This window comes from Phalacrocorax aristotelis, chromosome 12, assembly GCF_949628215.1.
Source record: "Phalacrocorax aristotelis chromosome 12, bGulAri2.1, whole genome shotgun sequence".
NCBI classification, from domain to species: domain Eukaryota; kingdom Metazoa; phylum Chordata; class Aves; order Suliformes; family Phalacrocoracidae; genus Phalacrocorax; species Phalacrocorax aristotelis.
The window spans coordinates 17616829-17688917 of NC_134287.1; the positions used below are offsets into that span (position 1 = coordinate 17616829).

A 72089-nucleotide genomic window follows, 5' to 3' on the forward strand; every position below is an offset into this window, starting at 1 on the left:
TGCATTGTGAAGCTTCTGTCAACAGCGAAGTCTGTAGCACAGTCATAATTACAGAGCCTGTGTTTGCCCATTCTTGGCAATGAGGAAGCGGTAGAGGAATTGTGTTTGCAAACCGATGTATAGAGATTCGTTATTCATCCATCTTTGAACAGGAGTCATATATTAATTAAGCATGATATTTGATTATTGGAGCAGATTATTCAGTAGCTATTTTAAGATTCATTTGCCAAAGGCCAGGACCTTTGTCCATAAATCAGGAGGCTTTTGGACATTTGGGTTGTCTAGAGGGAGAACTTCTGGAGAACATCTTATAGCATAACTAGTGACGGTTATCCCTTTTGTTAAATGAATCATTCTGGATTGTATGACTAACAAAAAACCGTGCATGCGACTGAGTCTACAGGGCTGCATAAGTTGTCTTCACTTCAGTGAAGCATTCTGAAATTGGTACATCTGTGTGAAGCTCAGTCAGTCCTACAGACGTTTTCTCTCTAGGTCTGTGTGCTCACATTCAACTAGTGGTTTTACAACCTGAGAGGTTTTACAACTACTTCAGTTTCTGAAGTAGTTCTCCAAAAATTTAGTTACATATTGTGTGTGTGTGTGTGTGTGTATACATATATGCACACATATATGTATATTTGATCAGGGGGAATAATCTATGGAAAATGACAAAATGAATTATTGCAGTGTCAAAATGATCGGTACTATACTGTAAATTATTTATAATTTGCATTTTAATGACAGTAAACAGTCTGCCAATTTAGAGACTTTGCAGCCTGATAGAAGCATATATTATACATGAAGGAAACCTGGTCCAGAATGTTGATGTGTTCAGTGTCTGAGTAAATAAGTGATGTTTTGCAGCAGTTGACCTTAGAAACAGAAAACAAGGACCATCACAGGTTCTTCAGTGGGAAATGGATGTGGTTTGGGTGATCACTAGCTGCCCAGAACTGTGTTCTAGACAATCAGCTAAAGTGTAATTGCTGGAGAGCAGTAAAGTAACAACAGCTTGGCAAAGAATAAGAGCTTGGGGTTTTTCTAATGATTATTTTATTACTTTCTGAGAAGAATTGAGCACAACTTTGACATTAATGTGAACCTGGTAAGAGGATTCATTAATGAGTTCAGGGTAAAAATTTTGCATCCATCGATCTAAGTGGTGGCACAAAGTTCTTTACTGAGGCTGATACTGACCCATTAGTATTTTGAATTGGTACTTCTTGACAGTTGTTCAGTTCCTACTTAAATACTGACGATACGAGCCACAGCTGTGATAGTTTCTCAGTACCTCATCTGGTTCTGCTGGAAGGCAGCAATGATAAGCAGAAATAAAAAGGAAAGAGCCAAGATTAGAAAGTGTCAGCATGTAACGTAATTTCCTGAAGATGGCATGGCTTACAGTTTCATCATTCCACTCTGTGAGGACTAGTGGAAACTGGCACCGAAAATTCTTGTAATAAGTCAGAAAAATCAGAAAGGAGAAAAAGAAACAGGCTTGAATGGCTTGTGCTTAGTCCTTATTAAAATTTTTCACACACTGAGCTATATTATATATATAAAATATTATATATATTATATATATAGTATTATATATATATTTATATATAATATTGTATATATATATAAGTGAGAGAACATCGCAGCGATGTTTCTACAGCAACAATGCTGTAGAAAGGACAGTCTCTGCCTCCTTGTTCAGTAAAGGCAGGTGGTGACAGATGGCAATCAATGCTTTGCGTAAGTTTCCAAGAAGAATGAGAAAAACTAACAGGAACTGGGAAGGGAGGAGAACTGGACAATTCTTAAATTGAACTGGAGAGGAAAAGTCTTTGGAAGTCCTTAATGTATGGGGGAAAAGAATGTTTTAAATGGCTTTTGTTAAATTGTAGGAATAGGTGAATGGCAAAGCAAAATTGGGATGGATGCTGCTGATGTATTTGCAGATCCTCAAGGCGTAATCATTTTGCTTAAAAGTGACAGATTTAATACAGGGTTATTCATTAAGAGGTTCAGTGGAACTGTGTGCCCATCTCTATGAAGACTGTAGTATGAAAAAATGAAAGAGCACAGTCAGTATGTGCTCATTTCCCCAAAAGACTACAAAAACAATTCAGTCTCTTTTCCAACTTCCTACCTACTTGCATGACTTGCTGCCATGTCATTTGTTGCTTTGTGTAGGTGAGATCTCGGAAATAGGAGGTTACCCCACAGGCGAAATACATTTTGTCCACACCTCTTCATTCAAAGGAAGAAGAGGGACCTTAAGATCTGAAATCAATTTTCTTTGAAGCAGATTGGTGGATTGGGACACACTGAAGTTATTTTCCATGGAACCCATGGTAACTTTCTTTGCAGATCTGCCCCTAAAGGATGGGTGCATGTTGGCAATACGTACAGTTCAGCTTTGCCGTCCATGTGAAAAGTATTGTATTTTTCGCCTTTAATCAAAAGACGAGGTCTACCTCTTTAAAAATGCCTTGCTCCTGACAAGTGTTTATTATGTGTAGTGAATTAAGAGATCCTTCTAATGTACATGCTGACAATTTAAATGGAAGACACTATTTTACTTCCTGTGAACTTTAACAGTAACAATGAAGAGAGACTGGAAATGCATAGATACATCCTGTTCTAAAGAATAAACTACCAGAAGGCTTCCAACCTTCTGTAATAGAGAACATCGACCTTTTCAGAGCACTCTGTTACTTTGCTGTCTCCTCAGTCCATCTGAACAAATTAAGTTGTAATGAGCTGGGGATGGAATGGCAGACAACTAAAATGTGAGATACTGAAAAGGGTAACATGAAACGGTAGGTTGTAGGTACACCTTATGAGGGATTACAAATGGTACCTCATCCATCTAATTCTATCTATCTCCTCTGGCAGAGTAACAATAGAAAACATGAAAATATATCTAAATTGGAGCATATTGGGTTTTTTAAAATTATTTGAATATGGTAGATTTATTTGTGTTTAATTTGCTATTAATTTCTTTTGTTTGTGTTAGATGGCTTTCCAGCTTGGACACAATAATTGTAGAAGAAAAGGAAAAACATATTCACCCAGAGAAGTGAACCAACTAACATTCAAAATGCAATTACGGAAGGTAAACGGTGCCCCCCATGCCTGCTGGAGGAAGGGAAGGTCAGGCTTGAAACCTGAGATCATCAGTTACCTGACTAGGTTTATTTCCGTGGTATTCATTGAAATTGTTGGTCCCTTTTCATAGGTTAAGCTTTTCCCTTCACTTCCATATTTTCTCCTCCTTACTAATGCAGCAGCAGAAGGGAGAAATCATGGATGACAGGAGGGGATCGAATCACCCCTGTTGTGGAATGGCTCATGAGCAGGGCAGCAGGTGCTAGAGGTAAAGCGAGGGTTGTAGGTAGACTCCAAACTCAGCAGGTGGTAAAGGCACGAAATCTAAATACCTCTTCAGAGTGACTTTATTGGCCCAAGTTAATGGTTTTATTTCTGGGATTCAGGTCCATAAGTTGAAAATACTGTTTTTATCATGTAATTGTCCCCGCTACTTCATTTGGCAAATAATTACTGTAGTTCAGTGTGGTTCCCGGTGACAAACTCCCTTTCAGTGACTGCTTTCCAGAGCATTACTGAGCGGTAGCATTGTATATTGTTCAAACCAGATGTCAACAGGTGCTTTAAAAAAAAAAAGGCAGCGTTTTGTTATTACTTTTCACCTTACAATGCCAGGAGATAATAGAGTTATATTAGACCTGTCTGGCTTCTATTTCACTTGCTGTAACTAATAAAAAGCTACAGGCAACATATTTCAGTTGCAAAAAGGTTGTCTTTGTGCTTTTTTTGTGAGTGGTAATTTTTTCAAACAGTTGCCACATAGGTATGGCCCTAGAGAGTCAATCTGTCATTGCTGAGAGGCCTGCTTTTTGAACCCAATCATAGACTCATGAATAATATTATTTTGTTGTCCCTTTGAAAATATTTTTTCCAGCGTTGTTTGTGAATTAAATTTTACAGTAGCCTGTAACAAGCAGTCACAGATCTTGACTCCAAAAAATGCACGGTGTATGTCTTCAAGGATCCTTGTTCCTTGGTAGTGAAATGCTTAATAATCATCATTCCCTCTTGGTGAAACTGCTAGCCTCTTCACAGGGATGCTCTCTCATCACTGATGGTTGCAGGATCTAGAGGCTCACTGGCATAAAGGCAAAGGTTACCATGTTTCTACATACCTGTCTCTTGTGAGTATGTTTTTAGCTGTTTTCACGGTTGTTCCAGTTCACTGGGCTATTGAGACTTTCAGATTCTCTTCCTCATGCTGGTAATGGCGTCTCAAATTTCAGTCTGCACAGAAGGTGTGAGGTATCCGTCCTGCACATCAACTGGAGTTCTCGGAGAATCTGTATAACGTGGTTGCTGCATCATCTGGGAGCTGGAGCAAGTTTTCAGACATTTTCACAGCAAAGTGCAGTACGACACATGCAGGTTTTGTGATGTAATACATAAATAGAAACAAAATATTAGCTCATTTCAGCACATTTCCAAATACTCAGGGTAATCTACTACTGAGACAGATTTTTTTTTTAAATGTGCCAGATTGTCGAGTACCTGTGCTTTCTTGTTCTAAGTTTCTACAGCTGCCACTTATTTAGACACATCTCATTTTACCTTGTTTTGGTTTCTGCCTCTAGTAATGCTTTATATAAGCAGGAAATTAATCTGGTGTTTTACATTACTTGCAGGACTAGTATCTAGTCTTTACATCCAAGCTATGTCAGGAAGTTTGTTGATGGTTTCCAGATGATGCATCTTCTCCAAGCTCTCTCTCTCTTGTTGGGGTTTACTTTTTTCTTGCTTTATCCCTAGCATTATCTTGTATTATGGAAAACTGGCAAGATTGCTGCTGCAGGTGTCATTTTCCAAGACCACAGCTTTGATCACATCACTGTGCTCTCGTACTCCTTATTTAACATGTCAAAAAGTTGGTCGTATCTTCCAGTCTCAGTGCCCAGGAGTTGACCTCTGAACACTTGCTTTGATTCTTTGATTTTTGTAGGTTTGATGTTGTTTCCTTATGATTGGGATAAAGTTTTGTGTTCCCCTGCCCCCCTTTTCCCTTTTTTTACAAAGAAGCTGTTTTTCTCAGACAAACAGCAAAGTACAAAGTTATGGACAGATGAATGGCAGGAAAATGATCCTGGGAATGGGCCATTCTGTCTTAGCTCTGCCTCTGTGCTACCCTCCCATTTTTGCTTTCTTTCCAACTACTAAGCCATGACACAGAAGCACAGAAATGGCAGCCGTAAATGAAACAAAGCAACCACCTCCTAAGCCAAGTTGGAGCTATGGCACGGTGCTATGACAATAAAAGCTCCAGTGTTATGCTGTGGAAATGAAGGGGAGGAGGAGGAGGAGGAGATGCAAACCTGGCTCTGCCCAGGCGCTTAGGCTGCTTTATCTTTCTCCCCACCTTGGCATGCTCTGTTTCTGCCGAGGATGCTGCTCTGCCATATCACCGCATTTAATTTTGTAGATATGAGAAATGGGTGGTTCAGGACTTGTAACCTCCATCTATAAAATACAAGACTTCTTAAAGCACATTGACTTAATCCATCAAGTTCCACGCTGTCCATTACACTGCGATTTGCAAGTTTTCATAAAACTTATTATTTGGGCTAAAAGAAACTCTCTTCATCCTTTTTGTCAGAACAGATTTTATGCAATCTTTGTGATCAATTTTCTTCTCCTGTGGCTCCTAGATGAACTTTTTCCTTGTGTGCTACTTGGTGGTTCAGTAACCAGCTACCTTCCTACCTTTCCATTGCAGAAGAAAATGGCCCTGAAAACAAGAGGACGTGTATTAAAGCAATGGACCAAATGTTTAGAGAACAACTGGGGATCTTTGGGGGTGGAAAATATGGTTTAACAAATAATAAGTTATTTGTCCACTTTAACAGAATTCCATTTGCCTGAGAAAATACTTGCAAAGAAGCTGTTCCAAATTCATTTCTGGGTGATAAAGGCATCCTGGGCACTGGTTGGTACACAGCCATGAATCCAGTGGCTTTACGCTCCCTTTCGTACAGGAGGAAGTATCTTTGAAATCAGAGAATTACTCATATTGAGAGTCATATGAACATAAGTTCATATTTTAAGAATAATTTGATCTTTTCTCATAATCAGAAGCACCCTTACAACTTCTGAACTATTTTTGGCCTTTGCTGACTGAAGCAAAATCAGAAAGTCTTTTCTTGGCCTCTCAGGATGGCAAGGCAGGGGTTTTCTGATTAAAGAGGTCAGTGGCTTCTGATGCTTCTCTTGCTATGTGTCTGTTGCTCTGCGCCCTAGTGTGGAGCCAAAGACAAACAGGGCTGAGCTGTGAGCTGTGCTGGGAGCACGCGCATTTTGGCTGGAGAGAGATTTGGCAGAACTGCCCTGGTTGGAAGGGTTTCAGCCTAAAGCCAAAGCCATGTGCTGAAGAACAGTTTCTCTGAGCAGCCACATCTCTGCTGAGCCAAGAACACCTCATCATTACTCTGCAATTTGTCCTGAACAAGTTGAGATAAGCGAGTTCTCTTGAATATAAATGGTATTAATTAGTCTTTTTCCCTTGACTGATAGAATTCTCCCAAATGTATTTGCTGTTCTGTTCTTCATTCTTTGAATTATCTGGCATACCTTTACAGTGCTTTGGCTCTATCCAATGTCTTTTTCAGGAACAAAGGAGTGTGCACTGTCCATCCTCTCAGCTGGGAGCTATGTAGTCACACAGGCACGTGGCTAAGTCAGACCCCAGTGAGCTGGATCAGTAAATGATGTGCTCTCGTGCCCATGTCCACTTCCCAGGCTCATCTCCGCATGTTCTTGCTCACTTTTGCACTGGTGCTTATGTCACAGAGTCACGAGAGAAGTCTGGAAGCTGAACTGGCTGGAAAATAATGGGTTTTGTTTGTTTTAAAGTCTTTGTGGTTTTTTTAAGATTAACATTTTGGTTCCCTGGCCTGGTTCACCATATGCTTACTAAAGCACAGAGAGGTGAATGCAGATGTGAGGGTTTGGAGTTAGCGTAGTCTGGCTTCAGGTTGCCTGTGCAGACATGAAACCATGGTCTTGATTTGAAACTTCTGGGGAGAGAGAAATATGTGGGGGGTTTGTTTTTTATTTTGAATTACAAAACTTGACTTGCAATGTCTGTATTTGAAGTTACCAATGCACTCATTTGCATTGGACGTAGCATACAGCAGATGTTCGTGGTGCATACACCAGTAGCTGGAAATCATTAAAAGGGAAAAAAATAAACAACAAACAATCAAAAGGTATGAAGTTGCAAATATCTGAGTCTTTCCTACCTTACCATGTTCTTATTTCAGTAATTTCTTGCATCTGAAGTTTTAACTGCTATCTACAGTACCTAATATATCTGTTATATCTTGACTTCTGGTTGCTTGCATATAATCCCCCTTTAGCCCATAGAACAACTGATTAATTCAGAGTACTCGTTTGCTTGGTCTTTAAGTCCTGACAACCCAAAAATTTTATTTCTACAGCCTGAGAGGACGGTTTTACCCACATGGGCTTTTTGCTTTTTGTATGTTACACAACTACCCAGGAGCAGCCACATGCAAAATACTGTGCAAACCAGCTCATACTTCCTACATTTGGGAAAAGAAGGCAGGCATAGCCATCTTTCCAAACTGGAGCAAAATGAAGTATTTTCTTCCTCTCTTCCCTCTAGAAAAATAGTTCTTAAATACTTATCAAGCCAAAGAGACTTTTCTTTCTGACTGTTTCTTTGAGTTCTATCCTGTGGTTTACCTCAGCATCTGATTTCTTTTTCCACTCTCCGAAGTTAAGCCTGTTTTTGATTAAAAGCAAGCTGAAAGGAAGATTAATGCATTGCAAGGAAAAGCAGACTTGCTAATACAAAAAGAAAGCAGGAACGTAATTTGTCAGTGATCACCTGGTCCTGGACGTGATGTTTTCTGGTAGCAGCTCTTTTGCTCAGTAGGACTAAGCCAAAGTGAAGGGGGGTTTATTATTTTATGCCGCAACCATCTCATCAAAAAGCCAAGACATTCTTTGAACTGAACTGAAATAATCTGTTTGTCCTTTCTGACTGCTTTGCAGGCAAATTCCTCGGCCACAAATTTGTGAAGTACGTTTTTCTCTTTCCCATTCTGCCAGATTTTTGTTTTTGATGAACTTTTAAATTGTTTGTGTTTCTGTGAAATTCCAGTGCTTTGTGATAGCACCTTATGTGACTTCAGCTTTCAAACCCAAGAAGTAGTGTGGAATGAGTCTTACAAATTATTATCCCAAACAGATTCCATATGCAATCTATTTCTTAGTATTCCTCAGCTGTTATTCAAAGAAATGCTGAATGAGTTAAATAATAACAGCAAAGGTAGGCAGAATGAAAAAATAACCAAAACCCTAAACCTCAGTATGTAGAGTGCAGGTCCATGAATGATGAAATGCTGAGACTGGAGTGGAGAAATAAAGATCAGTCTCTGCAGGAGAGGAGAGAGATGTACACAGATTCTGTATGCAGGATAAGATGGGCATTTTTTCTATAAACTGAGAGAGCTACAGAACTCATCTCTACCACGTGAAGGCAGTGTGAAGACTGGGCTGCTTCATTTCTGAGCTGTCTCTGGAGACTCTCTGAAGCAGTGGTTGCCCGACGGGGAGCACAGCACAGCGGAGCATCCCGCTCCTGAAGCATGGGACTGCCTCGGCAGGCCAGGGAATGGCACTGGTCTGGGCTTCAGCCTGACTTTGTGGCTACAGCAGAAAGTCAAAGCAGAAAAACAGTTACTCTGCTTCTCATGAGACCAACGGAGCATAAATACACATAATAGATAGGTTTATCACTCCTAAATTTTCTAGTCTCTTGCTGGATATCTCTGTAGCAGAGCATGCAAACACACATCAATATCTGGATATATTTCTTCTTTTATATTTAAATTTTTAAAATTGTTATTATTTTGTCCCTTACTCCAGTCAGTAAGAGGTGATGAGCACTTTCCCTTTTCAGCTTCCATTTTCCCTAACTGTAAAACTCCTGCCCCATCCCCTCTGGGTTTAAATAAGTCACCATTAACAGCCTTAAAATGTGTAATTTCACTAAAATCCTCGAAGGCGAGTTTCCAGCTCCTGCAGGAGAGGGCAGCAGAGATCAGCAAATGCAGAGGCTAGGTGGGACAGTCACTTGCACAGTGAAATAACGTGAACCAAAGGGTTGGGTTTTCCTTTCCTTAAATTTGGTTTTAAAGAGTGGCAGTTACAAGGCACCAGCCAAGTCGGAGCAATCTCAGTTATGGATTTTAGTGTCATTTATAAACAGTTGCAGGCTCTTTGGAAAGGAAAGAAGGACATCGAGAGTATCCAGTTTTCTAATAAGGCAACAAGATGTAGCGCTCAGGTTGTAGTAAACACAAGGCCACACCTCACTTGAAATCTGTTTTGATTTGAAAAGTAAGAAATGCCTGAGAATACATTAATAAATATAATTTAAAACATTGTTTTGCATCTAATGTAGGAAAGGTAGGATTTGCTTCAAAACTTGGTGGCTGGTTGTGGGCGAGTCTAGTTCAGTTTATTTCTGTGTTGAAGGATTGCCTCAATTATTTACAATAAGGGGAGATTTGCTGTCTAGAAAACACTGAGAGCAGATCTAATGCAGACAGAAATCATGGCAAGTGTATCCTACATCAAGTGACCAAAGTAAACTGGTCCTGCATTTACCTGGAACATCAGAGGATGCTTGTGCCAATAAGCCACAGTGAATTGCTGGCAGCATTCCTGCACACCAGCAGAGATCACAGTGGCTTATTTTTTTTGTGTGCATTTGTAGGAAGAAGAAAGGAGCAGAGAAAATTTATGACAGGAAAGATTCTCTCTGATGGTTTTCAAAGATATATACCTCAGTACTTGCTGGTATGGGTGTTTCTGGTGAGCAGTGAATTGTTGTCTATCATTTTAGTATATTTAAGTAAAACAAAAAGTACTGGAAGTACAACTGACCAGAGGCAGTGGTGTGTTTTAGACAAGAGGTATTATTGTTATTAAACCTTATTAACTCTTGCATCATGCACTGAATACTTCACGGCATCCCCTTTGAAAAGGAACTAAATGGAACTATTTCTCTTTCAACGTGCAGACTTATGGTGCTTAAGGCCTGTATCAGGTAATTCTGAGCCCAGAGCAGTTTTAGTTTAGCAGGAAGTAAACTCTGCATTTTCAGCTAGAAAGCCACAACAGAAATTGATTTATTTTTTAGTTGAAGCATCTAATATTGCCAACTAGTGATGAGAGCCTGTATTGGTGCTGATTTGTGAAACCCAGCTCCACAAAGGACATGGTCTCGTTCAAACCTGTGCATATCCCTGTGGAGTTTTAGGGGGATGACAGGTACCGGGAAGTTTTCTCTTGTGCTTAAAGGAAAGCATCTCACTTGCTAGATATAGTTCTCCAGCTAATGATGTTGTCAAAAGTGGTAGGAAAACAAGGGCAGTGATGAACCAGATATTGAAAGTACTCTCACCTTTACCCTGACAGCACCTCTGAGGAGCTTGTGCCACTCCAGAACTCCTTCATTTCCTTGCAGTTTTCATATTGCAGGCTCATGAATTACGAGCCACAGAAGGTATATTTGTACCATATGTGTATCAGTCACACCATTTCTCAGAAAAAACAAAACTTACCAGGGAAAAAATGCACCAAAAAGCCTGAAGACACATACTGTGCACTGTCTTTACACAAGAAGGGTTTGTGATGAATGTGAAGGCAAGGACTGGCTAATGCTTTATTTAAATACAGATAATTTATTTTATGAAGCAAGTAATTCTATTTTAAAGCATGGACCTGCTCATGCTCACACCCTGAATCTAGGGATTTAAGAAATTATTATATATGTGGAGCTCATAGTCCTTATTGAATTGGCCTCCTCCCAGCTTTTATTTCATGCCTGGGTCCTGTTTGGTGTCTGCCCGAGGGAGCAGGGGATGGCAGTGTGTAAGAGCATCACTTGTCCATGGGAGGCTGGTTTCTGCTGCTGTTGGCTGGAGCTGGACCCGCTGCAGCGCTGGGAGTGATGGAAGGTGCCCCCTCGTCCCATGGGTTTGGGGGCCACTTCCTCCCAGCTCTTGGGAGCTGCGCTCGCTTTGGACTTGTTTGCAGAGGAGTTTGAAGAGGTAGTAAGATGCTCTGAGTCATAAGCGTTATTGAATCTTTTGCTTGCAAGTCTAGTTGAAAGCCAGCTCAGACTGATAGCAGTTGCACCCCAGGAGAGTGATAAATTGCTTACATAAATAAAGATGATGTAAACACTGGCAATGTCGGGGGAACTGCCTCCCAAAAGCAATTCTGTGTTCACTGATACAGTCTGTGCTTAGCTCTCCTGTTAGAAGAGATCTGAGAAATGAGGTTCCTTCTCTCAGCCCAGCAGCAAAGCTGGGGCGCTGCTGGCAGGGCAACATCAGTTCCCCTCATCTGTGCTTATAGGTCTGGCCATTACTGGGTTTTGTCGTTTACTTTCATATGAATCAGGAATATCTGCTTTGAAAGAATCAGTTTCATTTTCTTTTTAAAGTGTTTATTTCTGATGGCTTCTTGCTCTGTTGGTGAGAACTTCTGAAGAGTCCTTTCAGCAGATTTATTCACAAGTAAATATAAAAGTCACAATACTTCCTTCACTGCTGGGAAGGCCAGGATGCTCATGAAGATAAGCAGGCCTGATTAAAAACCAGTTTACTGAGAGTTCTGCAAAATTAATTAAATCTAAGGCCTGATGCATGGACACCTGAACACTGTGTCTAATACATGCACATGTTGAATGGGACTGCGACTTGTGCCTCTGCAGAACAGCCCGGACCATGAGACGCCTGGGGACCTGTGGCTCTGCAGAGGCAGGACTGTCTGCAGGTAGGGAATCAGGGCAGTTTCCCAGCACCAGCAGTAGTAAGAAATGGAAGCTGGGGAATGGTTTTGCCTCCTGATTTGGTCTGCTCGGTCTCTGCATCTCTAAGCTTGTGGCAGAGGAGGTTGGAGCAATTTCCTCTAGAGCTTCCTTGAAGCATGACTGGAGTAAAGGACAGTGACAGTTTTAATGTTGTGCATCTCAGAAACTATTGTAGCTGGAAACAATGGAGGAGTCTCAATAGCAGAAGACCTTCCTTTCGTATAGTTTTGGCTTTAATCACCTGTATTCCTGCCAGCTGACTCAACTGTTTTTCAAGATCCAGTTTCTTAGTCTTCTTTTTTTACCCACTGTTTTTTTGTAAATAAGAGGAACTGGCTTTCTGCTAGCAAATCTCCATCCTTTTCCTATTTCAGAGTCTTCTAAATGATAACATGTTTCCACAGAGGAATGACTTATGCTGACAGGCTCAATTCCCTTCACAATCTTTCCTCCTTTTCACGGCTCTGTAGGGTTTCATCTTGCCAAGTCTTTTCTCAAGTTCCGCGCTGCTTATGTATGTAACTTTTGAAGATGGTTTTCTTGTCAGTGACTCTGTGGCAGAAGATTTTATGGCAGTAATTATCCCAGAATGAATACTTTGTTGGGATTAAAGGTTTCAATTAATGTCCTTTTGGTTTTGTGTTTTTAAAAAATATTCTATGTACAAATCATGGGCTGCTGTTTATTTTGTCTTTCAAACTTATAATTATTTAAAATTTTGGTTCTTTTCTTTGACTAACAGTATTGCAGGTTCTCTGTGGGATTCCAGTTCAGGATTCAGTAATAAAACTGAGTGAAGATTTAATTGCTTCAGCTCAATCCCATACTATTGTCTGACATCTGACTCAATAACAAAAAGCCTTAAAATGAGATAGCTGGTGGGAAGAGTTGCATTCACATGAGTTAAAAAAATCTCCAAGAGAGCTTTTCAAAATCACTGTGATGCATCTTCAGGGTGTAACTGAGCATAGCTTTTCTGAAGCCAGTTGTATACCAGCTGAGGATCTGTCCAAAGATTTGTTATGTGCCAGGCCTTCACTAAATTCATTCATGCTAAGTTATTCAGAAAGACTGAAATGAAAGTGCATGTAAAAAAAGAAAAAAGACTAGCAAAGCAAATTCGTATTTGCTTTGAAAGTGTGTAGAAAAGGGTTGGAGTCTTTTCTGCAACATTGGCAGGTTCTGATTCAGCTCTAGCAGTAATTATTCAGAGCAAAGATGGATTCTGCATGAGAGAAAGAGAGAAAATACACATAATTCCCAGGGAGTCTTGACAGTCTATGAAATTAACCTGATTTCTGACATCGGTGGACAGTGGGAAAGGCTAAAAATGATGTTCACATTTAATATACATGAATTCTTAAGATAGAAAAGCCAGCTTGTCTTCCAAGATGCTATGTGATCTTGCCCCACAGCTGCTGGTTAGGCAGGAGGTCATCTTTTAGATGCCCTCTCCAGATTTAGTGTCTCATTTAAAATTACAGCTTCTGCTAAAAAACCCATGTGCAGCATTTCCAGATTGAATTAGTCTAGCTTCAGCTTCTAACCATTCAACATGAAGGCAAGCTGAGGGTGTTTCTGTATGTCAAAAACGGAGCGCTGCTGGATGCCAGCCAGCTCTGACCCCCCGAGCAAGGCTGATCGCTTCAGGTGTGGTGTTGCACTATCAGGGTCACCCAGCTCCTCGCTCAGAGCAGACTTGCTTTCCACCATCACACCTTGTGGGCACGGGGGATGTATATGTACCCCAAGGTTTTCACTGCTACCCCCCGGTTACACAGTTTAATCATTGTCTGCTGCAGTTCTTTTCAAAGTACAAAGGGCTGATTTCGAAGACAATGCGTGCAGTGAAATTCAGTGTTTCTGGTGCCTTTGTGTAACAGAGTTATTCTATTTCTTTCAGAGAGCCCCGCTGAAACACTGCATGTGAATTTTGCTAAATGGCTTGCTGATCTCCTTCCCACTTAGAAGCACTTTCACGAACGCATCATTTTACTGTTGTCTGTCCGAGAGCTGAATGCAGATTTTATTTTGATCAGATTTCAGTTTTTGAAAATAATTTCTGAACTTCCCAGCGGTAGTGATGCGTTCAGTAAAGACTTTAATCGAGCAGCCTTTTGTAATATCAAGCAAGTTACCTACCCAAAGCAGAAAAATACGTGGATACGCAAAAAATATTTTCCATGCTGCTAATTGATAAAAAGTGATCGCTCTAATGTGTCCTTAGTCACATTCTGTGACATGTCTAGACATAAATAATAGCTTGATCTGTTATTTTAAAAATGGGTATCAGTGGTTATAAAAAAAGCTAAATGCACGTCTATAACATTGCTCTCCACTTCTGCATGGCCTCCTAGCATGATGTTCAGAAGCAGGCTACCTTTACTGCTCCCTTCTATGAGGCAGCAAATTACTTGGGTGTTCGACACTGTTGGTCACAGAATAAAACAAACCACAGACCACTTAATGGAGAGTCTAAATGACACTTGGCATGATGCTGCAAGGACTCACTTTGTCCCATGCTATCAAGTGAAATCCAGAGCATGAATTCAAATTGAGTCGAAATGTAGAATCGTAAGTGTTGTTTGATGGATTTGTTTGTTTGGGTTTTTTTAAAGCAGAAGCTGTCATCTCTTCCTGCTGGTAAATCAACATCTTTTATTAGCTATCGTATTTTTACAGTATGTACCCAGCAGAATCATTTACTTCCAAATTTAACTTTAACATTCCAGGAAAATTGTAACAAATGTTTTAAGTCAGTCAGAAGTGCAGCTAATGGAAAAGGCTCGAGGATCGCTTCTGGTGTGGAGCCTATAGCACAGAGCAAGTTAGTCTGAAAGGCTGGACTAACTTACCTGGGATACATATAAAAGGATAGGAGTTAAAGTAAGGTAAAGTTGAGCAAATATCAACAAACAATTTACCATAGGAAGGTTTCTCCTTAGGTCTGTTGAATCTCAAAAGCAACGCCCTAGCCCTTCCTGGCAGGGAGCAGGAGGAGGCAGGAGGTTTGGATTCCATACCTTGCTTGGACCCTGAGCTGCCATGTGAGCAAGTCACTTGCTTTTTTCTCCTGTGCTTACCTCTCTTTAACTGAGGGCATCTGTCTGTCTTCCTATAGCAAATTCACTGAAATCTGTAGGTTAAAAAATGGTACATAGCAGACTAGGAATTTACCGGATCCTAGTGGCAGATTCAGCACTGAAAAGAGAAAGTAGATGGAAAATCATGCAATGTACTTTATTGTATAGTCTGTTGTTACTATTGCAAAATCGTGAGCTGAGAAAATATGGCAGCGGTCATATTTACTGAACCTTTACTGTGTCCTGCCATGGGCATCTGTTGTGGACATGACGTGTTTGCCACCATTGATTCACACATAGGTTGCAATGCAGAAACCTAAATGCTACCTAAAAGATCCCAAAGTGAAGAAATTAAGGTTTCATAACAAACTAGAAACATAAAAAAGAGATGTCAACACCCTCTGAATATATGAGCTGTTTCTGATCTGTTGGTGGCAGAGAAGCATTCTTGTGACTGAAATGCCCAAAGCTGCTTGGATGAGCTTTCCAAAGCAGGACAGATCTGAGACTGGTCAGGCTCTTCCCAACAGACATACAGTAGGTTGCCTTCCTGAAAAATAGGACAATTTCACTAAAAATAACCAATAGGGATTGTCTTAGGGCAAGGCAAGTTAAGTAGTTGGAAGAACTTGTACCCACAAAACGGTCCTTGTCCCGACTCTTCTGGTGTTGTCTTGCTCAACTCTGAGAAAATGCACAAAATTCACAGTCATTGACTGTGCACTAAAAGCAGCAAGACAATTTTCCAGTAAAAACTTCCAGGTAGATGGGTCAGTGGGGCCTGGTGAGTTTTTTTGTACATATGATTTTGAATCATGGTAAATACTGTCAGAATTTGCTGTTCAGAGATTAACTACCCCCTCAAGCCTTTGAGGTTTTTGTTTAAACGCAGGGAGTTAAACTGTGTTCATCATCACTAATTCAGGTATACACAAATGCACAACAGGTTAGTGATACTTATTTTAATATTGATGAAATGCAAAGATTGTGTTTAGTAAAACACCTTATCCTAAACCAGGTCTGGTTTCTTCTGTTAACTTTGATTTTTTCCCCCACTGTATGTGAAATTGTATTCCTACAAAATATTGTGAGTGGAATACATTGCAGTTGTCATGGATGATCTTTATAGATTTGAGTGTATTGGGGGTTGCTGCTTATACTTTTTTCTGTTAGCCTTTTGAGCCCAAATTTAAAAATCCTCTAAACAAAACCAGACCGTGAACTACTCTTAAGTAGTTACTGCTTTAGATTCCCTTTGATCCCTCTGCAGACACAGACCTAATTTAAAGGATCTGTTCATACATTCACATTTTTTCTAAAAAAGTAACAAATCAGAATCTCAATTAAAAATTTTTTTGAAAAGAAAAAGAAGCTGTGCTGCTATTTTTGCCCTTATAAGTCCATTCAGATATACAGCAGTATCACAAAATTAGCAGGCACAAAAAGATGAATTACTCATTATTGAGGTATTTGGTAATCTCATTGCTGGTCATCTGAAGTCAATGAAACTTTGTTTTATGCCAGCAGGGAAAGAAATCATAAGAGCTGCTCTTTAATAAACTTTCACTCCAGCATTTTACCCTGTCTCATGAGGAAACCAAAATAGTCTTTCCTGTCAGGGATGTCCATAATGTACTGTGAGGATTCCGATATATGATGGTAGCTGCAAAGGAATGATGTTTGCCATCCACAGATGTTTGATTTACAGTGGTGTTTTATACTTTGTCTTCGAAAGTCTATGACTTTCAGACAGCTTTTGCCCCACAACACACTGAGAGCTCTGTAGAGGTCTACTTGGTCAAAAAGTGACTCTTCCATTTGAGTTTGCTCAAGTCCCACATATTTCTTTACCATCTTCTAAAAGCAAGTTTTTACATCTTGCATTACGCCCTGGAAAGTAGACAGAACTTCTGATCAGTCCATGAGCCTGCATTTCTGTCAAAAGATGTTGGTTTGATCCTGTGGCCTGGATAAAGAAGTCATCTTTCCTGTAACCAGACTTCACCTGGAGCCAGTCAGAAGGTGAAAGCTGAAGAAATGGTTTAATTTTCCCTAGAAAATGCAACTTATTTGGACTGAAATTTTCGTAGCAATAAATCTGATTCCAAAAACAGATCTTATGGCTAAGGTTGTCATGGCTAGGATGGAACTTGGTCAAATGAGGACATCAGAGTCAAATCAGCAGCCTGGAGGTCACACATGCCTGTGAGTAGCTGACCACCAAGCTATTAAATCTCTGGAAGTATTTGCTTTCCCATTGCATTTGTAGCTGGGATGGAGACTCAGGCTTAAACCCTGTTACACCTTTGCTGACTCAATACCTCACAAAAAACCTTTCCAATGTCTGCTTATGGTCACGCAATAAGGTAACCAGCCCAACAGACTTTGAGCCAGCATTGGGACATGAAGCTAATGGAGGGAGTACAAGGCATTAGCCAATGCTATTCTCATCACCTCCAGCAAAGTTTTCTCTGAAGTGGTTTAGCCATACGCCAAATTGGATGAAGCCAAAACGTGAGTGCTAGCTTTAAGGCATACACAGTGTATACTTAAAAAGAAGCTTTCAAGAGAGGAATGTATGAGCTAAGGCAATCCTAGAGCAAGGGTAACTCATGCTTCAATAAGTTACATGCATTTCTGTGTGTGGGGCTGATAACTTGCCCCTACTTGTCAATGCTAATTTTCTCCCACTAAACAAATGTTCAGCTCTCAGCGTCAAGAGATTCAACACTTACTTAAATGAACAACTCCTACGTTGTCAGAGAATAAGTTTCCTCACGTGTAGGTTAGTGAGTTAGCATGTAAACATGTCTATTTAGCACAAGGTCAGTGGGTATACAAGCTCCAGCTGGATGGTACATGCACGACAAATCAAAAAAATCAGACTGAAAACAAGATAAATTTCAAATAACAATGAGAGGAAAAACCTCAGAGCATGGGAAAATACCCTTGTCATTTAACATCTTGAAGTAAAAAGTGCTAATGTAGATTTTGGTATCTATACCAGAAAAGGTTTGTTTGTAAGGAAACTAAGATACACGTGTGCTTGGAACACTACAGGGTGACTGTGCAAGGGCAGAAGACTAAGTGACCGGATTCTCATGGTCTCTTAATGCTCTAGTTTTCCGTCTGCATAGAATATTTCCATTGTCCATATAAAAATGCATTCTCTAGTTTAGCTTAAAAGACATTTCCTTTCAAGTTTCGATTGGCATCCATGTATGCTAATATGTTCAGCCATAAACTCCTCCACATAGATTACACAGCTGAATTATTAAACAGTTTTATTAAGAGGGAAAAAATACGTTCCTAAGCTATTGGAAAGTTCAGGAGGTGAAAAACTTTTCCTGCTTCTATAATTGACATGCTTGCAAATAAAGTGTTTCATTACAATGGTCATTTTGAAGCTGCAGCTGGCAGCTATCACTTTGCGGGGGTGAATTTTTGTGGTTTTCACAGTAGCAAAATAACAGTAGTCATGAAGGTGTAATTCTGTCTTAAACAGATCTTTCCTTTGGTGTCAGCAGGCTTTCTGAAGAAAATATTAAGGCACAAGTATAAATATTACTAGAGAAAGCTTAATTTTGGGAGTCCAGGGAAGATGAGGAAGAGACGGAGGGAGAATTCATTCTTAGCACTCCAGGGTAATTCAGGCTGGAAGGGACCTCAGGAGAGCTCTAGTCCAACCTCCTGCTCTGAGAAGGGTCATCTCTGGGATCACACTGGGTTGTGCAGGGTGTCCTGTGGTCTGGTCTTGGAAACTTTGAAGGATGGAGACGCCATGGCCTCTTGGGGTGACCTGCTCCGCCAGCCTCGTGAGGGAAAGCTTTTCTGCCAGCATGTGAAGACACTTGACTCTGGCTATTTGAACTCATGAGACAAATGTGACCACTAGTGGCCTTTGAGGCACTCCTTTTTCTGTGAGAAGACAGGAATGTACACCATTGGTCTTTGGAGGCAGAGCTTTGTCAGTAGAGTGCTCTGTTTTGGGAGAGTATCTGTCCTGAGGGAGCTATTCCAACTAATATATTTCTGGGAGGTAAAACGAGTAGGAGTCTGTTGGTTGGACCCTTGTTGAAGAGAGCAAGTGGGAATTCTTCACAGTGTTTTGCTTTGCAATATTTCACATGTAGTCTTACCTGGCAGGGGTGCTCTGCTAAAGCCTGTTAGATGGCACCCATCGGGTAGGGTGGGGAAAAAAGAGAGTAGTGGATTCATAGTACCAGGTGGAGCTTTTGCAATCTACTCCCTGTCTAGCCTTGAGCTTTCCTAGGGGTTTCAGGTGCCTTCCCTGTCGCAGAATATTTGATTTGGCTTTCAGAAGTTTTAAGCCTGTGTTTTCTGTGAGCTACCAGCTATGAATTTTCGGGCTAGATCAAGGACCTCACTGTCTGGCTGCATGGGGCACAGCAGAGGAGTGTTTTGCTATTTGTTTCACCTCCCATGCTACAAAGACGCAGCAAAGGACAGAAACTGTACTCAAGTCTCAACTTTAAACACCAGAAATAGCTGAAGACCAGCAAAAGCATGCTCCAGAGTAGCAAGCTATAGAGCTGAAGTACTTGGCATGCAGTTACACAATGTTTCAGAATGACTCCTCACACACTGCAGTTTAAGCATCTTTTTAGCTATTTGGCTGACTAAAGCCAAGAACTCTGAATATTGTATAATCACATCTCGTGTTGATACCTGTTAAAGTAGGTGTATATCATAGATACTGGATGTCTGGAAGTAACCTGAGCTCTGTTGATAAATTCCCAGAGTTTTCTTTTTTCTTTCCTGTTTATTCTTTTTATTCTTTTTATTCTTGTTTTAGAATTTGCTTAATAGATTGTGTACAAACATCAGTGTTTATTTGTCAGTAGGAATGTAGGAGGTAGGAATTTTGAGTCTCTTGTTGATACTGACCTCTTTTGTGGTTTTAGACATGGCATGTATGTAACCAAACTATGGTTTGCTTTTTAACATCTACCAGTCATTAGGTTTTATGGCTATTGATTAATAAATTCTTTGAGAAGGAGGTATTTTTAATATAAGGTGTCACAATGTGATGGTATATTTTGATGCTGTTTTCTGTGCATAGTAGGTACAGGTTTTTATTACTGCTTACGTGACAAAACTAAATTAATTGCTTTGTTTTCTGACACTTGATGGACTATTGCAAAGTCTAAATGTTTGCCAAGGTTAATAGCTATCTTTATGATTGATTTTTAGCTGTAAAGTTTGACCGGCTTGGAATGGAGACTGATGCTTTAACAAACTAATTTTCACACCAAATGTGATCGTAAATGGAAAATTTTAATTTTAAAGCATTAAGGCAATATCAACAGGCTCTAATAATGTGTACTCAAGTGAGTGGTCTTTACCTTCTCCGTCCTGTTACTATGGGTGAAACTACACATGACTGAAGGCTGCAAGCCTGGATCCAGGGTAAATACTTGATTTAGTGGGATAATATTCTGAGTGCTTTGAAATGTTATTCAGGATACTCTAGGCATATTTATAATTTACTGGAAATGTTTGCTGTTCCCAGCTTATTTTTCTTTCTCTGTTGGTAGTACATGAGTTATGCTTACTCTATAGCTGAGTGTATAACAGCCATTTTCCACTTGTTTTGAACACTTTCAGGTTAAGTAATAGGTTAGACCATACTCTTCTTTAAAAAAAATTAAAACAAAACCCAAACCTTTAAAATGTCTTTAATCATAAAGAAAAAGATAAAAATCTCAGTATAAAAAGTAAAATAAAAATACTGTCATTTAGACTGAGATATGAAATGGATTCTGATGTTTACAGCTGTACTTCCAGCAAGTCATTTAGAATCCCCTCCTGGCAAAAGCTAGGGGAAAATTTACATGCTTAAAACGGCATTTTGCTGGAATTTAACACCTATACCAAGAAAGTGATATGAATGGTTTGGGTTTATATCTTGTGTCTTGCTCAGGTTTTGAAACTTCAGTGCCCAGCACCTGGATGGGCTGTCTCTGTGGAGTTCTTGCCTCCTTCAGGGATGGCACCACATCTGCTGTAACAGTGGACAGTGTCACTAATGCTCACCTTTTCCATGGCTGACTCATGACTACTGCATCAGCTGACAAGTAAGTGACCTGGTCTTTCTTGCCTCCATAGCTCCTAGTTCTCCCAAAATTTTGCAAATCACTCCAGGCTCTTGTCTATTCTTTGCTGCGGTATCGCCCATCTCTCTTCCTGAACCTGAATTATTGTGCAGCCAGGAACACAAGCCTCATAGAGCTAAAGAGAAAGGAGAAGGCAGTTACCCTTGTGCCCTTTGGGGATACACATTTGGTCCCATTACTGATGTTTCTGTCAGGTGGAGTCAACACTTAGGACTTTTCCAAAAGACACAACTGTTGAGAATTAGGCGATACTTGCAACAGTGGTTTAGGTATGACACGGAGATCTCTGTGCTATGCAATCTGTCATTAACTAAGGAACTAATTTCTGCAAATATATCTCCTAAATGTTGTTCTTGCTGTCAGGAATAGTCCCACTGAAGGATCTTACTAGTGAGAATAACATATATGTTTACATTTTCTAATAGCCTAATAACGCAACTACTTGCTGCTTGGTTTCCTAAAAAATTGTTTAAGAAACACATTCTCTACAGATCCATTTTAGGACACTTCACTTAACTATTTACATCTTTAATAATATTTTAATTTCTAACTAAAGGACATTAGTTCTTGAGACAGCTGCTTAAAAACTGGCATTGCATTGCTGTGTCCATCCATGGATGCAAACATGGGTGCTCAGCCAGTATTTTTGTATGTATGCATGTGATTAATGTACATGGGGTGTTTCTGCTCTTAACTGGACTGATCCTGAGCTGACGTAAATTTGAAGCATACTTCTCAAAGAAAAGAGGGGCCTGTGGGGGAGAAAGCACAGAATCAGGCTCTTGAGCTTCATCTGCTTTACAGAAGCCTCCAGAGATTTACTTTATTTTGACTATGATGGTGAAAACATTCACAGCTCATGCAGGTTGAGATCTTATCAGGCAAACTTTAGTACAAAGCACATATTACATTCAAGCTAGAGCCCTTGAAAACAGAGGCTTATAAGGACATTACTGACAATGTTTAGCATTGCAACAGAGTTGATGAGAGCATTGTTCGTTAAAACGATCTTGTTTTTAAGGTAAAGAGTTGGATCTGTTTTTACATAGCAAAGTCTTCAAAAAAGAGGGAAAATATTACTTAGGATGACTCATAAAAGCACTTTAAAAATGCTGTTAAGATTTAAGGCTTAATGTAGATCCTATAAATCTACTCTGCATTCTTTCATTGGGAATGACTGACTTTTATGAAAACTAGGGATTGTAAATCAAGAACCTAAATTAGTGGGGTTTTTGACATGTAAATGTAGATTATACATTAGCTGAGCCCTGACCTGCCTGCCTCCTGGTTCCACAGGGGCCCACAAAGTAGGTGTTTATTCTACTGAGCAACAGTTTTGTCTTCTAAAAGCTGGTAAGCAAAATTATACATTATCATTCCTCTGGTGAGAAATTTTTCTAGCGATTCAGGAAGGGGATTTCCTTGCTCTCTTGCTCAGTTCTGCTTTTCTGCCTCCCTGTTCATTCATCTCTTGCTTAGGATTGTGCGTGGATGTTTTTGAGGAGATGGCATTACTTCTGAATGCACTCCTGAAGCTTTCTAAACACAAATGGTAACTAGAAGGATAAAGGCCCACACACAGGCAGGCAAGAACACTCAGGCACACACGTACACACACCCTTTTCATTGTTCATGGGGAGAGTTTGCTCTGCTTCTGAAATTGTGTTAAGAAGCAGCTTCCACGCCAAACTATCTTTCAAAAACCCATTAAACATTCTTAGGAAATGCCAACAGATTTCCAGCACGTTATCACAAATATATTTGACCATTTGCATCTTTGGCCCCAGATTAGTTTGTTTTTGCCTCGTACCCTTGTCTCCACGCTGTAACGCATATGGTGCAATCTTGCACAGCAAATACTCCTCTACCCCTCCTGCTGCTTATCTGAGCAGAGAGCAGACCTGTTGCTCTCACAGCAGCCCGCCTGCTAAACCTTATCTGCTTTACGCTTCTATTTTTAAAAAAAGAAGCCTCTTTGTCACTGAACTAATATAAACTATAACATGACTAGATGTCTGACTTTTAAAGAAAGGGCTTCTATCACTTTTATATGGCATTTCAAAGATGATGACATATAATAATACTGTCAATGTACAGTCTATCTTAATATACAACTAGCTGTCTAATGATTAACTTCTCTTAATACTTAATCAATTTATTGTAGAAAAAAACCCCAGTGCCATGGCATGGTTCAGGGTTGTGTTAAGGAGTTTGCTGCACTGTCTGAAGCGATACAAAAGCTATATACAGCTGGTGTACAAGAGTAAATGATACCTTTCCAAAAAATACATGCAAGCAACCCTCAAAAGCATTCAGACCAGGAGGATCAGCAGCAAGTCTCCACCCTGCAAGACAGATCAGCAGATTCAGACCATGATGTTCTTGTGCATCTGAGATGTTTGCCTCAGGCTGGGCCACATCCCTGCACCCCCAGCCCCTCTATCTCGAGGCCAATGTCCCACTTGTCCCAGCCCCACTGCAGACCTACAGGAGAGCTCCTGCTCAGCAGAGTAGGGACAGCCAGGCAGCTGCCAGCAGTATGTAAAAGGAAAAGGACTGCTTTTACCCCGGCCCTGGTGTCATGAGGCACTGCTTGTGTGGGGAACACTTAACTTGAGAATACAACAAGAATGTAATACTTTTTTGACATGACTCTCCAAGCCAGCTTTATTGCAGATACTTCCTTGCATATATGTTGATTGTATAGGGTAATAGCTGCTTTTCTTTTCATACTTACTTCCTGGAGAACAGAGACGTTTCTTTATCTTCTCTTTAACTGCTAGAGAAGTTGCAGATAAACTCACCTTCAGCCATCTAAGCTTGGTTTGGATAATTCCTGTCTCATAAGAGAAAAAATCCTATGCCATAACAGTCTATACAGTGTCATAGTGTGAAATACATTGCCCATTTCATCACTATCCCACTGGACTAGAGCACTGCATTTGTCTGAGGTTGTGAGAAGAGCGTGCTAGAATCTATTCCACCCTGAGCTTAAAAAAGAGAGGCAAAGTCTTCATTCTCACTCCTTCTTCTCCTGCAGAGGAAAAATACCTTCGTAGGTCCAGTTCCTTTTTATCAGAGCATACTACAAATCAGGAAGAACAGGGTATTTTGACTTGCCAATGCATTTCTAACTAGTTGAAAGACCCTGTGCTGTTTTCTCATGAGGATTGTCATTGTATGTGTTTTCAACGGAAACTATTTAAAAGTGAGGTAGTTGTGATTAAGAAGCATTTTTTGTCAACTTGTAAGTAATTCTACACAGCAACTTTGTGCATGCAGTTTATAACAGCAGCAATACTCAGCATACACCTTACAATGTAGTCATGATCCTGGAAATTCAGTATGTACCCTCATTTCGAAATAAAACTATATCCTCGATCTGAATGCCCTGGGATAGAGATCACTTAATGGTGATTTGAGTGGGTGTTTCTCTGGGTAGAGGGCGTTGTGCACCTTCTGAGATTTGTTCACATCTCAAGTGCATTGCATGATCACCCCAAAAGGCAGCCCGGACATACTTGCCATGATTTTCCTGGGAAGGAGTCCCAGTACTCTGCAGTCCCTGCTGCCACCTGAAACTGCAGCTTGACCCTGGCTTGCTTACATTTTGGCCTAAACCTCTTCAGCGGTGTGTGAAATTTCGTGAACCCAGCCTGCACTCAGGACATGGTGCTCTGATTATTAAACACTTTTTCAATATCTGTAACAGCTCTCACCGAAAGACCACAGGACACTCTGCACTCCGTCCCAGCAGAAAACACCTGGGAAGGGCATGTTGGCCTTGAATATCCTTTCCCAACGTATGGACACAGTGGAGAGGGACCTGGACCAAAATCTTGCTTAAGATGCCTCAGACAACTCAGCGGTTCTGCTTTCCAGGCCTACATTTTGAGTGTCCCTTTTCTAAAGCACAATTTAAGCCATGTTATCGAACAACTACTTCCAAATTCCGGAAGAATACAGATGCTAGATACATATACACAATAGACAACCAAATATGTTTGATGACTACACAGTGAGATGAAGGACAGTCCCAGGTTTACAGTACTGGTGTATGATTTGAAGACCTGGTTTCCAGCATTTTCTTTTCCCATTGCAGGATTTTTGAGGGGAAGAAGCAAACAGTTCTGCCTCTCAGATCCATACATCTTTTTATTGCTTTAATAAACTGCTATTGTGCTTGAACCAAAGAAACCTTCCCACTGCAAAACAGAGAAGTCCTTGCCAACCTTTTGAACACCAAAGCCATATCAGTCTCTCCTCCATACAGGTGGTGTTTAGACATGGTTTATTTTAATTTTCTTTTTCCTTTAGTTTTTTTTCCAAAGTTGCATTTGTCCTACAGCCCAAACTGCAGGTGAGTTTGTTGTCTAGTTAACTGAATTTTGTGCCTTTGAGTATATCAGAAGGCAACTGTCAACACTGACCCTTAAAGACCTTCTACATCCTTTCAGGCTTTCAGACACAGCTAAGCATAAAACCACAGAGTTGTACAGCCGAAGACTTCTGCCAGCTTTCTTACATGGCTGGGATTGATATTGCTATAAACACTCAGGTGTGACTGACAATTCATAAAACCCCAGAAGTTAGAGGTGGAAAAGACTGTTAGGTCACCAGCGCCATTTCACTGCCAGGGTGGGATATACCACAGGTGTTTCTGCTCTAAGACTTACAGAAGTGTTGTGCCAGTGGTGGTTGTCATTAATTCCTGTATTTGTGAGCATAAGACTAAATCCTGGTGGTTCTGAGCACCACCTTCTTGCAGAAGTGGGATTTCAAATAGATCAGTTCTTCCCAAACTTGGGACGTCGTGGTTTGAAACATGATCTCCTGTGGTCTTTTGTCCAGAAGAGTAGAGAACAATAAAGCACATGGATCAACTGCGTTATTCACACAGGGCATAGTTTCTATAGCTGGTGGGATTTAGAAGGCTGGCTGCACCCACTCAGTATGGTAGCTTAGTCTGGCCTTGCCTATTTTAAAGTCAGGGAGGAATTTCCTTTTGCTACAGGGTAGTTCACAGTTAAATGTGCTCTTTCTCTCCTTAATACTTACTGTACTTAATAGTTTAGTACCGTGCAAATCACTGAGGCCTTTTATTACTGTATTTTCTGCAAAGGATGTTCCAAGCTATTCATTCCTAGCTAGATATTAGATTTTGCTTGAACTTTTAGAAGTAGGTACTTTTTTCTTTTTTAAGTACAAATGAAATCTTTCACTACTTTATGGTACCCTTGATGTATCTGACACAAAGAAAATAGAATTAAAGCATATAGTAATTCATTTTTTACCACAATATGAAATCCTGTTTGCTCTCTGATTGCACATCAAATGTTGCCATTAACTAGCAGATATGCCACTTCTGTGCCAGGGTTTCATTCTTGGACCATGAGAACAGGCTGATTCTGTGAAAATAAATATTTAAGAAAACATGCTTAGTAAAGTGCTCAGCTTATAAAGGCACAGAGCTAAGAAATCTGGGCAGCCACTGGCACTCCCACTGAGGCTTGCTCAGCTCGCAGTTTTCACTTTCCAAGATTTGTGTTATAGTTGTATTTTTTGCAGATAGCCAACATGATCACATTTCTATTTAGAGCTATATGACTTCAGTTTCCATTTGTTCCCACAACACTGTGGTTTGAATGAACTCTTTTCTAGATACTGCAAATAGTTCTTTTACTATTTTCCAGCTGCTTCTGTTTAATGATAACCCGGCATTTTCTCAGCTTGTTTTGTTACAAAGCTGGAGGCTTGGTTTTTAGTGTTGTTTCCTCCTCTATTCAAGCTTCTTCAGGTTCCAGAACTGCCCCTACAATGAGACCCAGCACACCGTGTGCTTACTCTTCCTTTGCAGCGGTACAGAAACTAAACATGGCATGCACGCTCCTTGCTTGATCTTCATAAGATGTTCGACCTATGAAACTAATGTACTAATAGTACACTGTCAGTGTTTCCCCTGAGCTGACACTCTTAGCTATAGAGCAAAGACCAGTTCTAGGCCAGGAAAGTAGTAACCAAATGCAGCTTTTGGCTCTAGGTAGGGACAATAACAGCCAAATTCATTCAGCCTTTGGTTATCACCTTTGACTACGTCAAGTCTGATGGAGTGGACACACTTTCTATTGCCCCTTCTCTCCAACCCCTCTCTAAAGAGGCAGAAAAATGTATGAAATTATAGCAAACTGAGAATTTTAGGTGAGCCTGAGCAGTTACTGAGGGCTTCTACCCCACAGACGTGGCATAAACACCATATAATGATTTTTAAATTTTATATTTCTATAGCCGCAAGAGGTCCTGGACAGACAGAAGCTCCATAACACCAACGTACTATATGTGTATATACTCCATCCTTACTTTGAGGATTTCCCAAAGGTAGACCTACCCTTCAAGGAGCTTCCCTGCAGGTAGCCTCTCCTCACTTTCAGTGATGCTCCATGACTGTGCTGTGAACCAGCTCCTTTCAGGATCAGGGTCTGAGGAAAGACTAGATGAAAACAGGAAAGTCAGTAAATGTCTAATATGAAGAAAAAGGAGAGGGAAATCCTCTTCCCCAGCGATACATTTAAAGCTGAATAGGAAGTTCTGGGTTGAGATGTTAGAGAGAAAAGTTATTTTTGTTTCAGGTGGAGCTCTTGTTGAAGGGAAGTGTTAAAATGAGAGAGCTTTGGAGGTAAGAAAGTTTCTGTGTAAGTGGTAGCTGAGACTTTGCTCTAAATAATTTCAGTAAAACTAGTGAGTAGGGAAATTAATTTCCTTTCAAAATGATGTGGAGGAAAGGCAAAGCCTTCGGTTACAGCTCAGATAAAAGAAAAAGGTAAACGCTTTCCATTATATTCCTGGTGCGTTTCATACTTTTACAGACATCTTTGAAATGTACAGTGTAGATGCACTGATTTGAAGTAAAATCTCACCTTGCCCTACCTCCCCATAACACAGGCCTTTATATCTGACCCTGTAATTTCTCCATCAGGCCCCTCTCTCTGTTTGAGCTATAACATGTCTCTTAGATATCCATCTAGTCTTGACTGGAAGACTGCAAATAAAGGAAATCCATCACATCCTTAGGTAGCTGCGTTTAAATCACCAAGATAAGCCTGTACATCTAATGCTTTCCCTGAAGACAAGACAGTAACAAGAATTTGCTGAAGAGGGCAGCGCTCGTGGGAGGGTAAGAGTCTGCAGATCCAGCCATTATTTTTGTAAAGCTCAGAAATGGGAAAAAGCAAAGTGTTGCTTTAGTTCCAATACAACATGTGTAACATTATTCTGCAGATGACTTAATGGGAAATGTGTTCTTCAGAAAGTTAAAGGGCTTTGAAAGACCGAAGGACTTCTTTATTAATTATTTGGTTTTCAGGCTGATGTTGGGTGACTTGGCAGTAACGCTACAGTGAGAGAAGTTAAAAACTCTTAGAGAAAAGGGGGTGATGCTACCTGTGAAAACAATTCTATTTGGCTTTGTACTATCTGATGACAGATCATCTTCTTTTGTCAACTGTTCTAAATATTATTTTGAAAATATTTCACTTGCATTTATGGAATTTGGGGAGCCAAATTTTATAGAATCATAGAATTATTAAGGTTGGAAAAGACCTGTAGGATCATCAAATCTAACCATCAACCCAACACCACGTCTCCTAAACCATGCCCTGAAGTGCCACATCTACATGGTTTTTGAGCACCAGGGATAATGTTCAACACCTCTCTGGGTAGCCTGTTTAAATTCCTGAACACTCTTTCAGTGAAGAAATTTTTGCTAATATCCAATCTAAACCTCCCATGATGCAGCTTGAGGCCATTTGGTGTCTATACCAAAGACTTACTGGAAATTCAAGCCCAATTATAAATGAACTAAGGTATCTGAGGTAACATTGCATGGACTATATTTCATGCTGATGACTTCTAAGTGAAATTACACTCTAGTTATGACAAACATCAACCAAGATTTCTTTTTTCTTTCTATCAGTATTTGTCAAAAACTATATTAATGGTTTCTTGACTCTGAGCATAAAGTTTCAGCTGGAATGATTTCAAAAGCATTATTAGACAATATACGTCTACATTATTTAAGTGATATAGTTCTTACCAAAGTTTGAACAAAGTGCCAACTTGAAACCTACAATGGGACTATATCTTTTTTATATAGAACTTTTGATATGTTTTAACATATTGACCTTCTTGTTTTTTCCTTATCTGTTAAATCTTTACTCTAAGTCTCTAATGTTCTCACATTTTCACTTCATTTTTTAATTTTTTAACCTGGGTTAGCCTTCCCACTGAGAGTTCTTTAGTTTTTTTGTCTTCTGCTCTTTTTCTAATTACAGATATCAAAAAAAGATTTTGCAGTATTTAAGACGACCGAGGTAATCCCTGGGTTATATTTCTCCACGTTTCTCTCTTCATCTCGACCACTTCAGAATTACATTTGCTTTCATACCATTCCACATTTTTAGTGCATCTCAGGACTGCACAGGAATCTGAAAGTTATTCTGGTTAACTTAACTACAGCAGTATAAAGAATCTGAAAAATATGAAAGAGTTTTTCTTAGATTCAGGAAAATTTCTTCCAAGGTTAACATGATTCACTCTGTCTCCCCTCAGAAAACTACACAAACAAGCACTCCAGTGTTTTTTTCTTGAAGAAAGCAACCAAGTGGATCATCAGCAGGTCAAGAACCTTTGGTTATGAACGCTTCTTTTCATTAGCTTGAATAGGTAATCACATGGCCCTACATAACCTCTGGTACAGTCTTGAGTCACTGGTTGTTAGAACTGAGGTAACATTTACGGAAAGAGGCATCAAGTGTGTGGTTCTGTAGCTCAGAAATTTATGCAGTGCAGTATTTCTCCCCGTACATCACAGATTTCATTGTGATGAAATTTGAAACAGAACAATTTTGTTAACAAAGTAGAACATGCTGGATTTTTTTAAGGGCAATTATTTAAAATGCAGTTAACTTGTACTTTGTGTGTAAAAGTACAATTAAACTTCTGACTAAGGAACTAGGACAGCGTATCTTATTCTAAAGCCATTTACTATGCCTGAGGTAAGAAAATAGAGGAAAGACAAAAACTGCTGGGTACCTGTAGCATTGAAGATCAAGGTATCCCGTGGAAAAGATGAGTAAGAGAAATTGGAAAAGTTTCATTCATTAACCTATCACCATACATCAAGTGTTTTGAGAAATTATGTAGGATGTTATCTGAGGATTCAAAAAAATACAAAAATACATATGAAAGTTTGCATTTCAGGCACGTAATGTAATTAAGTTAACACATTTATTTAGTAGCCTGGTTTCAGCAATATCAACTTGACCCACTAGTCTGTGGTAGCTGCCTACACCAATTTAGCACAACTGCAGGTATTTTGTCTGCTTAGAATTAATCATATGCAACTCTTCAGAAAATTCTATTATTCCCACTACAATACCAGAAATCATAAAATATTTAGGGAATTTAGGACTCATGCACAGTATATCTGAACATTAAAAGTCATCATTTTTAGATCTTACTACTGCTTAGAAGTAGCCGAACTAGAAGCAAATGAAATATAATTTTTGCACAGAATAGCAGGAATGTGCTCTACAGAGCTACAAACTGTACGAAGATTTACACTTCAAGGAATCTATTGTACCAAAAATATAAAAAGTTTCCCTTTTTTTAGCAGGCAACGAGAAAAAAGTGTAAATTACTGTGCTATAGAAACTGTAGAGAATTGCTCTTCAGGGTCAGGAGCATGCTGGTAGGCTTCTACAATTACCAGTGCTGTTTTCCGTACAAAAACTTTTCTGTGAAAGCACTTTTTAAACTTCACAGTAGAGATGGGATTTTTTTGCACTAGCCATTAACTGTTTCAAAGTTAGAATCCTATACCAAACCAACTATCTGGTTTAGGCAAAGGAAAGAGGTAGGCACCAGGTAGCAACTCTTCCCATGTATTTGTAGATGGCCGTCTGTTGAGGGAGTACTAAAATCCTCATTAACCTCTCTTCATGCATAAGAGGCAGAGGACCTACCATGTTGTTAGGCAGAGCATTGGAAATGAGGTAAAATGTTTGTTTTCCAAAAGAAATTAGGTGCTAATGAGGTCCTGCCTGTTTTAGGCACTGCCTGTAAAGGAGCTGGCTAGAGTTTGGCAAGTGCTGGCCTATCCAGTGAATTATGATACTGAAAAATAAAAGCATTGATTTTGCAAGGCAGCAGCCAAATAGCTCCCAGTGGTTTCTAAACCATATCTTGAAAAATTCCCTGATGCTGGTCCTATAATAAAATACAACAAAATAAAAAAGAGCAAAGTGGATTAATACTGTCCAATATAACCCTTTGACTTCCTGGTCCCTTCCAGACTACTTTGCAAGTCCAACTTAGTAGCTCATGTTAAGAATTGAGAAGCAAATCGTGTACAGCGTCCATCTGCACTAGGCTAGATGTATTTTGGGTCTGTTTTCCTATGCCCTACTGTTATCGCTTGTTTTATTTTGATTGCTTCACAGGATATCAATAATTATTATGGAAGCAAAATGAAATTACAGCAAAGTTTTTCCAAAAGGTTGTGGTAAGTATGGACTCATAGCCCAGGAAACGTTACCAGAGTCAAGTAAATTATACAGTCTGTGACCACAGAAGTATTTTAGGAAATTTTCTTTAATTTGTCTTAATTTTATGTATCATGAGGTGCTTAATAAGATGCCATGTGTAATGCTGAAGTGACCTGCTTCTACTTTACAAGTGCAATTACCTAAAGACAAGCTTGTTTTTGTGCAGTTTTCTGCTGGGATGCTGAGGAGGTGGCAAGTGGTAAAGCAGTTGGCGCCAACTATTACAGCCCTGCCCTTCTGGAACATGAAGTAGAGGTGAAAAATATTACCACATCTCTGGGTCACATTTCCCCTCGAAGCGTCCCACTCTGGGGGAATCCTCGCTGTTCAAAGGCTCACATTGTACCAGTGGCCTTTCTAAATAACATAACACACACTCCGGTTCAGTGTGGGTAGGCAGTTAAAGCTAAGGTAAAGAACCTGCATTGCCAAGCGACATTTTTTTAAGCAGTAGGCAAGATGAATTTCAAAAGATGCATTTCAAAAGGAATAACCACCAACATATGGGAAACACTTGCAAGCCTTTGTTGTATTGGACTGTCTACAGTGGGAGCCAATGGGAATGCAAAGCCCACCTGTAACTTCTCTGCAAATCTGTTGCAACAACATCTGCAAGGCAGGAAAAAATGCACCTATTGATCGGGCATGTGTGTTTGTGAAAATGAGCATGGGTGCACACAATAGTGACAGATTGCCTCCTCATTATTAGTGGGAGAGGGTGGGGTAGAGAAAGGGCGAAAGGGCGTGGTTGTCCCCTCCAGAACATGCCAGGATGGCACACCTGCACCCAGTTGTGACACAGCACTGGCTGTTTACTTAGTGTGTTTTAAGATCTCAGCCTCAAGATTTACTTACTAACATCCCCAAAGGTACAGCTGTGATTCACAGATGTCAAGCTAACAGGACATTTTTGTGAAACACACCTTGTCTTGGCTAGTTTCATGTGATGTCTTGAAAATATAATCACCTTGAATAGGGAGGAGACAAACATCTCTGTAGGAACAAGTAACTTTATATAACAAGTTTATAATCATTCCTAGATTAAGGCCAGAAGGGTGTCCTGCATAGTACAGGGTAGACTGCATTATTCTACAAATATAGATATATTAGAAAGACATACACTTTTGTTTAAAAAAATTAAGTTATGGGGAAAATATGCATGAGCAGTCCTTGCAGTGGTTGACTTATATCAAGTAGAATTCATCACCATTTTTATGCTTTGAATTTATGTAGCTTCAGCTTCTAGTCTCTCAATCTTAGTACGGCTTTGTATGACATGCTTTAAAAACCCCTCTAGTAACAGATGTTTTTAATCCCTTTTACTTTAGATTGGGGTCTAGATAGTGGCAGGTCACCTTTGGAAGTTTAAATAGATCTAGCTTCTAAAATTAATCCCAAATTTCCAGATGTTGTATTATTCTTCCATCCACCTTTTGGCTTGTCTCCTGTGGTTCAATAACAGAGACACTACACACAATTCTTCCAGATTAGGTCTTTTAATTTTTTAGTGTCTCTACATTTCTTTATAAACTTGCCTGTTGGTTATACCATGGTTGACACCCTCCCAGGTGATGAGCTGCCATGAAGAGCAGCACACAAGGAGAGGCAGGGCAGCTTCTGCTGCAGCCCCAGGGTCAAGGACAAAAAGGAAAACAGGGCTGCTCCTTCTCCCCGGGTTTCCTGAGGCTCATGAACACAGCCAAAATTACAGTGAATTAGAATAAATAAGATTGCACTGAAGGAGCCCCATGCCCACGAAGCAGGTCCAGTGTTATAAGAAGGTTTGACTTAACTCATCTACATCTGTAACAACTTAGGAAAATACCACAGTTATGTACAGTCCTAGTTAATGTCATTGCATCCCTATAAAACCCACTACAGCAGTGGCCTGAAGTCATGGCCAAATATTTTCACTGTCATACTGGAGTCAGAGAATTTTTCTTCTCAAAGTTTGCTCTATCACTTAACCTTCCTGTTCTGTTATATTACAGAAAGAAGCTGGCACAGAGCCCCAGCGTTTGTGTGCCTGCGTGTGCGGTGCCGGAGGCCAGTGATGCCCAGCAAATAGTTTTTGGTGGTAGCCCCTTTGGTGTGGGAGCAATCCTGCTACGTTCTGGACTTTGGAGGCGTCTACTGGAAAACAAAGGCTAGGCCACGGGAAGGAATGTTTTGGTTTTTGGATGGCTAGGAAAAGCATAGCCCCAGCGTTGGTGTGTCTGCACAAGCGGTACAACAATCCGGTGATGCCCAGCAATAGCTGTTAGTGGTGGCCTTTTTGCTGTGTGAACAGTCCTGCAAAGTTCTGGATTTTGGAGGCCGTTTGTAGCAAAAATGAGAATCAGGGAGGGAACATTTGGAGTTTTTGGAGGCTAGGCAAAGCGGAGCCCTAGTGTTCATGTGTCTGCGCAAGCAGTGTTACAGCCCGGTGAGGCCCAGCAATAGCTTTTAGTCGTGGCGCCTTTGCTGTCGGAGCGATCATGGGAAGTTCCAGATTTTGGAGGCCGTTTGTTGCAAAAATTAGAATCAGCGAGGGAGGGAATGTTTGGAGTTTAGGGAGGCTAGGCAAAGCAAAGCCGCAGCATTGGTGTGTCTGCGCAAGCAGTTAAAGAGCCATGTAAGGCCCACCAATAGCTTTTAGTTGTGGCCCCTTTGGTGTGGGAGCAATCCTGTGATATTCTGGATTTTGGAGGCCGTCTACTGGAAAACACAGGATAGGCTACGCGAGGGACCATTTGGGTTTTTGGATGGCTAGGCAAAGCAGAGCCCTAGTGTTCATGTGTCTGCGCAAGCAGTGTAACAGCCCGTGAGTCCCAGCAACAGCTTTTTGTCATGGCCCCTTTGGTGTCGGAGCGATCATGGGACGTTCTGGATTTTGGAGGCCGTTTGTAGCTAAAATGGGAGCATTTGGGGTTTTGGGAGGCTAGGCAGGTGCAGAGCCCTAGCGTTGGTGTGTCTGCGCAAGCCAAAAGTGTCTTTTCCATCTTGCTTTGTGTCAGACAGTAACGTACTGGAATGCCAAACAAAGAAAGCATATCTTGTTGCTGTCAAAAGCCTGTCATGCTAGTACTAAAAACTAGAACCATAAACGGAAAGGTAGTTTCTTTCCCTTTGCACAGAAACGGATGTTTTGTTATGTTTATCAAATACACGAAAGGCTCCTGATCCCTAACTGGAGGTGAAATACAAAAGAAATACTGAAGATGACAGTGGCACAGATATAACAAAACCAACTAACTTCACTATGGATTTTAAATCCTTTTTGGCAGAGGTCTAGTTTTCTCATGTGTGTCTGGGTCTCATTGGAAAGTCACGCATGGGGACCGCTTGCCTTTTTCCATACCAGCAATACTTCTCTTTTTAAGGACGACAGGCCAATAGCATACCAGGGTATGGTGAGCTAATGCCAGCAGTGTTTATCCTCTGTAGCTCAAATAGCAGGAATTGGAATGAACCTTCCTCAAATTTTCTTTCAGGATCTCCTGCAGGCAAAACTTTGAGGTTTGCATAACTCTGAAAAGTAATCTGAGTTTACTCTGGCAATGAAAAAGAAGTCTTTTATTTGTGCCAAGCAAAAATATATTTCTTCTTAGTAGCATTTTTCATTGCTATGTCATTTCTATCTCCCCCTTTTTTCCCCCTTTTGCTATTATTTTCCCCTCTTTTAAGGACATTTTTATATATACCGTTTCAGGCATGTTGGGATGAGAGTAAGGTATTTGCACTAGTTTATCAGACCGCATGAATCTGATGTGGTCAATCAAACATTTTGGTTAGTGGTCTGAATGTTTTGTTGAAAACTGAAGGATGATATGAAAAAATGGAAAATCTATTTTCCTTTTTTTCTGAAATACTCCCAGAAACCTCAATAAGGACAATCCAAAAAAGAAGAAAGAAAACAAAACTGCTGCTTTGTAATTAAGAATTAGAAATATGTTTTTAATACATTGCCAGAATAAAAGTAAAGCGGCTATCATCTTCATTTTTAATCAAGGCAACAAATTTTTGTGACGCTTTTAATTTTTCATATGAAATATTAGTATTAGCTACAGAGATGTCAAGATGTGGTACCTTCTGCCATTAGAAGATTGTGCTAGCAGTTACAAGAAAGCTTAGCTCAGGGTGTACAAGATCCTTTGGGCAGTTTCAGGAGACGGTTTGTGTCTCAAAGGTGGATATTGATTCACCCAAAAGAAAAAAGACATATATGTGTCTTAGTGATTTAGCTCCGTCTGCTTCTTCCAACACCTCTTGTGGTGAGTTCTTTTGAAATTCCTGAATGTAGCAAGCTCGATAACGATAATGTCAAATTCCTGGTTATTTTCTAATGTTCTGGTGTCTTTTGAAATATCACAGATATGCCCTACCTTTAAACGATCAGGCTCCCTTCATTCACGCTTTAATCTTTTTGGAAGAGGAAAGAGAAAACATTCTAGCTGTACATTCTGTATTTAAATCAAGAAATATCAGAGGTGCCATACAATGAGGGCAGCGCCTAAGACAGGTTGCAAGGCGGTCAGGCTGGACCACATCAGTCACTATCTACAGCTTTAACCATACAGGGGAAAGTCACTGAGCACAACATTGGCAACACACAGCTTTTGTTACACCTTTGTCAACCCTGGGTGATGGAGTACAGGTTGTAAGTCCTTGATGTTAAATATGGCAATGCCCCACAGAGTTGATGTTAATAATAAAGAGAGGAACAAGGGAACATAATGTTGAACAACAGGGTCAGGTTGAAGTGATTTATTGGGAGAGATGAATTTCTCATTACTATGTAATGGAGAAAAACTTTTTAAAACACCAGAAGTTTTTAGGCTTCCTATAGCTAGACATGAGTGCTTTGCAGTAAGATGACCAGGCAGAGGATGTCCTTGTCTTGCATTGCATAATTATTCTGTAATGAAAAGCATTTACTCTATTCTGTGTGCTCTCTTCAAGCATTTACTCTCTAATATTTCGCATAAATTACAAAGCAACAGTCACCTACTGCTTTTCAAAGTTCCCTGTTCCTGTTTGAGGTCATTGTGCTTAATTCATCCCTTACACCATGGTTAAGCCTGGCTTGCTTTTTTTAGTGCTCCCCATTTAATCTTCTTAATTTATTTGGTGTGCTGATATTTGTTTAGAACTTTAAAATAGATAGAAATCGTAAAATGGAGACTTCACTGAAACAAAGAGAACTCTTATTAGTTCTTATTGGAACTGGAAAGTAATCTTTCTGCCTTCTCCGAAGAGATCACATTCATGAAGAGAAACTGTGAAGAGGAAAGTGTTCATTTTCTGATAAATTGTTCTTTACAGTGAAAATAGAACCCAACAAATTATTTTTTGCATATCTTTCCTTTGGTATTTTACCACAAATAGAGAGCATAAGATGCCACACAAAGAGATTACATGATCTAGAACATTTCTGTACTATTAGATTCCATTAATTATTTTCTAATTAATAAGATTATGTTTTCAGAAGCAAAAGATTCATCTTTTATTGACCACACAAAGCAAAATCATATCTCAGTTTTAGGACTCCAGCCCATTACAACATTAGATGAATTGAAGATATCACTTTGAAATAACTTTTCTTTATTTTCCTGCACCCTGACAAACTTTAGGATGGGCCGCTGTTTCCATTTTTAAGAAGACAGTGGCAGAAGATACATTGACAACAAATTCAAAGGTCAGTCCTGTCAACTCTCATTGCTGATCGGACTAAAATGTCCATCTGCATAGCAGGTAGTGTAATCCAAGTTTATGACACACCTAACAGGACTTCTCTAGACCATAATTTAAGTATAAGGTTACAGAATGGTGTCAATAGAAGAAAATGGTGTAGCAGGGTAGACCTTGAGCATGAAATGGATTTCTGCTGGTGTGTAGGATTTTCCAGCTTAATCCTCTGATTTAATGATCCTCACTACCATAAAAAAGTTGTTGTTGGTTCCAGCAGTGGCTGTTTGTCTTGCTAGCCCTGTACAGCCATTATACAGCAACATGCATGAACTCCTGTAATTAATTCCTTTTCTCTTAGTGCCTGTTTGGTCATTTGGTCATTAAATACCTTTGGTCATTCAATAAGACCGAAGGAGCCATTTTGTCACCTATCTAGCCTCACCGCAGCTGCACTTACAGTCAGTCTGGTGAGGAAGTTGTGGGTAACATTCATCATTTGCCATTTCTCCTCTGGGCTTCCTCATGTGAATGGCTAAAAAAACCTCAGGCTAAACAAGGTCATTTTATGGGAGTTATAAAATTCTATCCCAGTAAAGCAGGCTATTTGGTACATCTCTTCTAGACCATGATTGCTAACTAAATTTATTGTAACTGTTCAGAATAAGATTGTTATTCACATTAAGAGTACATGAGGTTTTTTGGTTGGAAGGATTGTTCACTATTGTGCAGTCACATAAAAATAAATGAGAAAGGGTATATCAATTAAGTTTATCAGCAGCACTGCTGGGAGAGACAGAACCTAGAATGGCAAAATAATATCCCTATGTACAGGATCCTCAAAAGAAGTAAATTAAACTGCCAAAGATGTGGCGTTTGCTGCAATGATTACACTGATTTTAGGTTGTTAGGCAGGGATTTCGCTTCTGTCTTCCTGACAAATGAAGTCATGACAGCAAAGCTTTTAGGTTTTAGACAGAATGTAAGTGACATATTTCACTTAAATGATCTCAATCTCACAAATGTCCTTTACAACATCAATTTACCAAAGCTGATTTTGTAAGTAAGTGCGTAAGATGCTCAGTTGCTTTTACATATAATTTTGTAAAACAATAGCAGCATAACATACAAAGGGAACCTTATTCCTCTAAGCAACTCTTTGTGCCTTTCAAATACTCAGCATTTCTCAATCTTCTAACACTGTATTTCTCAGAGAAACATCCTTATTTTTAATAATTAGTTCTGAAAAATGCCAGGAATTATAGACTTCTAGGTTCAAGTGCAGCAGAAATTTAATTCCTAGAGATTAGCAGAAAGGCAGAATCCTGGGGTCTTCAGAAAATAATTATATGATTGATGATGATTTACTGAGATGATTTAATTTTGTCAAATAGAGGAGAAATAAGTTTCAAGCAGGAATTAGAAGAAGAGCTGCCCATCATTTATCTTACTGTATCCAGTTTAGTTGGCTGACATTTTTAGTTTTTGTGTTCCTCTGGTCCAAACTTTGCATGTGCTTTTGTGTGACTGATTACACAGAAAAGCAGATGATGGGATTTCTATGGATACGTAGTTACCTTGAATTTTCCTAAAAAAAATTAAAATTTTCTGATGTTCTAAGTCACATTTAAATAATCCAGGACTGTGATTCAGCTGTTTCAAGTCTAACACACACTACAAGTGAAAAAGCCTCTCACAGTCTTCTGTCAAAAACATATCAAGCCAGTTCAGCTCCTCTGAGAGTGGTAGCAGATTCCTCCCCCACTGAAGCTACTCAGATCATGATAGATAGAAAGCCTGACTTGCAAAGTGCTGAGTGTCTGCTGTCCTAGTGACTCACTTGGAAATGTAAAGTCCTTAGCTGTCCTGAAACCTGCTAAGTTTTGCAATTATTTGGATGGTAAATTCCTCAAGCATAGGTTTTGTGCCTGGCTTTGTTCTCCAAAGAGGCCACTCCATTGGAAGTTAAAGGCTCAGGTCTGTACTCATGTACCATAACTCATCCTCCCCATGAACTCAGCTTCATTTGTTTGGAAGAGCCTTCCCTTTCCTATTATCCCAGTAGGTTTTTTCTTGCCTTCTCATTACCACCTTTCTCACATTCAATAACCAGAGCACAGTAAAACCTTCTTTACCCTCACAACACGAAAAATGAGATGTCATTCCCAAACTTCTCCCATTTCATTCATGTTTTCTAAAAGCCGTGTCTCCATAACATCTCTCTGTTACATACTGCTGTAGACTTCCCTTTGCACTTGAATTTGCCCAAAGCCTTGGACTAAGCAGAAATTTATGCTAGGGATATAGAAACACATCAGGGCCTGAAGAGCAAACTTCTTCTGCTGGTTGGCTCCAGAAATGCCCACTGAGATGGTGTCCCAGGCCTGGTCACCTTGGTATAATGATATTTCTAGAGATACCATGACCTTTTGTCCACTCCTCCCGTGTTACACACAAGAACCATTGCCAGAGCCAAAGGGGCTGGTTGGCTCCTGGCCTATCCATGGTGTGAGCCCCTCAGGGCTGCTGAAACAGGCCTAGACTGTGCTGGCTTCACTGTGATGGTCCCTGTAGAGGATCTCAGCCACAGCTAACAGAGATGATTGCTTCCTCTGGGCATCTTATGCCTAACACTTTGTTATAGCAAGTCCTCAATGAAGACTTAAACGAGCATGTCTAGTGTTAGAATGAGTGTATTTATCTTAGGCTAACATGACCACAGTTAATAATCGTGCTGTAATTGAAAGTTGTCTTTGACGTCACCTCCCGAATGACTAATTGGATTATGTCTAGTTATCCTCTTTTTTTTCTGGCTATTCTGATCAACCTGGGAGGTAACTCCCCAGAAGTATTAAACAAGAACTAAATCGACCTGTCACAGAAACCAAGGCATGAGTTAATTTTTTACACTAGACACCCTCCTGGACAAGTTAAGTAATTAAGGTAAAAGTTTGTGCGTAGTGGAGTCCAGTGACTTCTTATGTCACCCAGGATTCTGGAAGTCAGTTTTGCTGTTGCTTTGCTTTCATCATAATTATTTCCATCAAGCCAATATGGGTTTAGATGCTTCCAAATTTGAATGTTAACATTATTTTCTCCTACCATGTGTAAATGAACACATGAATTGTGGAATATTAAAATTATGTTCTTGGGGTAGTTGAGAGCATATAACACACCCTTCATAATGCTATTTATAAACATGGAGACAGAAGAGAATGTCTCAGTTAAAACAGCCGGCTGACTATGTGGCTTACAGCATACAAAGCATTTTCCTCATAATGTTTGCATTTGTGGGAATAGTTCTTTTTCCTACACGCTGTCGTGCACTGATTTTAAATGACTGATCTCTTGCACGATAGCCCGTATGGCTGTGATACAGCTGGCAGGCAGTCTAAGGCATTCTTTAATTTTTACATAAATAAGTTAAAATAACAAGGATTGAAACTGTGGGTTTATAAAAATTGATATAAATAACCTGACTTACATAAGGACAGCTACAACTTTGTAACTTGAATTCACCTACAGATTCTGTATCACTTCATCCGTTATTCTAAAAACATTTCTAGGAGACACATACTAGCTGGCTACCCATGATTTTTCTTGGAGGTACAGAAGGGACTTTTTGTCCTTGCAGTCACCTATTAATTTCTTAAACTGTAAAGAGCAATGGGCTATCATGTTTCTATACACACTACCTGAATAATACAGAGATCAATTTCAATGCTGAGATTATTTTTCCACTACAAGAAACTTGTGATATTTCCACTAAATGCCTACATGAATTCACAACTGGTGTAGGTCAGCAAATTTCCATTGACTCTTTTCTTGATGCTCTGTAAATTTAGGAAGTGCCTGGCATCATTATCAAAAGGATAAACAACAAGAGATCAGCCAGGATCTTCGGACACAACTCCCTGTAACGTCAGTGGGGAAGCATCATACACACTCTGCAGAAACTCTGTGTGGAATTATCTTAAAAAACTTAAAGGATTTTTTCTTACTCCAGAAATGGTAGAGCCATGTCACATACACTAGAGAAAAAAATTTATAATTTAAGTAATATATATTACTTAACACAAGTGCTATTCCAAACATGCTCCTCATCCTAGCAGCTGAAGCAATCGTAGTCCTCTTGGGAGAAATTGAAGTCTTGGCTAACCCTACCATGTCCTGCACCTCCCGCTCCCACCCTTGGAGTGGGGTGAAAGGATTTAGGAGAGATTTACTGTGGCAACAAGCCACAACCCATCTATTTAATTCCAGAGCTATTTTCCCTTTTTGCAACGGGAAAGCGCACAGCCTTTCTTTGTCCACCACTTTGTGGTGTAAACCTTCTCTTGATTAAGGCACTGTATAAATGCAAGACTTTTGTACCCATGTCATTGACTGGTTACACTGTCGGTCCATCTACTTCATCTGCTACTGTTTGTGCTCTGATCTTAAAGGCTTTCCATCATGTTATACATTTGGGTGCTGTTTAGCTTTATAGCTGAGTTTGTTTCAGGTTGAGATTTTTCATTTTAAAAGAGTAGAAGGCCAAATTCCCACCACACTGATAAGAAAGTAACCTTGCCCTTTCAAAAATAATGTTAAAAATAGTCTTTGTGAAAAAACAACTGGGCTTACAAGTATAATCTTTTTTTTGAGTGGAAAACTATAAAGATGGTCTGACTGATTTCCTTTCTGTAAAAGCTACTTATTTCCTCTCTCCTCCATGTTTTCATGCAGTTTTTGGAATCCCTGAAGACTCTATGACTAACTGCAGCAGGAAAATACAATTTCTTCCCTTAATCCCTGAAGCTCAGCAGCAATGTTATTTCAAGCACCTGGAAGCAAAAACAGGTGTTGTCATTTTTCTGCAGCACAATTGAATTCTTTCAGAGTTATTAACTAGAATGGTAGTATTCTGGTTTGGTTCAGAGCTTCCAAAATGTCCCAAATTACGTAAAGTTTCAGGAGGGACTCTCGCCTCTTCCACGAAGGCAGTACTGGAAACGTATAAAGGCAACTCCAGAAACTCTAAGATTAGGCTTGTAGCCAGATGGGATGCCAGATGGCTTTTTTTCTAAAAAAGTTGTCATGCATAAAAGAGAAGAAAGGAAGAGAGCTAATGCTCAGCTTCAGCTGCCACCTGTGGGGTATGAGGCTTTGAAAAGTAAAGCTTAATGATCTTATTGTGAGAACCTGCACTAACTTTTGCTCCTGTAGAGCAGAACTAATATGTGCCTAAACAATGCAGATACTTTCATCATCTACCAAGAATAATTTATGGATTACAACCTGTAGATTACTTTATTATAGTTACCAACTTCATGAAGTAGAACTGCTTTGAATAACCATGATTATTCCATGGAGACATCTCACAGAGTGATCATTAAAACTGCTGGTCTCTTGCCAGTTGCCATAAAAGTTCTTTGTCACACAGTAGGACTGTGGTGCTGTGTAACTAAGCAGACGAGGGTTTTTCTGCATTGTTTTCCCTGTTTTGTTGCCTTTGGCAAGCACGTTGCTGTTGACTGAACACCTACAACCTTTAGTAGAACTTGATATGCTGAATCTGTTTCATGTTCATCTACTTTATGCCATGATTAGTATTTGCAAGAACAGTACATGTCAGGAGTGAGTTAATGTTTGTATAAAAGATATGTTAATCAAAACTAGGCAAGCTCACGCTACCAAACTGACTTGGTTTATTGACAGCCTGTTAATGTAAAATGCAGGCCGTGTTAATTGTTAAATATGCGATCATTCTTTCCAATTCTCGTCATACTAAATCCAACTGTAGAGTAAAAGAATTTGTCTTGAATGGCACTACACCTATTTTAATGTATGGGTGTTCTTAATCTTCCTCTCTCCTTTCTTATCATTTGTATATACCCTTCCATTCTTTTTGAGACAGTAAATGCTGTGTGAAACTTCATAACAGAACACACTGGCTGCTGCCCCTGCTTTGCGCTAGACTGGTGGTGTGATCTTAGCATGTTCCCTACAACTGCACAGAGACACCCCTTTTCTGCAATATTTCTGAGGGGTCGTTCACTAATTCTCGTTGGTTTTGGGAATTAATACCTAAGGGATCACAGTTTGTTGCACTGAATGTGGCAGCCCAAATAGTTATAAATGCTGTGATCCTCACAATGACATCGGACACAGCTGAATGTTTGGATGCCTTACAACTTCCTACAGCCAAGTTTAGGACATGTTCTTTGGTGCAAATCCATTAATATAATGGTAGGAACTCATTTAGTTATAGGTAACTAGAGCTGTTTCCTTTTTGGACTATAGATGGTAATAGTGATTGCAAAAAAGTAACTCATGTCTTTAATTTGTTGTAAAAATAAAATGCTCCTCCCTACCTTTTAATAACATGACACCCTGTGCTCTTTCCAAAGTTCTGTAAATGGTCTTAAAAAGAAAACCCTGAATCCATGAAATGTGGCGGGTTCATTTAACATCTGGAAGTACTCTCATGGCTGTCTTCACTTGCTTTCAAGGCAGTGAAAAAATAGGCTGCATGATTTCTTGCTATTCATACAAGGAGTACCTAGTAGCATCATTGCTAGTAAATAAACGATTAATTTTTCTACACTGGAGGTTGATGTTCTAAAGTTTGGGTTTGGGCATTTCCTGAGGGTCCGTTACTAATGCTTAATGTTGGGAGCTATTTGTTTTTACTTTGTAACTAGAGGAAGCAATCTAACGCTCATTAGGTAATCTTTATTGGAGCATCTCTGCTGTATTTATACTGAAAAGTACCCTTATTGCATGCTTAGTTCCATTTATTTTATCTGTTAAAATTAGGTATTTCCATTGTATTCAAAAAGCATCCATGTTCTTGGCTAGCAGGCCCAGAGTTTGAAGCTAATCATTAGAAACTGTTTCTAAAGCAACTTTGTATACAGTTTACTATTCCCATCTCTTCCACTCAGGAGCATGGTCATGATGCCTGCGATACCAATACCATATATGGAAAATCAAGGGCAAGAACAGGGTGACAACTGTGATTTTAAATAAAGTAAAAAATGGAACAGAAACAGATAAGAATGTAAACATTCAAACTTTTAATTTTATATAATTAAGTATGAAGATTTCAAAAGCTCCGTGATGAAAAAACCCTTTACATGTTCGCTTTAGTAGTGTCTGGGTTTTTTTTGCTGACCGCTTTTCAGATCTTCCCTAATTGACTTAAAAAAAAAGGAGAGAAAAAAGAAAGCAAGCAGTTCTGGGTATTTAGATTAATTCCCTCTTCTGACATTTGCCATGTACTCTCTGGATTTACAGTGTACTTTGTCAGAAAGCTGTAGGGAAATCCCAGCTATACAGAAGAAGGAGGACATTAGTGTGGTCACAGCTGTGTGAGTTGAAGAAATTGCTAGAAAAAGCAAAGCCCTTTCCGTTAAATATGTGAAGAAAACAAATAAATGCTTAGATAATATTTGGATAGAAAATGTCCAGAGGTTTACACAGAAGGCACTGAAAGATGCTGATTGTGTCCTTTTTAAAGTAAGGTTTTAAATTTCTTGTTTGCATTTTCCAGCTAAACCAATAAATACCAAATAAAAATGAAGACATTTTTCTCTGCAAGTGTTTCAGGGAAAAACATCCTCTGCATTTTAATAGCTGTGCTGCATTCATACAGCATTCAGCCTACAATGTTGGCACTGTGGCAGTGACTGGCTTCTTCTAGCAGGTCCTTCTCACATACATCTTCCATATAAATATCAACTCTACTTGTCACAGATAAAAGCCTGATAGAAAACTATTCAACTCAGATTTTTAAAAGTTTTTTGCTTGATCCTGCTAGGACAAATTCAAGAGTACAGTGTTTAGTAATTACTAACTCTTGGAAAAAGCACCAAGATTATATCAGTGAACTCAAGGATATTGAAGCATAGGAAAAAATAACATGGGCATAAAGCAAGCTTCCAGATGGACTTGACGTTCTCCGCTGTGTTCTGAATGTCCTGCTGAGGCGGGCTGCTGGACATGTTAGAAGCGGGGCAATGACTTTCAGTTGATTTCACAATGCCCATCAGATCCAGCTGATGTTCCAGTGTTAGTTTCACTAGTGACCTGAAGATGGCACCATCCATTTTGTGTGACCAATATCTAAACTAACACAGACTTCCTATTTATCTGTGAAGCTACAGCTTTTGATCTCGAGCTTGTTGCTCCTGAAGACACTACAATAAGCAGATACAATAGTGTTTTGTTTTAATCCTATAGTCAGCTGTAGACCTTGCCATACTGTCAAATACAACAGGCTTCACTAGGGCTATGAGGAATTTCTTCCAGTAATTCCTCCCAAAATGGAAGTAAAGGTTCAGGATCTCATGACCTACATTGTGAACTTATATCATTACTGAAAGAGGTTTGTTTGCCGAGATTTTCTTTGTATTTGTTATTCCAAACAAAGGAAATTCCTTGTCATTTTCTTTCATTGCAACATTTTCTTGGAAGATTCATTTGTATATTTTTACTTTCTTTTTGTTTGTGTGTTCTCTACGAGGCATGGAAGAAATTTCAGAACAATGTATGAACCAGGCTTTTCCCTCTCAATGTGACATGCTAGTCTTCAAAGGACTCTCATGTATGTACACTTGGGACTCTACTGCTAAGCTGGAGTTCTTTGGAAGCTGCCATAGATTCAGGGTTCCCAAGTTTTGGGATGTCTCATTTGATGCAAGTGGGTTGCGTTATGAGCAACTATTCATGTCTTAAGCATTTTCTTTGCTAAAACCTTCTGAAGATAATTATTTCAGACTGAAAAATCTTAATAAAAGCATCACTTGGAAATATGGACCTACCATTGTATTTTTGTCCTTTCCAGCTGCAATATTGCCTCAAAAGAGAGTAGCTGATTTATTAGTTATTTTGACATATTCTCATGGCAGTTCTGTATTTTTATATTCTGGTGAGGCTTTACAGTGTAAGACTAACAGAAGCTTTCCTAAACATTCAGAAAAAAGTCTGGCAAGGGAGTTCCTAGGGATTGCTCTATTCGTCCTTTAATATGATGATACAAATACACCATTTCATTGCAGTGCATGGGATATGCATGTGATAAGAAAGCTTTTCCCAAGGCTCCCAGTTCATCTATGTGTCACACAGCGGTGTGGAAGGGATTTGGATCCTTTATCACAGACAGCCACTGCAGGGTTTTGTAAAGCAGTTCAACTTTGACTATGGCCATAAATGTTCTCCACAAATTCTATTTTAAATTAAGATTTTGGACAGAAGTTAGATGAGCTAATCCTTCTAAGTTATAACATATGCCATACCAACTAGAATGTAACATATTAAAACTTTGGAAGCCCATTAAGATCCATGACATTTAACCCAGTTTAATTTTTTGAAACAGGTTTCCTCTTTTATAAAATAACAGTCAATTCAGCTTTTCCAGCATTATGTCTGTGTAGTGGAATCATCCATCAGTGTGACTGATGATCGTTCAGGGCTTAACGAAGCAGGTTCTAGCAATTATAAATCCTGACTTGTGAGCAAACAGGCATACGTCAGGAGAGCCCTGCTCTGGCTTTGTACCGCACCAGGTATCCCTACACATAGAGATATAATTTAACAACCCAGAGCCAGAGACTTTCAGTGCACAGATACCTGAGCTGAGACTAGTCAGATAGCTCCTTTCGGCTGGTGTCTAAGGCTTTGTGTCTCGTGTGACTATTACCTTAGGACTTGCTGCACACTCCTCAACTGCATGGCGTGGATGGGCCTTGTTAAATCCTGGAAATAATATCAGCCAGAGAGCACAGCTTAAAGAAAAGCTTTTACTAGGTTTCAGAGACTGAATTCAGTCTGGATCTGTGACAGAAGTAGCAGCAAAATAGCAAGATTTTTATTCTGTCTAGAAAAAATGGTTGTTCTTAGTGACCTAATGCTGTATTTAGGACCTATGTCATTGTGAGGTGTAACGGGGATTTCTGTTCCATTTCATTGCACACTGACCCACTAATTAAAGGTCTTTGGCCGACAATGGAAACTAGAAATTACTTGTGAAAAAAGGGGGTGGCTATCTACCTCAAAGTTTTGTTGGTTTGTTTTTTAAGGTCTTAGTTTGTAAAATGGAAGGGTACTGTACACAGGAAAGGTGATGAAGAAAAAGGATCCTGGAAGGACACAGCCTCAAAGCGAAGAGAGGAATTTGGGTAGACATAACCTGACTGTGCTACTGTTTTGCTATAGCTGTATATCACTTATGTTGATCTAAGTGGAATGCAATTGGCTGTGGAGCTTTCCCACAACTGGTGTTGCTGAAGGGCTTAACTAGAGCTATTAAACAGGGAGAAACATGGGAGAAGGCTCTTTGATATAATAATGACATCTTGGCTTTGTTTTTATTTATTTATTTAATTTCTTCTCCCAGTCCTGAAGTCCTACATCGGCATGAGATCTCTGAGGAAAGGATACTGAGCAGAAGAGGAGGACTGCAAATGAGTCTGGCTGCAAGTGTGTGCCAGAGAAATGGAAGAGGCAGAGAGCTGGAGCCAACAGGTGTTCAGGAAGGTGAAAGCACAAGAGCCTACCATGGTGGAGCACAGACATAGCATCCTGGTTTGTGACATTTGGTTCCAGTTATAATGTGACCTCCTGTTTTTCCTGGTATCACTGTCTACCAAGTGAATAAGGTTGATCAGCTTTTTAAGGTGTGTAACAGCATGGTAGTGTCAGACACAAGTGAAACCAGTCTCAGCTCACCGTCTGATATAGGTTGATGACCAGACACTCAGTTTCTGTGTACTCACGGGGCTGTGAACAGCTTTAAATGCACTCATCTAACTTTGAATTTGTCAAGCAGAATCCTCCAGATTAACAGATGTGTTCATTACAAACATCCTATTTAACTGAACTGTTAGCAATTCAGTATTTATATGGCATCATTCAGGAATTCCAATACGTTCTATTCTACTGAATTTTTCCTTGTGTTAGAAACAGGACCAGCTTACCCCAGCAGTGCAATAGATAATCCTGACAGGTTCAGAAAGTGACCTTCCAGAGGGCCTAGCCATGACTCAGTTTGGCTGCTGAGGCACCACCACAAAATCCCTTGCCATTTCCCACCTGCTGTATATGACACTAAAGATAGAGCTGAGACAACATTTTACTAGAACACATAATTACAGGTCCATTTTTCTTCATCAAATTAATGTTAAACATAATCTATTACAGAAGTTCCATTCAAGGAACAGATGGTAAATACAAGGTAATACACATACAGATTAAACAATATTGGCAGCAGCTGATATACTTACACAAAGCACAAAGCTAGGAGGTGTTAAGTGTTCTGTGCTTGAATTATGGAAAACAGAATCCATTCATAGATTTGTTTTTAAATTCGTTCAGATGCAAAATACTTCCATGAAGCTAAAGGTCTCCCAAGAGCTCCGTCTATGTAACTCCAAAATCCACTGTATTAAATGTTTTGAAGATTTTATTGTAATTTCTGTTTTTACTGAGTTACAATAGCAAATAAATAAATTGCTTGAGCAGGGAAGCCAAGTGGTTAGATCACAAGAATTAAAGCTCTGGGCTTTTCCGGTGGGAGGAACTGCTGTCTTAAGAATAATACAGCAAGATTTTGCTTGCCTAAGAAAAGAAACCCAAAGGATTCAGCTTCCCCATGATAAAGTGCAAACTGCTGTGTGAAGCAATGTATACGTCACGCCGCAGCTAAACATCTGAACACAGCCTGCATCAAAATCCTTTCTTCTTCACATTGCTGGTATTTGCTGAATACCTATTTAATTTCTTACAGTCTCCATCGCCTCCATCAATGTAAGATCAACCAAAACTCTTTTGCCAGCATGACTGTTACTCTCCATGGGGCTGGTAAGGATCCAGTCCCTGGAATTTGGGCAAACAGTTTAGGACCAGAGTGTAAAATAATTTATAGAAAAGGGGCAAGGAAAAAGTATCCCCCCTTCCTTGTTTGTCATGATGATGAAGTGACAGGAATACTTTTGTTAAAAACTTGATTTTTTCCTTTATGTTGAAACTATTTCCAAGGGAATTTCCACATTTACTGTAAAAAAGACCCAGACTCAATGGACTGACGCGCTGCAAGACCCTCCTCTATGATTGCCACTGGCTGTGGCCAGGTGAGGGAGACAGTGGGACAGGCTGTGTGGGACTGGACCACCATGTCCACAAAATCATCTGCCAGATAGTTGGATGTATTTATATACATCCAATATATTATTTATATATTTATGCATATATACTATATCTCCAAGTATTAGTTGAGAACCGTGTTCTCAAGCTCCCTTGAAATCATCACAAATGCAAGTTAAAGAGCAGCATTGACTCAAACAGGTAAAGCTTGTCTTTAGTCTGCTCCCCTCATTTTCTCTTTGCTCTCTCTCATTTGCCTGTCTTTCTCTCTGTGTTTTGAGGTGTGAAAATTTATATAAGTATATTTATACTTAAGCAAACAAAACCTCTTCCTTTGAAAATATTAAGTATTCAAATATCTGGGGAAAAAAGCCAATGAGTAGATGTTATGCATGGAAACGAAACAAAACAAAGCAAGACAAAGAAACTCTAGATTTATTACAAAACTAAAAACATGATGCCTACAAAACAATTTGCTTTAAGTATGGTAATAATTCCTTCAAGCAGATTATATGAGCCCCTTACACATGTTATACTTCAATAGTGAAAAGTAAGTCAGACTAGCAAGGAGATAAAACTCCAAGGTTTAGAGCGAGTAGGCTCTGGATTAAAATGTGCCTTTCTGAGTCACTGCAGAATCTAGCAGTATTACTCTGCAATTTCTCAAACACACAACATCATGGAGTTTTCAGTTATGTATGTTTTGGAGTTAACAATGAGATGTCACATTCTTAGAGAAATATATAGATATTATTTTCAAAAATACCTACAGACTTGCTGTTCATTGATTCCGGGAATTCGCCTGGGTGAAATCTAATCCATAAGAATAAATATTTGGAGGTTAGCTAGGTTGGCTCTCTGAGCCCCGTTGCACAGCATAACCATGGGCGTGCAAGGACAGAGGCACCCCTAGTGCTGGAAAGAGCGGGAAGCTGAGACTTGCAGTGTAACCGCCATGGGAGCGCACCTCGCCGTAGGGCCTGATTGCTGCATCCCACTGAATCCATTATGAGTTTCTGTGAAGTATGAGTCCGATGTTAAGGACTTTCCTCCCTCTGTCCCCACCATTTCTCTTCTCCCCTATTGCTTCTCCAGTTTGTGAAAGCCTGGCTTGAAATTTCTTATAATCCATTTTTCTTAGGTGGTTTTTTAAAATATATATAACATTGTACTGTAACAAATAATAAATTCTTTCCCTTCCTTAACAGCCTCTAGCACATATAATATTGGCTAGCAGCTTGAATAAACACGTCCCTTCCCATGAAGGCTGCATAAATATATTGGGTGCTGCCTGATCCAAGACACCTTTACTCTTTCTTAGGCATTTGTACAGTCTACCACAAGATGCCTTGGAAACTTTGGAGTTTCCAGTATAACTGAAAGTGCTAACTCCAGATATTTAATGTATAAATGTTCTTTCTTTTGCAGTGTCTCTCTCTCGTGGAAAGCAATCTCATCACTATTTATTTTATATAAGCTCCACTTCAGAATAAACCAGGACTATCATTCTTCTCATTTACTTTTTGCCATCTCATCTACGTTTTCTGTGCTCTCAGAAGGCTGTTTGTCCTGTTTTCCACTTGGCATGGATTCAGTAAGTGGTTTTTTAGTTGGCTCCAAAGCTACAATGCTAAAAGGCCCCAGAGGAGTTGGGTGCTTGACTGGAAAGACACCAGCAATGTCGAGGCCCTACTCCTCTTTCTTAGAGAATTAACAGAAATATGTTTTGCTGGGATTTTTAAGGGAAACTACAGGGCCGTAGGCACCAGCTTCCTATGAGCTGTCTCTAATCCCTTCACCTCCTTTGAAAAGCCTAGCATATGCATTCGTCTCATGTACATTTTGCTGTAAGTACTTCATGACTAATTGTAAAGGTCTAAAAACAGCTTGTGCTAGAGCTTTGCTGATAAGACATGACGCTGCTCATTAGTCCTGCTGAGCTCCTGAGCTGTGGGAATAGGGGCACTTTGCATTGCCAATCTCTTCTGACAACCATCAGCAGGAATATGAAGTGTTGCTCAGGGAAATAAGGTCTCAAATGGAAGAACTGTTATTGTTTAAATTATACTAGAATTAACCAAATAAATGGGCCAGATGTTTTATCCAGTCTCGACTCTTTGTGCCATAGGTGCTGTTTACAAATGTTATAGTAATTTAGCTGATGATTATTTCTGGATTTCAAAGCGGGTTTGAAATTTTCTTATTGCTAGGTTTAAATCAAAATTTTGGGAATGAAAAATAAGTTTTTGAAAATCTTTGCTGGGGTAAAAGTGTTCAGTTCAGGGTGGAGAATTCACTAGTACTAAAAGAGGCCAGACTAACCAATACCACTCCTGGATGGGCCACGAGGGTGAGGTATAATTCCACATTCTCGGAACACAATGAACCATTTTAGATTTATAGTCACCTGAAAAACTGCTGATGGCACAGTGACACAAAAATAATTAATTATCTGTCCTAATAACTTCTCTCAATTTCTTTCTGTCAATACTTTTCTTTCTGGTTGCAACATTATTTGAACTTATATGTTTCAGTAATTAATATGTATTTAATTCAGTTTGAGCCATGAACATTTCTGCCTAAATGGAAACTCTTCCCATTGTCCTGATTTTAACTAAACTACTCCAGTTTGTACATTTCATAGATTTTATTAAAATAAAATCTCATATTGGAGATAATATTTTTCTTATCAGAAGAGGAAAATCTGATTTTTTTTTAGGTGTTCCAAGAATAGAGGCGTCTTTAAATGCTAGACATCTCAGATCATCGTGTCACCTTGGTCAGATCTGCTCAAGGATTTAGACACCCAAATGGGATTTTGGCAGAATTTAGGTGCCTAATTCCAAGAATAGGTTGCTCCGCCCCTTGCATGTACCTCCAGGTGTCCAGAATTATTTACACTTTGGCAGCTGACCCATCATTTTGGCCCTGTTGTTGTCTTGTGAAAATGAAGAGTAGAGCTTTGCCCTGCTTGGAAGCAGAGAGGCTTGTCAGCTGTGGTAGAGCTGCAAGAACATCCCAAAAGATCCTATTTTAGAAGATAGTGTCAAATGCTGTGCTGGCTAGGACCGGTGCATACTGTGGACTTTTCCAGTTGAATTCCAGTTATGGCTCAGACCAAGTTCTTTGGACCAAAATATTCTAATGTTCACTAATTCTTGGGTATGTCAGATTTCTGACCCACTGCCCCGAGGTTACATCAGTTTGAGGTACAAAAATAAAAAAAAGAAGTTCTACAGCTCGACCTGAAGATGGCAAGAGCTGCAGCTCCCTGCAGTTCTCCCTACTTTGTAGCCCTGGAGCGCTGCCAGCTGTTGAAAGTACCTTAGCTGCTGCCTGCCTCCGAAGCACGGTTTGTTCCAAGACTTTGGCCAGATAATGATTATGTTATTATTTGTAAGAGCAAAACATTGATTTTATCATGTAATTGAAAAAAAAATTGTAATGAGGCTGTAAATCCCTTCTAACTAAGCATAACTATTTAGAATCAGTGAGCATATTTCCCCTTGAAACTTCTTTTTACTTTGAACTACACTGGTTTTTTTAAAGTATGACTTCTACAGAAGGTATTTTTTCCATATTTTCTTTTTTAATCCACAGCTTCTCCCTGAGTGTTGTGCTCATTTTATGCATTCAGACTTTCCTGCGTATGGAGTGCCAGCCGAAAGCAGGAGCAGCTGTATTTGAAGCAGTCGTGTGCTGTTGCATGCATGAGGAGAGAGTGGCACTGGGCAAAGGCTGCACCCTCTGATGTGCCTTCCATCCTAGTGAGCTTTGTTGACTCAGAAGCATGTGCACAGTGGTTCTGTGGCAGGTCCACAAGTTGATGCAGAGACAAATTGCCTTACCCAGTCAACTCCCCAAATTAAAAACTGAGACTGGCAGTACATCAAGTACCGACGTTTGTTCCAGATTTAAGCAAATGCATAATGGCAGGTGTACAATGGAATTTAGGTCAGTCAGGCAAGAGAGATCAACAGCACAGAGCCGCAGGCTTTAATTCTAACTAATCAAGACACCAGCCAGAGGTTTAGTCCTGGCAACTGAAGTGGCAAACTGAGGATAATTACATGTTTGAAAAAACATCCTCATGGGCATTCATAGTCAGCCCAGATCACTAGAAATTATTGTGATAAAAAGCATAACGAAATAACCAGGTCGGCTGGTAGCAGCCAGAACATCTATTGCAATAATCATAATCCAGGATCTGCAGAGAAATTTTTGGGGAAGACTAGAGGATTACTGAAGAACTAGTGTGTGGAGAAATGCAGCTACTTAGCTATTTGGGAAACCAGAAATCTTGAAAGAATCCTATATAAGAAAATATATAAGAACAATCTGACACATTAGGTTTAGCAGAGCACTCAGAGACAAATTTCTTAATCTCTATGACTGATGTCAAATATTTAAAAATGGTTGGTTGGAAAACTGCTGTTTATTTCAGGCAGGTGTTCAGTGAAGCCTTTGCAGGAGCATGAATATGTCTGCAGAAATCTAAAGCACATAAATTCAAGGAAATACCCTTGGGGTTAAGAAGTAGGATGTAATGTAAATTCTTCATAGCTGGAAATTAGTAATTAGTCATTCAGTGACAGAGGAGACAGGAAACCTAGACAAAGTGTTTATTAAGAGGTTCTAGGCCCTTTTTCAGGCAGACTGCAAAGTGATAACTAGAGTCATTGCCCAAAGAAAAACCCACAACACACCCAATTAGGGAGAGGTTATCTTGCAGGAGCAGATTGTAAATCAGAGAGTCTTATAGCTGTGTGAATAAAGTTGTGTTCTCCGTGGACCCAGATGGAAGTTAACTGAAGAGATTAAGACATTGCCCATAGGTGAGCTGCCAAACTACTGTTCAAGGAACAGGGAGTCATCTGCTCCTTGAAAGATGTCCCTAAGTGAATGGAAGTCATCTAAGTCCATGGGGTCACCATTTAGGATCATATGAAGCACACAATTATATAGGGGTGGCACTGTTTAATACTACACTATTACTCATCTTGAGCACTTTGGAGCAGGGACTCAATGACCTAAAGACTTACACAGTGAGTACTTATTACTTATGGGGCCCACACGCTCTCTGGGGACTGTAGACAGCTGCTCCTGGAAATGAAACAGAATGAAAGTATTCAGCTAAAGAAGGGACCTGAAAATGTACAGAGTTTTTTCAGTAGAAAAGAAGCTGTATCTACTCTGATTTTACTCTGTATGCGTAAAGTTAACACAGGTTTGGCCCACGGCTGTTATTGCTCATGCTGGGAGAAGCAAGAAAACTGAATGAGCATTGGCAGTATGGTTCTTAGCACTGGAGTAAATTTAAAAACTCTGTGTTTGTTACCTGCAGATTCTCAGAGGGCTTACTCCATTTGTGGTTTGGGTTTGGTTTTATTTTTAGGGGCATATACATGTGGGAAGACTACTCAAAACCCAGAAGCATTTGAGTGGTGTTGGTCTGCATTTACGTGTCAGAGAGATGGTGTTAACCATTGATGAGCTCTACTTCCTTAAGCTTTAGCCTTTACCCACCCCTAGAAAAGCACAAGGCAAAGCTCTCCAGATGAATGCTGGGGGCATTTTTATGCTATGGGACTGAATTAGGGGCTTGTATTGTAATTTGTGTTTATTTTGTAGAAAGGCAAGCCATAAGGCTCCTCCTTAGCATGCCGTGTATAGACTGCCTACATGTTATATAGAAGAAAATAAAATGTATACAAGGTCAAGGGCAACCACAGCATACAAGAAAACTCTCTTAAATTGAGGCACATATCTAGGTCAAAAAAGGGTTTCAATGGCATGGAAAAATATGAGGGAAAGAAGATTTAGGAGACACAAATAATTACCAAGTGCATTTTTGGCATGTGGGCACTCTCAGGATAGAGTCAGTCAAACAGCTCGTTTGAACTAAAGTTGGCCAGTTTTTGCTCTATGAGGAGCATAGCAGTGAGGCTCAGTTTTACAGGCCAGAGGGAGGAAATGAGAAGATTACATAAAAATCAACAGAACTGGAAAAATGTAATAATACAGAATTCTGACAAAAACTGTTTTAAAATACATTCACTTATTTAAAAGCCCTTACCAAAGCTGCATATAAACTCATAAGCTACCAAGAGTTTGAATAAGAGACTCTGGGATTTTACTCATAAAAATGTGCTGACATGGTTGGGTCAAATTTTTTCCTTGAAGTTTAATGGTAGAATCAGAATGTACATCCATGCACAGCTTGAAAAGAGAAATGTCCAATTTATAGAGTCTGGTACCAGCCAGTGAATGAAATTAAGAAAATGAGAACTTAACATAGGGAAAAGCTCCTGTTTTTCTCCCATAAAAATGAGTGATCATACTCTCAGCAGCAAATGTGATGCTATTCTAGTGGATGCTAGAATTATTGCGTCACATTTGCTATGGCAATGCAAAGCTGCTGGCAAAGATAAACACATTTCCTTCCTCCTGCCTTTATTTTTTTTACTGTGTTTATTTTTTAAACAAAAATGTCATTTTCAGGTAGCAAAAAAGAAATGGTCTAAGAGTAAAAATATTAACCATGGCCAGGCACCCCAACTTAGCCTTTTTCTACTTTTTTAATGTAAACAGGCCTGATCGCAAAATGCTAATTTGATTTTAGTTACCCTGAAGGCTTGTGGGTACAAAGAGCTAGAGTGCTGGCTCTGACCCAGTCATACGCTTTACTCTGTGATCTCTTGAACACACGCAGGCATGTCTAAACAGCAAGTGAAGGCAATCATGTTTGCTCCACCCTGACACGAACCTGACTAGACATAAGCCTGCTTTACACCAAAGCCTGGATAGCCACATTAGAGCCATCACATTTCCTTGGGTTTGAATTAGTACGTCTACATTGCTTGCAAAGAAGATGTGGTTTATGCCTGGCTAGGCCAGAAGATAGGCCAAAACATAACTGTCTGCGTCAGTTTGTGTAGACTTATGCCTAACAGACTATATTGCTGGAAGCTATTATTCGTGTGCCACCAGTTTTACAGACTTTGGTTTCTTCATAGCCTTATGCTAATTTAAAATTTCTTTAATTCTTTTCAAAGGAGAAGGGACACAATAGCAAGTTCTATAGCAAATATGTAAGACAGTGCACACTGCTCAGAGGACAGGCATTTATTTAACTACTATAGTGGTAGCAATTAAAATAAACTTTCAGCCCAGCTTTAAACCAGGGGGTATAATTATGATATTCAAAGTCCTCAGTAAGATGATTGAAATACCATTTAGGCATGTAAATAATGGTCATGTGAAGTGTAAAAGAGCACTTGGGCAGTTAGATTCCCCAGATCTCTATGGATTGACATGTGGGCAAGGGGACAGAACCATTATCTGTTCTGGCAACTCATACGCTGTTTAATTTATTTGTCCCTGAACACAGTTTTGGTAGTAGTAGTGCTTACAATCTCTTATCAGATCAATAATAAAAAGTAGATATTATTCTTTGAGAATGACCCCTCTATTGGGTCCAACAACCTGAATATCCTTACAACACTTGCACTGTAAAAAATAATTTTCCAGAATGTATATTTTCTCTATCCTGTAAACACTGTACATACCAAAATGTACCATTCCTCTGATGGCCAAGACATTTATGCAATGGCAATTTAAAGTCCAATACCCATAGATTAATCACTATATCTTGAAGGAGCAAGAAAGCTTGATAAAAAGTTGCTCCAGGATTTTTGAGTGATGTAAGATAATCATACATCTCCCATTTCCCAGCATAGAATAATTCACAGGGGAAAATTGCTAGATGATCTACTATTCACCTGTAGCATTTATTCTTTATGTAACTGGAAATGATCTGAAGAATAACAAAGTGGCAATCATTCTCAGCTCCCACAAGGGAAACCATCAAATCAGCTTGGACTCTTCCAGAAGAGAGGCAGGTGACAAGGTCTATAAAATCATGAATGATGATGTTGTAGATGCTAAAGATTTACACTGGCTTAAGAGGAAATCAAACAAGTTCATGGAGTAGAAATCCACTGAGGGTTATTAAATCATGGAAACCACATCTGAAGCTGAGAGTGGTCAGAAACTGGGAGTGCTTGAGTGGGGAAATCATCTGTGCTTGGTCTGTTCTTGCTCTTTGCCTATGGGTGCTGTCAAGGAGAGTGGACTGAAGTAGTCAGACCTTTGGTGTAATCGCTGTTCATATATTTTTATGTAACAAAACCTGTGGAAACTGCTGTCTGTTCAAGTCTACATGACTGGTATGACTCCTCTATACAGAAAGTGATATAAAGACCCCTCTTGTGTATTTGATATATCAAACCTGAATAGGTATTTGAACAAATAAGTAAATAGGCAAAGCTTTCCTTTTTAATGCCCAAAGCTGCAATTTTATTGGAACTGGTTTTCAAGAGCCAAAAGAGAGAGAAAATATTTCAGTGAGTTAGTCTGCTTAAATGAAAACAGGGCTGAGCTTTGCATATTTTGCTGTCCGAGGAGTTTCACATCTCTCCTTCTTCAGTCTCTGCCGAGATTCAACCATTTGCCTATTCAGAGCTAGGACAATGGAAAAAACTGTTTTTGTGGTAATCATGTCCTCACCACTTCTAAACATCCTCAGACAAGTCAGTGGAGATGCTTGAGTGTTCAGACAATAAACCAGTGGAAACCTTCACTCTAGAAACACTGCATAGTGATGCCTAAACCAAAGCAGACACATGGTATGAAATGCAGGTTTGCTCCAGCTCACACTGCGATCAGTGGTGTCACCACCTTCAGAGCTGCACGTCACTGTCCCTGTGCAAATGCCCTGACAAGAGTGTGGTGACTGCATACCCCTAGGGCACCACAGGCATGAGAAGGAGAGCTGATTTTAACCTCTGACTCTACCATCTACCCACACAAACCCAGGAATTACATTGGAGAAGTTACTTTCGCCACAAACACAGTAACAGGTAAGACAAGATGAAAGTTAGTCCTTCACTAGGGAGGAAAGCGAATTCATTAAATCACTAGATAACACCATGAAAATGTTGGTTCTAGGAAAATCCAACTGCTTACCAATGCCAAAATTAAGTAACAACATTTAAAAATAGTATCATTTATTTTAAAACAGTATCATCTGGAAATTAGAGGGATAGAGATAAAAAAACTACTAAAAAGGCAATTTGTACAAAGATAGTGACAGAGGTGGAAAAGCCTTCATTTATTGACTGTACTCATCAGAGCTATAAAATGCAAATGTTGTGTACACGTGTGTCTGCCATCTGCAAGGCCTGGCAGCCCGCAGGCTGGCTGTATAGGCAATCAAATTTTCACATTATGAATGATAAGAAAGCAATACAGTGGCAGTGGTGGCTCATGATGTGCTCTACCATGCAGGTGGTGTTTACAGATAAGCACCTTTTTGGAACGAGCACTTGAGGTCAAAAAAATCCAGGGAGTTGTTTGAGCAGAGAAGCAAACAATATTAAAATAAATATGAGCTCATTGTAACCCTTACTGCTTAGGCCGTTGTGTTTATGGCAGTCTTCCCAAACAGAGCAGTTTCCCTTTGTAGACATGCAATGCACCTGCCACTTTTATAGCAGAAACTCACACCTCTGTTTTCACATTGGTAATCTAGCTGCATGCCCTCGTTGTGGTTAAGGGTTGCATAGTCAAAAAATCAAGCATCCAGCTTTGCCCCTCAACACTCTTTTAATGAATTGCATCATGGAGAAGTAGATGGAAAAAGGCACCTTGTACAAGCAAAAATTAGGTCCATTTAAAATAAGTTGGAAAAAAAATAAAGGTTCCATATCTTTGACAAAGAATAGCATACATCGTAGCTGCTGCTACCAGAATGGTAAAAAATAAGTTTCATATTCGACCTCGGCTTTCAGACACAGTTATGTTCAAAGATGTGCTATTTGCTAAGATTTAAAGTAAGCATTCACCACAAAGATGAATTAGGACACAGCAAATTTGGTGAGATCAACTCTGCAATATTATAGCTCAGTTTAAATATATGAACAATCCATAGAGTTGAAACAAATCATATCAGCTAAAGAGCTGCCTAAGTGAAAGGTCTTTGACTCCAAATGTGTGATTTAATGCTGGTTTAGAAGAGTGATATGCACTGGTACCAGAGACGGGTCCCAGGTCCCTCTAATACCAGATTATTTTGTGAGACTATTTTCTTCTGTTTGGTTCTGTGCAGGGCTACAATGAGAAATAACTAGTTGTGTCACCAGTTTCAGTGCAGGCAGAAGGCATTCCTGGCTCTTATGACTTCTGAAATGCATCCATCTTACCAGTTAATTATTTCATTTTATTGTGGGTTTTGACGTCTTAACCAAACTCAGCCCAATAGCACTGCTTCTACAAGCTGTGTTTACAAAGCTCTCTGAGCAAAGAAGCCTTGTAGAAAAGATTTATTCAGGAAAATTACTTCTTATTTTCTGAATCTGACAGAAAAATGAAAAGTGAAAAACCAAAAATTTTCCAGCTTTCTTCATTATTTTTAAAGAGCCAAATGCTTAGTACTAGGAGGGATTGTTACTCTGTTCACTGCAATTGAGTGCAAAGATGTGACTCAGCAAAATATAGACATCAGTAAGGACTTCACTTATCTGCTCAAAATACTGTTGAAAATACAGTGGCAAGACCATGCTGGATATTTTAAAATACTTATTATCAAAAAATATGTGCATGGGAAAGCTGAACAGTAAATTATAAGGAAGACATTTAGGTCATCTTTTTACAAAATCAAAAGCAGAATCATGTGTAGTTGACAGTCACTTTTGGTAAACACGTTTGATTGTTCAGTATCAGGGATCCTTTACTAATTTTTTGTTTGGAGACAGCAGAGATAAGAAAAATGCACTGCCAGCTTGTTTAGTGACACTAGATTGTTAAAGTTGCTTTTTAACCCAGATGGTACAGAGGTGGAATATTTCTTTCTAATAATAGCTATCATTCGGGGGGAATTATATTTCACGGGGTACTTATCTACTTCTCATATACACACATTTACATATATATATAAAAGCATTTATAGATATAAGAAAGACCATTTAAGCCAGAGTGTTCAGTATCTCCTCTAGCAGGCTTCCTGGGGGTTGCATGCTGCGCTTCAGGACAGAGCATGTGGTGCACTGCCTCAGGGGTTTATTTCAACTTGCATAGCAATCTACTGTGAAATTACGATTTTTCAGTGCTGAGTGGCTGTTCCTGGCAGGAAATTAGTTCTATGAATGCTGATGATATACGATTGCAGCCCACCACACAGCCCTTTTCCCTCCACTGCAGAAAAAGTTTCATCAGCTGTGTCAGCATCGCACGTCTCCTTCCCCGCTCCGCACCACAGGTTTTGGTGAAAGTCCCAGTGCCTGTGTAGGATTAACCTTGGGAGCAGCAATCTATGGAGCTTTCTGGGACAGAAATTTCCCCCTCCACCCCAAATACATCAGCGCAGTAGGGTCGCTGCAGCTCCCAGTGGGTTTCTCTTTACAACAACAAGGTGAATGAAGGCATCAGGAGGGAAGGGACGAGCAGCCAAGACTGCGTTTGTGGTTCCCCTTTGTAGGAAAGAATGACAGCAGTGAGCAGTGCTGCTGGAAGTCTCCTCACCTCCCCCAGGACAGCCACTGCAGACAGACAGACATGCATGCAGGAGGGATCCTATATTAACACCACACATATGCAAGGTGCTCTGCCACTTGCCTGTAGCCAAGAGAAGCCTGGGCTGCTAAGTCAAACCTGAGGACAGGGGCTCAGCACCAAATAAAGTTGAGTAAAGGGAACCTAATCATCTCTGCTTCTACCCCAGGCAGAAAACCTGCCACAAAATACAGAGATCCTGGACCATTAAGACCCTAACGGAAAAGGGACGGGTATTGGACACCAAGATACCAAACTTGTCTAGTTTTCCACCCCAAAGCCTCTTATCTGCAGCCCAAGTGATCCCAGCAGACTGCAAATATACACTGGATGAACAGGTGGAAAACTTGGGATTATGATAGGGAGATCCGGGCCCTTAGATGCCAATGATGTTACATTTGGCTGGGATCAGCTCTCATCTGCCATGCCCAGGCACTTGTGAGTGCACCCTCAAGGGAAAAAAAAACCAAAAACAAACTGCAGCACTTGTGAGTTGAGCCAAGAAGCAAGGAAAACTAGGGAAAAAAATCAAACCCTGGCAGCATCCTTTGGATAAAGCTGTGATCAGTCCAGTGCTATTGATTTTCAGAAATATGTCATACACTTACTAACTTGATCTTAAAAATTTACCTGGGTTTTGACTGTGCATTTATTAAGTCTTGGATATAAAGAGAAAAGAGAGATCTATTTTTCTTTTCCGTTTTTTTTTTCCTAAATTATTAAAATAAGGTTCACCCTCAGGAAGCACTTGTGGGAAAAGCCATTCACATTGAACCAAATCACGTCTGCAGATCTTCTAAGGGGACATTAAGATTCAGCTTGGTGATCTTTTTTTCCCTTGTGAATGGTTTTGCAAACCAGTGGGCCAGATTAATCAGTGGCAAAACACTATGTCTGATGCACTAGTGTGGGAAGATCAGAAATTAGGGTGCATTAGAAGGGCAAGCTTATCACGTACCCTTCAGCACAGACAGATGAAGGTGGGTCTGTACTACACCCTGCACTCTCTGCTCCTCGGGGCTGATACCCTCTGTCCTGAAGGCAGTACACAGCAAGCTCTCAACTTCCCCGATGACTCGTAATAATATCTGAAAGCATTAAGTGAATCGACGAAGCATGGCACATCCCAGGTACCTCTGCCCACAATATCCTTCCTCCTCGCCCTGAGATGAGTTATCACAGTAGTGGCATCCAGCCAGCGTCCCACAGGGACAATGAGCACAGCACAGCTTGGCGTGCCCAGCTGAGCACACAGATCTCCCTTGGTTCTGTAAGGTGCCTGCTACACTTTCTGGCACGTCACAATTAATAATAAATAGCCATATAGATAAAGATTATGCATGCCCTCTTATCATGTGAAATAAAGGATGCACAGAGAGCTTGAATAACTCATCCAAGCTGTCAGAAGTCTGTGACAAAAACTGATAACGGCACCCTGCATGCTCTGACTCCCAGGTCAGTGCATGGAGTGAAAGGGCTTCTTCCCTGCCTGGTGTTAGAGTACAAGCAGCCAGCAAAAGAGCATCATCCCTTTTTAAAAGTCCTCATGGAAAAAATGAGAAGGAATTCCTCAGCAATAAAATGACAGAAAACTCTGGACTGTTGCTGCACTAAGCCCCTTTTTGTTTACTTGACGATGAACAGTGATGTTTCCTTCAGAGGGGAGCAGAGGTACCCCTTAAAGATTCCTAGTCTTTTTCACAATATTGTTATTAGAAACACAAAATCAGTTGATTGCATTTTACGAGCATCTGCATCTCTTTTGTGGGCAACTTTTCCTGAACTGTGTCTCACACAGGCTTCAGCTCAGAGATGTTACATTTTACTCCAGTATTGACTCCTTTGCTCCTAGCTAGGTTGCCTTTTAGTTCTCTGTAACATCTTTTGATTTCTGACTTTACATTGCTCCTCAGCTTTCAGACCAGTGATGGTGTGATTCCCTGGCCTTCTGACCTAGTTGTGACAAGTACTTTCATCATCAAAACAGGATCATTTCTGCAGTCCATCTATGCCTTCCTATCACCACTACACATGGAAAGTGAGAGGATAAATATTGCTTCACGTTATACCTATGTACATGCCTGTGTACAGAAGACATTTGTAAGCTCTCCCACTGGTCACCCGGGGCCCTGTCCCAAAAGTGGGACGTGCTGCTGTGGCAGCAAGCAGCAGGACTCATACATGGTGTGACATTCCCGGTTGGCATACGCGGCAAAAATAAGAGGCTGTAGTTTCAGATGGTCTGATAATCACCTCACCTGCTTTTATATGCACCATCTTCACAAGTATATCAGCCTGAAGTCTGATTTGTGTCGCTCAGAGCAACAGTGACAAATACATAAAATTCTCATATGACAACTAATTTTTTGCTTATTATGCACAAATCCTCGTAGAACAATAGACTCTAACAGCTGGAATTTATCCTCTTGAGAACAATCGGATTTAATTACTTTCTCACAAGGCTTTTATATGTCACTGGAATTTTGACAAATTTAACATATACATGACAGCAGAGTATGAAGGGTTCATTCCTCTGTCCAGTCGGGGTTAGAAGACAGCTATCACTGAGTTAAATGAGACAGAATTTGGGATTATATTGCTCAGCTTTTAAAAAATATCTCTGGTCCTACTCAAAAGATTTGGGACCACTGTATAAAAACTGTATGTTTTCTTTGTCTAACACTGATTTTAATTGCAGCTAATTAGTATTGGACTGTTTAAATACCCATCTGTCTAGGGATGAGAGACTGATGTTATCTGGTTGATGATACATATTCCAGCTGTTGGAATGGTGCAGTGTTTGAAAGTTAATTAAAAAAGAAACAGAATACAAGTAACAAAATACTTAGTTTAAAATGCTGTTAAAACATCACAGTTGTTAAATTCAAACTGAACTGATCTAAACATAATTTTATCATGTTCTTTTTCACCATCTGTATGAAAATCTCAGAACACAGATCTTATCCTTTTATTGTTAAATGACACTTTTTGAACCAGCCCTGACTACAGAGTGGTTTAACTTTGAATTGCCATGCTTATTTGTTAAGAGTACTAAGTAAAGCCCCATATAATCTAAAACATCAAATCATATGGCCATGAAAATGGGACTTAAAATGGAAATGGCAGCTGAACATCAACTGAAATAGATATGTCGGAGTAACAATTATGTGCCTAATTTTTAAGTCTTCAGATGATTCATTTAGGCAGGAGTTGCCAGCGCTGTAATTTTGAAAAAGGTAAAAGTCAAATATCCTATTTACAAAACTACATTCCTTGGTTATTGCATATATGTATCTCAATTCAGTTTTAAGTGTAAGTAATAAACCTGAAAATATTTTAGGGGTCATTAAATTAAAGTGAATTTCATATTAAAACATGCTAAAACACACCTACAGAATAAATAACAAGCCCCTGAAGAAAATTTAAATATAAAGTGATTAATACCCTAAGCTGATGAATAATATAATTTTATAAAAAGCTTGCTCATGAATCAGGCATCTATGCTTGCAATCAATCCATGTGGGTGGGCCTTGCAGCTGGAAAACACTTAGCTGACGTCTCTAGGTCTCTGTGTGTGTGTGTAAAGGTCCGTACACACTCGTATATGGATGCGACTGCAGAACAGGGACTAACCTTTTAGCCCTGTTTAGTCATTCACATTCTAGTTGGAAAATGCCAAAGAAGGTCAAATATCATTGACCGCAGTGTTTGTGAAGAGTTTCTGCCAAGTACAAGGCAAATCTATAAACAGTAAACATGACTTTACTCATATTCTTAGTCAATTCATTAGCAGAACCAAGCAGTAACTATGACTTGCAACTATTTTCTTATTTTGAACACATTTTATTTACCAAGTATTTGGCTTGTCACTTCTTTTAATTACACATTTTAGTAAGGAATATTGGGAAAGCTGTAAAGGTCACAACAAGGATCGTGAAGGATAAACCTTTGTCCTTAAAGCAATTCTTACTGGAAGAAAATATGATGATTGAGAGGTCAGTGGTGCTAGGGTAAGTACAAGATAAGTCACAAGCTATCTGAAGTAATGTTTCCTTTGATCTGCCAGGCCTTTCCATACCTAAGGAAATCCAGCGGGGGTACTAAAGGCTTTGCTAATCTTCCTAGTGATATGCTGAGGATGCTTAAGGTTGAGGTTAAAGAGGCCTTTCAGTGCAGCTTGACTTGTGAACTTTTGAAATACAGAACTGACCACCCTCCCAAAGATATTTGCAAAGCATCTGCTCACATTAGCAAATGTGTGGGCAACTGTATGTATGAGCTTGGGCCAGAAAAGTCAATTTAAAAAGAGAACCTCTAGATTAGCTCTGCCATTAGCAGTCCTGCCCAGGGCAGTGATACTGTAAGGTTCCCAGAGGGCTTCGTGAATAAAGTGTATTAAGAACAAGGATGGCTTAAAAGCCTTGAAGAAAATAGGAAATTAAAGAGCTGAGGAGTTGGTCAATACCTTTGACTATTATCAGACAGGTTGGTGGGTATAGCACAAACATTCTGGGGTAGACTCAAGCTTCTTATTCTAACCTAATTTTTAGGTTAACCTTTAACGTTACTGTAGCATTCACTTGAAATCACAACCAAAGTCAAGCATGAGAGTAGATTCAGCATTTGACTAAAGAGCTTGAAAGTAAACTTGGGAGGTATTAGTCATGAAAGTTCAAGAATCATCCATTAAAAAAAATTAAAAAGAGCTATGTAATACATATTGGCACCACTGAGGACTGAAGCAATTGATTTTGCCAGATGTTCAGTGTTCTGCTCCCGAACATGCCCTAGGGCCTGAACAGAGCAAACAGAGCATGTCTACAGCCTTTAATCAATGCGAGGTTCAGAAACTAAGACATCTACCAACCTAGTACTGTAAGGTGACTAGTTAGATGTGCTCAGATTGTGCCCAATACATATAAACACCACAGTTAGTTTGGCAGTCATGGTAACTTTCTTTCCAAAAAGAACAGGTCATCATTTGCATTGGCTCACAGGCAGGGCTCTTCAGCTAGCAGCCCACAGAGTGTACGTAGCTCCCAAAGGAGCCTGTAACGTGTCCTAGACCCTCCCACGTACAAGGTGATGCTGTTATCACACAAGTACAGATGAGACCTGGGTCAACAGTTGCCTTGGATGTGCAACTGTGGGATGCTTTCATGCCAGGTTTGCATCAGAGATGGCAAGAGAACCAACAGAGGGAGCACACGACAGGGTGGAACCAGGGCATGGGTTGCAGTGGGAATGAGACACTGCTGGTGGCCACTGAAACCGAAGAGGAAAAATGATCCAGGCGGTTGGTAGGAACCACTCAGACTTTGGGACTGAGGGCTGGAAAGCAGCATCATACAGCAAGGGGGCTGGGGTCAGCTCCCCTGCAGCTGGCTGAAGCCAGAGCAAACTCTTATTCACACAAGCTGGCTGGGGCAGCTCACTTCCAACTTTTCTCCAACCGGGCTTTCTCAATTAACCTATTAAAAAGCCCTATATGGGGCTTGTGGCTCAAATACCTGGTCAAGAAATAGAAAAGCACCTTCCTGTGTTGGTGATACCTGCAACCTACCTGCTAGTCTCTGCTGTATGGGACAGCCAACCTCCCTCCAAGGAAAAATAATATCCTTAAACACAGGCTGAAGTATAACTTTTCAAATACTCTCAGTTGCCCAAGAACTATTTAGTTGTTCCATGCAAAGTGAAATACCTTTAACATGAGAAATTCCCCACTTCAGAAAACCATACATTTTAGTGGTAAGCGTTAGAGCACATCTGTGGGAGGTAAAGGTTGAGTCACCTCAACCGAAGGAAAGAAATATTCCTGGGGTTTTACATTACAGGTGAGTACTTTAATCAGTGGTCTATGAGCAATTACTTAAATACAAGTTTTGAAGCACTGCTTTAGAATGTAGGTGTCCTGGGTTTGGTGGTGTTAGTATTTATTTGGTTTTGTCTTATTTAGGGACTTGAGTCATTACATTCCTGAGGAAAGTGGCAGCATTTTCACTTGAAATGACAGCGTGACTTTCAACTGCTTTCAACTGGCCTATTTTTAGATACGAAGTTAAGGCTCAGTTTCTGTGCAGAAGCAGGGATGTAGGTGCTTTGAAAACTTTACTGGCAGAAACAAAATACCTAGAAAAATTAGAAAACTGAAAATCTTGCTTGGGTTTTGAGGGCCCAGTCTTTGGATATGTAAATCATTAAGTCCCTGCTGTGACCTTGGTAAATGCACCTATGTGAAATTAGGCAGATCCAGATTCAGAATTTATTCCACTAATGTTTTGAGTATGTGTTATTCAAGATATGCACTTGGGAGTTTTAGCAAAAATAGAAAAAAAATTCATCCTTGTTTACTGCTTAGGGAAGCCCTTTCTAATGTGAAAGCCTTTGTCTATGGTTGATGAGGTGACATCTCTTAAAACCGTGGTGTGAGCTGGTGAAGGGTAAATATCCTTCCCTTTTTAAGCACCAGGGCTGGTGGCTTTACCTTTTGCAGCAATAGTCTGCTGGATAAAACAGATGAGAGGAAGTTCAGTGAGAGCCCCAAAAGTATTTTAAAAAGACGTGAAAGACCAGGTCTTGTTCAGAGCACACACTTCTTGCCCCACATTGAACAGGTTTCTAAGGGTTAGCTCCATGTAAACAGTAACAGAGGCTAAATAGGGCAGCTAAGTCAAAAGGTGAGATCATGGAAACCACTAATCATTTATTGCCTCACCTCAGAGGCCTCTCAACTACATGCGGCTGTCACTTTCTGGCTTTAAAGTTTCCCCTGGTTTTGAGCACTTCTGCAAACCCAAAATTGCCTTAACCCTGGCCCTGCCAAGCAGCCTGGCACATCATCTGCTCCACTGAGTCCCCAAAGGTACACACTCCCCACCTCACCCCATGAGGCCTCCAGGAGGGAAACATTCCCAGATTATGTCTAGCACATAATCTGTGTCTAGCTGTCTAGCTGATACATTAGTCTGCTTCTAAGAAAGCATGGTGGTAACCCTTCTTTTTCAAAAATTAATGAGAAAAAAAAGTCAGATTGTTATTTAAAAAAATAGAGCATTAGAGGTAATGGTAGATGAGACTTAGACCATATTTCCTGGTTCTAAGTCCAACAGCCATGCTGATGATTGGACTGGGTTGCAGTTCCTCCTCAGCCACCCTGCTGAAGCTGTACGGGTGTCAGAATGTGCTCATCTTTCTGTGCGCGGGAGAGGAAGGCTGGATATGCAAAATTATGACATTATGAGTAGATAGAAGTAGCGATTTGAGTTCTTTAATGCCCAACACTAAAGGTTTAACATCAAGGAGACTTAGGTGCATAAATACCTTGGAGGATCATAATCCATCAGAGTGAACCTGTACCCACAGACACAAGTTGGTTGGAAGTTCAGAAAAATCCCTTTTAACTTCGGAGTCCCAGCCAGCCAGCACTTCTCTTTGCGACACTGGGAAGACCCCAAGAAACTCTTTTCCAGGCTCTAGCACTTCACATCACTACTAAATGCTGCTGCAAGTTCTTTAATGGTGCTCAGTATCTAGCAGCTCACTTTGTCTTGGGAGTGAAGTATCTATAAAAAAACATATCCCGAACATTTCAATTAATCTATTTTTGTGCACTGAATTAACAATATGTTGAAAAATGAAAGAAGACCTGCCACGGGTAAGTTTTACATTTGTAAAATGTTAAAATGAAAGCTTATTAACACTGGAACTTCCTGGTCATTATTCTCTGTGGCACCTTTTGTGGACCACATCATTTCAAAATAAGAAGTGCCACCATTTCTTATTTACTTAAATCAAAAGTACATCTTTCTGCTGTGTATGTCAAAAACTAAGCCAGTAATATGGTCATAATTGAAGGTCCACAGGCAGACCTGTAACATTACCCAGCAAATTCTCTTAACACTTGATTGTTGTTTTCCTCAGGACAGTTTCTGGTACCATGTGTCCGTTAGTTGATATTGCTTTTGCTGGCTCCCACTTCCTCTGATGAGCATGTGGAGGTCCATATTGTCCATACACCTGCTTCTCAGAGACAGCATATCACCACCACCCAGAAATGTTTGGAAATGTTTATTTGTGTGGATGCATATGAACATGGAGATAAGTGTGTGGGAGCATGTTTATATATTTAACTATGCTGGAGTCAACTTTCTGGATGGAAGCTGATAAGGGTCAGATGAAAGTAAGCACTGAAATGATTGTTAAAACAATAAAAAGTCCTTTTTGTGTCCTCATAAAACAGTGCCTCACCGACACTGTTAAATGTCAATGTTAAAACATGTAACTAGGGCACGGATATATAGAGAACTATACCAGGTACCCTAACTATTGGATAAAACAAAGAACAGGAATTGGGCCAAATCTTGATGCTATTTGCATGGAGAAAACATTTAGTTGAATTTAAAGAGGTACAGGTTTCATCCAGAGAGAAGACAACAAAGAAAGGAGCAGAGCTGGAACAACACACAGTATGTGCATTATCATAACGTTGAAGTGTAAGGCATAACAACCATGGCCTATGCATGCAGAAAATTGAACAAAGCAGAAAAATTCAGAGTTTTATACTTATGAGGATATGTGGTTATGTGGTCACATGGGAGGACAGAGTGCCAGGAGGCTGCCGGCATCTAACACCAGATGAGGATCTGAATCACCCTGGGCCAGTCACGAGCTCTTTGTGTTTCATGGAAACCAAAATAAGGCAGGCAGAACCTTGCTGGAAACCAACACTGCATCTAAGAAATGTTTTCCAAGTCAGGTCATGAACATAAAGATTCCTCTGGAAAGTACCTAACAGTGCATTTACTATGAAGACACATTTTCAAAAAACCTCCAAAGACAGTTTCTGCAAAAGTAGTCCAACGATGCTGTGAGCAGTTTGAGGGCATTCCCCCAAAAACTCTCTATCCCCAGTAATATTAAGCTTCCAAATTCCCATGAGACCTTCCCCTTATTGATGCTGAAAATAAAGTGGCTATTTTCTGAGCTTCTCTGCATTTTATTAAGCCCTGAACTGCAGTGGAGGCCAGAAGAGGAAAGAAATCCTGTGAGCTTTTAGTTCTATTGAAGTCAATGGCCAGTATTGGATCAAGTTCTGTGGGCAAGACTTCTTTCTGTACTTTTTGATATATAAAACCACGTTGCATGGATGAAATTAGAAATTACTGAGTTCTGGTAATAATAATAATAGCAATCTAATGTAAGTTTGAAAAGAATAAAATTTGAGTAATTCATAGCTTCAAGCAATATCGATCTTTCACATTAGCCGTTGGCCCCTGATCATATGCTGTTGCTTAATTCGTTGGATATTTATGGTAGTTGCATCAGCTGTTTTTAAGTGCTGTGTGTTTTTACACTCATCAGTAGTATAGACTTCCAGTTTATTTACACTGGGAAGTTTTGGGGCGTACGTAACTCGAAGTTGTGTAACGTGGAACAACTGTTGTGCAACTGTTGTGTTGAGTACACACTTAATTTGTACTTAAGCTTCTTCCATCTGAAATCCTCTGTCTATGCATTTAGGGATTTTTTTCCTTCTGTAGAGTATACAATGTCTGCCAAATATGCTTGAATTCTGGGTCTTTGGGGTCACACACAGACAAAATATCTCCCATCTCTCCACTCCATCCATCTGTTTTTTTTTGCAAGTCAGTGCTGTTTTTGTAGCCCAGGGTCAGTAGGGTGGAGAAAATGGTTGAGCTCTGTGAGCCAAACAGCTGTTGCACAAAAGATAGTGCTGCAGAGCCAGGCTGGTAAGCAGCGGTGGATGCCAAAGGTAAGCCTTCTCATAGGAAGGCCACCACCGGAACACAGATGGGGAGACCTCTTCCTGAGGCCAAAGGATGCACTGCCCAAGGACAAAGAAGAGCTAGCATTATGTGAAGGGTTCATGCAGTAAACATGACAAACAAAGGGGCTGTAACTAAAAATTAAAATGGCACTTCCCAAAGGAGCAGATAGAAAAAGAAGTAAATGCGAAAAAGCCCTTGAAATTATGAAAAACACTAATGGAAAGAGATGGAAAAAGGGAGGTCATATACACATGGCAGTTGACAGGTGAAAGCTGATTTCCTTTTGGGTTTCTGTTTAGTAACAGATGTGGCACGAAGTTCCAGTAGAATAAAAAAATCACAGAAACCACACCAGGAGCATTGAGAGGTGTGGGCAGGATGGTGTCTGTCACAGAAACAAAGCATATTTATATGGTTTGAAAGGGCAACCGTTGACATACATGACAAGAAACGTAAAATGGTTCTATAATTTGAGCCACAGATAGCTTGACAGGTTTCAAAGCATATGAGACTGGTTCAGAACCTTTTTAATACAACAGGTCTCCTAAGTGAAAACAGATCTAGTTTGTGTCATCTTAGCCAAGGCATGCTCCAGGCAGAGGGGAGCCGAGGGGGTCCTTCCAACCCAGCCACCAGCTGCAGAGGCAGGTTGGGACTTCTCCAGTCTCAGCTGAATCAACTGTGTTCATGCTAGTATTGCATGAGGGTGGCTTACAGCAGCAAGAGCAATACTGAAGATCACCAGCCAAAAATTGAGAATAAACCAACTAAGACACAACCCATTTGGAAATCAGGGGAGATGAAGGAAGGCCAAGAGGAGCATGGTCAGCCTCCAGGCCCCCTTCCTCACCCAAACCCCCTTTACCTGAAAGCAGGATGGCAAAAAGCAAGTACATTGAACTGGGAGTTTTGGTAGCTGAAAGCCAGCTGCATGGCCTAATTCTTGGGATACACCATGATCAGTCTTGTACACTGCAATGCTGCTTTAAAGATCACTTGTAAAAACAGTAGTAGTGTTAGTAGTGTCTAGCATTAAGGGAAACAGCAAGCCGGTTTTAATTGCCTAGGGTGACATACAGTTATATTTAACCATTGTAAGGGACTCTGGCTGGGTGTTTCTCACCACTGTT

The 72089-nt window shown here is 39.9% G+C and overlaps 3 long non-coding RNA genes across 3 annotated transcripts; 2 read left to right on the forward strand and 1 right to left on the reverse strand.

Annotated features, from left to right (window-relative positions):
* Positions 1-2325: 2325 nt before the first annotated feature.
* Positions 2326-52178, forward strand: LOC142063679 (uncharacterized). Its single transcript, XR_012662825.1, has 6 exons — positions 2326-2813; positions 3011-3109; positions 20975-21128; positions 22464-22520; positions 44365-44480; positions 47825-52178. It is a non-coding gene; the product is annotated as an uncharacterized LOC142063679 (long non-coding RNA).
* On the reverse strand, positions 25303-27652 carry LOC142063682 (uncharacterized). Its single transcript, XR_012662827.1, has 2 exons — positions 27553-27652; positions 25303-26575 (listed from the first exon to the last, which is right to left on the reverse strand). It is a non-coding gene; the product is annotated as an uncharacterized LOC142063682 (long non-coding RNA).
* Positions 52179-54564: 2386 nt separating the features above from the next.
* LOC142063681 (uncharacterized) lies at positions 54565-64388 on the forward strand. Its single transcript, XR_012662826.1, has 3 exons — positions 54565-54606; positions 59730-59825; positions 63085-64388. It is a non-coding gene; the product is annotated as an uncharacterized LOC142063681 (long non-coding RNA).
* Positions 64389-72089: the final 7701 nt, after the last annotated feature.